This window comes from Calliphora vicina, chromosome 2 (genome assembly GCF_958450345.1).
Source record: "Calliphora vicina chromosome 2, idCalVici1.1, whole genome shotgun sequence".
Lineage (NCBI taxonomy): Eukaryota > Metazoa > Arthropoda > Insecta > Diptera > Calliphoridae > Calliphora > Calliphora vicina.
In genome coordinates, this window is record NC_088781.1 from 41,147,284 (window position 1) to 41,218,549 (window position 71,266).

General features: G+C 31.0%; 1 protein-coding gene across 1 annotated transcript; it reads right to left on the minus strand.

Moving 5' to 3' along the window:
* Positions 1 to 3,979: 3,979 nt before the first annotated feature.
* kon (chondroitin sulfate proteoglycan 4-like protein) lies at positions 3,980 to 30,890 on the minus strand. The gene is made up of 12 exons (XM_065499662.1): positions 30,366 to 30,890; positions 16,331 to 16,527; positions 15,976 to 16,206; positions 11,568 to 11,749; positions 10,728 to 11,310; positions 9,640 to 10,668; positions 9,263 to 9,514; positions 8,042 to 9,204; positions 7,827 to 7,980; positions 6,943 to 7,606; positions 5,971 to 6,880; positions 3,980 to 5,900 (listed from the first exon to the last, which is right to left on the minus strand). Exons 1-12 carry the CDS (start codon positions 30,442 to 30,444, stop codon positions 4,193 to 4,195), a joined length of 7,152 nt encoding a protein of 2,383 aa, XP_065355734.1. The 5' UTR covers positions 30,445 to 30,890; the 3' UTR covers positions 3,980 to 4,192.
* Between the last annotated feature and the right edge of the window lie 40,376 nt (positions 30,891 to 71,266).

The window sequence follows — 71,266 nt, forward strand, 5'->3', positions numbered from 1 at the left end:
GACGGACATGGCATAATCGACTCCGCTATCTATAAGGATCCAGAATATATATACTTTATAGGGTCGGAAATAAAAAATGTAGAAATTACAAACGGAATGACAAACTTATATATACCCTTCTCACGAAGGTGAAGGGTATAAAAAGTACCATAGATCAATTATAAAAGAAAATTAAAAAAGTACCATTGCAAGAAGTACAAGTACCACTAAATACACCATTTGCTGATTCTTACTCATTCAGGATCATATGTGTCTAATTTCAAGATACAATTAGAATACAAAAAAAGTAACATAAAGTCTCCATCTTGGATTCTTATTCATTTCGAACCATATATGCTTTATTTCATATTTCTAGGTCCATTATTATATTAATTTCAAAAAGTACCTATAGTTCAGTTCCCAAAATATTATCTCATATTCCTAACTCTAACTACACTCAGATACATATCAGCTAACTTTAATGTCGATAAGTTAAATAATTTAAAATATTAAAAAAGTACCATTAAGACAAAAGTACCAATTTCGCATCTTGGCACTCTAATTCCAAATAAAACTCTGTTAATTATTTCTGTATGAATTTAAAATAAAATGTATTTTCCCATTTTTACCACTTCTTGGTATTTTTTTTTATCCCCATTGCGGTCTTAAACTTTTATTCAAATAAATTTCTTTATCGTGGTGGGATCTCATAATAAAATATTCATATGTCTATGTCAAATTATAGAAAAACATATTTTATGAAAAAGTACCAAAAATAAACACAATTTTTATCCCTTAATGGTTCGAATTTCCAAAAATTACCAAACTTATATTTTTTTTTTTTTTGATAAGTAAAGAATGCGGTTTAAAATTTGTTTCTATGTTTATTGGTTTAAAATATACATAGTGTGCCAAAAAGTAGCAAAAAGCTGTTTTTACCCTTTGGTCCCTACCTTATTAACATGACTAATTCTACATCAGTTCCCCTTTTCCTATATCTTTTTACCATTAAATTAAAATCCTCCAATCAAATAAGAATTCCACTTGAACTGGCAACTCTGCTCAGTTTGGCAAACATTTTAGTTGTTAAATGTTCTCCTCTAAAATCGTTTGCTTTAAATTCGTCGTTCTACTTTGTGTTATCCGTCGTTAATCGAAAGTGATGTGTTAAATAAAATATTAAACGTCTTAAACAAAATAGCTATTAAAAATTATAAAAAAAAAGATTGTTAAAATAAAGTTTTTATTGAAAGAAATCAGTGAAAAAAACCAAAATATCATTATGATTGTGTATGCAATAAATTCATTGTTGTTGTATTTAACTGTGTTTTGTTGATGTTGTTGTCCTTTGCGTATGTGTCGCGTGATGCTGTCCATTCAATTGTAGTGTTTTGTTGTTTGTTATTGTTTTTGCAATAAATAGCAATAGTAAAAGCAGAGCAAGAAGAGAAGTTTGTTTATAACACAAACAAAATACAAGAGTTGCCAATTCAATAAATAGTGTAAATAAAACGGAAATCGGTTCGGGAATTTAATTTTTATATATATAAAATAATGTAATAAATACATACCATATAAAGAAATGTAAATTGTATTTCAGGTGAGTTTATTATTTAGAATTAATAATTTTTATGCAACTATTATTTACTGAGTTGATTTTCTCAACATTTAAATATTTCAATATTTCAACAAGTGATTTTTGTTGTAAACATAGGTATACATACATACATATATTAAAAATAAATATTCGAAATTTTTAGCTGAAAATATGATAAACTTTTTATAAAAAACGATTATTTTACTGACAAATTTTATAATAATGTAGAACTTCTTCTACATAACAAATATAATTCAATTTATTTTGACTTAAATTTAATCTAAAATTATCTTCCATTAGAAGATGTTGATAAAGTAACACAGGTAGTTGTATATTCATGGGCTCTGAGGTCTGGAAATTTTAAATTAAAAATTTAATTTTTTCCCACAAATAATTGTTTTTAATATTTATCGTAAAGTATATTTGGTGAAGGGTAGATCAGATTAAGCACATTACAAGGAAAAAAAGTGCGCCATACACCCCCTAATATAAAGTATTTTTGCAAGGAGGTTACGAAATTTTTTTTTGTCTAACATTTTTACATTTTTCTTTATATCTTTGCCATTTACAGTCGGATCTTAAAGTATGATATATCAATGTTTTTGTCTCTGGAAGTCCAACGTTTTGCTCTAAGGACCATTGACCTAAAGTATCATACTTTAAGATCCGACTGTTTTAATTTTTTTTTTAAAAATTTTAAATTTTTTTTTAAAAATTTTTAATTTTTTTTTATTTTTTTATAAAAAAAATTATGACAACAATTTTTTTTGGTGAAAAAAAAAATAATTTGTCCCGATTTTGACCCATTGTGGGTCTAACTTGCTTCTATATACATCGTTGCAAAGGACTTTGAAATATCCATCATAAGGTATCTTATTGTCTATATTAATAACTTAGTAATCCAGATATAGATAAAAACAAGTAAGAAAGTATGGTCGGTCAAGCCCGACCATATAATACCCTAAGTAAATACGTAAGTGGGCCTTATATGGGGGCTATGACCAATTATGGACCAATCACCATGAAATTAGGTCGTGTGATTTATGTCTCTATGAAAGTTTACTATGTTGAATTTTGTGAGTATACCAAAATTTTTAAGCGATTTATGCAAGTTAAAGTGATTTTCGGAAGCGGGTCTATATGGGAGCTATGACTAATTATGTACCGATCGTAACAAAATTTGGTGACATGAATTTTGTATATATAAAACTTATTTGGAGCGCAATTTGTGGAGATACATTTATAAATTAAACATTTATGACCGATAAAGTCCAATTTCGGAAGGGCATTTGTATGGGGGCTAGGTGAAATAATGGACCGATTTCAGCCAGTTTCAATAGGCTTGGTTCTTTGGCCGAAAAAATAATATGTACCAAATTTGATAGAAATATCTTCAAAATTGCGACATGTACTCTGCGCACAAGGTTTACATGGACAGCCAACCAGACGGACGGACATCGCTTAATTCAGAAAGTGATTCTAAGTCGATCGGTATAATTTAAGGTGGGTGTTAGACTAATATTTTTGGGCGTTACAAACATCTGCACAAACGCATAATACCCTCCCCACTTTGGTGGTGTAGGTTATAAATAGGCCAAAAATCAAGGATCTATAGCGGTTATATTGATGTATGTATGTTATTTGAGGACTACGCAAAGTTGGTTTCAACAAACAGATGGACATATCTGTATCCGCTGTCTATAACGATCCAGGTTGCAAATGAAAAATGTAGAAATTATAAACGGAATGTCTGCCACTTATGGTGAAGATAAATCTGCCACTTATGGTGAAGTTAAATTATGTTTGTTACGTAAAGTTTTATTAAATTGTCATTGAGTTGCCATTTAAAATCAGTTATAAATCTTATGTTGGACATTTTTTGCTTTTTAAACTCATGCTTTGCAAATGAAACCCCAACAGTTATAATTTAATTTAAAATTATTGTCATTTATTTTAAATTATTCATGTTTTACAAAAAATTTATAACTACAACTTAAATTTAACTAAAATTACGATATGCTGTGTGTAAAAAAGACATTTCATATTTTGTGTATAAAAATTAAATCTTTTAGTTAAAATTTGAATTTATTTATCTATAAATACAATAATTTAAGGCATACATTTATTTAATGATCTTGTATTAACATTATTTAAATCTCGTCATATAAAATCAATAAAATATTAAAATTTAAAGTATGGCAACATGAAGAAATGGCATTTTGAAATTAAAATAGAATTTCTGTTTAAAATAAACTACATATTGAAATGCATTTAAATTATTACTTAAATTTAACTTTATTATTAAGTATTTTACAAAAAACTCTTAAATAAATGTAGTATTTTAAGTGGCTTAAAGATAAAACAAGTCGAAATTGTTTGGAATTCCAAACAGATATAAGGAATTATAAATTCCTAATCGTTTTGTGTTTGTGATCATGTTATAAAATTCTTAAATTTAAGTAAAACAAAATTAAGTGAAAAAACAAAAATAAATTAAGTAAATATTCTTAAAAATGAGTACGTGTGTAGTGTAGATTATTTAAAAAGGCACTTTTAAAGCACTGTTTACAATGAACAAAAACGAAATTCTTAACCTAAGCTAGACATTACTAATGCTCAGACCCAATACTGATTACGCCTTAGCAAAGGATTACTAGGCGGCGCCGAGGGCGGTGTGGCGGAAGCTGCTTGCGCCGTACTTTGCGGTACACTCGAATAACCACCAAAATCATTGGCCATATCACATGAAGAACTCCAAGTATCATTTTCCAATTGATAAGGATTATAGCGTTGTGGCAGCATCATTTGTTGGACATCACACGGATCATCGGTTTCATCTTCATCTGGATCATAGTCAGGATAATCATGCTTATACGATTCTACCGGTATAATTTTACAATGCGGTATATTACTGAAACCGGGCAAAGGTGTTGAATTGCCAGTGACTGGCACAGAATCCGCTTCCGAGCTGGCATAGTGGTGAGGACGATGGTGTGTTAGATGATGTTGAGGTGAAACCGAGGTCAGATCGGGTGGACAGGGTAAGGAGGGTGGCTGATCTTTGGATATATTGGCCTTGTGGCGTTTTAAATAGCGGAATTTCAATATCAGCATTATAATCAAAATACACATAAGTAAAATGATGAGAACACAAATAATGGCCACATAATTTAAAGAGAATTCAGTGTCCGCCTTTGCCACCGTGCCATTATCCTCCACAGCCTGTCGATACACAATTTTCACCGAGGCTTGGGCAGGCTGCACCGTTTTTATATGCAACTGATAATCGAATCTGTCCACATCTTCCAAAGTTCCCTCCACAGTTTCGTAGGGTATAAAATACACCACGCCACTTCTCAATTCCTTGTAAGAGAAGGAATTTGTAGGTCTTTCATTTAGACTATCTGCCGCCAGTCCTGTACTCCTTATAATTTTCCTTATTTGTCCTGTAGTGGGCATTTTGGTTATTAAAAATTTCGGATTAAATTTGTTCAGCTTCAAAGACAAAGGATTATCTGCCACCAGCAAAGACATTAGACGAATTTTTTCTCCTTCTCCTACACCCTTCATGGATATATCAGTTATTTTGATAACCGGTTCCACTTGCATCAAAACATCTATGGTGGCTGCGTAATTGGTGCCCGGTACATAGGCTGATACTTGGAAAGTATCATTCGATCTATTTAAATTTGTTTGCATGTAGTTTATCTCTCCCGTCTGCAGGAGTAGTTGGTCAAACCTCAAGGTAGGCTGATGTTTCAAAACAATTATGCCATACAAAGGAGAATTAGTGATGTTGTAGGCCAATCTTACGGGTTGGACATTGGTTCTTAAGCCAATATGTTGCAGTTTCATTACCGCCGTAGTTGAGCCCTGTTGCACTTCCACAGGCATTTGCTGATCGGCTGGCAGCAAGGAAATGGGAGCCACCTTGATGGTGAAAATTTCATAGGCTGGATTGAATTTACCATCAGAAACGGTAAAACAAAATGTTGTTGATTGGGGCGTGCCAAAGTGTACATAGACAATGCGATCATTGTTAATGTCGGCCTGGGTAAATTGATTGGAATAGGCCAGCAAATCCTCGGCCTCACCATCCTTCGATAGTTTCTTTAGTACCCCCAAAGTGGGACCACTCATTACATCATAGACAATTTCTTCGGCTGGAGTGTCTTTGTCTTCGGTCAGAAGAATATTGCGGGTAATGGTGCGATTTTCTCCCTCTACCACAGTCATTTGGGGTGAATGGGTGACCAATTTGAAAAGCTGATCATTAATGGGATTTATGGAAACGGGTATGGTGAGATTGCATAGGAAAATGTTGCTGTTAAAGGGATAGAGAGAGAGAAATATTAAGAAAGTTACTTTTATAAACATTTTGATCTACAACTTACCCCTGCTCCAAATACACCGACATCAAAATAGTATCCTCCAAAGTATCTGTATGATCATGTATATAATACACTTTCTTGGTAAAGAAATCACTGGGATGAAACTTTTGCATGGCTCTAAATTCATGGCCTAAACCTATAGAGCCATGACTGGGCTTTTGAAAAGCCTCTATATACAACTCGGGATTATTTAATCCCGCTCTGGTCTTTAAGTATTCCAACATTTTGGAAAAATCCAATTTTATTGGCACCGATCCTCCCTCATCTACTGTTAACTTGGAAACTGGCAAAAATCTCAATAAACCTCCCGAAGACACAGATATTTCAATATTAAACTTTTGATCCAGCAAACGATCACTTCTCTCCGCAATAACATCAAAATAAAACGAATCATTTATGCGAAACTCTATAATGACGGCAGTATGTTCATAAAATATACGACCATTATCAATATCATTTTGGGTAAATTCCGATACCTCACGAGCCAAACCCGTTTCTGTTTCCAAGGCCTCATTAACAATACGACCCAGACTGGGAGGCACCGTAATATTATAGTGAATTTCTCTCTCCTCGTCGGAACACTTGAAATGCAAATGATCACGCAAGATTTGTTTTTTGGTCAAGGGGAAGACATGCAGATTTTCATTGCGATCCTCAATAATTTCTATGGGTTTAATGGCTATATTCAACAATTGTTCGGTGGTATTAAATAAACCATCCGAGACAATGAAAGACATTTCATTACGCCTTGAATTGGAATCGTGAATGAAATAAATCTGTTCATTATTAATGTCATTTTGGGTAAATGTTTCGAGTTTCATTTCTGGTGAGGATTTAAATGCCAAATAACCACCATAAATGTGGTTAATAGTAAAGGTGAGATTCTCAGCGGGTGTGTCATAATCACGAGCCACTGCAATATTGAAAAAAATTAATTTATTTCTTGAATTATTTTATATATAAGCAAAAACTTACTTAAATCCGTGTAACGTATTATATATCTCCCTCCATTCCACACTTGCAAACCTGTATTTGTTACCACCACAGGCTGTTCATCGTTAACCGGTATCACCGAAAATTCCAGCTCAAATGGTTCACTCTCCTTATTACGAGCCGTGGCTATTATGGTCATAGTATCTGTGGAATTTTCACTGCCATTGTGTATATATTGTATGGACCCCTGATCTAATTGTTTTTGTGTAAATCTTTTCACTTTCGAATTGGCTGCCATTATATAACCCGAGCTGGGATTTATGGTTATAATATATTCCAATATTTTGCCTCTGTAGTATTCGGAAAATGGTTGTATATCGGAGGCACTCAATTGTACTGTTTTACCCTCCACCACGGAAATAATATTGGAATGCATATACAGTTTTTCGGGTATGATGACAATGCGCAACATTAGAATTCTCAGCCAGGTAATGCCGTTGGTAACATCGAATACAAAATAGTCGGTGGATTGATTAACTCCAGCCTGTATGTAGAACATTTTTTCGGTGTTAATGGCCAATTGATCGAATACCTTGCAGTTGTATTCATCATCGAAGGACATGGATTGCATTTCCAAGTAGCCATGTAAAGGTGAGGAGGTTACCAGGAAGGTAATGTCTCCGGGAGAGATGTTGGGATGAACGACCTTAAAAAGATAAAGGCAGATTAATAAACATTTTCAAAAAGGTTCGTTAAGACAGCTGGATTTATTGCAAATTAAATGATTCAATCATTTCAGCTGAGATTCCAAAAATGGTTAAATTTTCTTTCAAAACAATTGATCTTTTGACCTCTTTACAAATCCGAAAGCCTCAATGATTCTGTGTTCTTTGGCTTCCTATGACATGGAACATTTTAAAACTCACCTCTAAAATATCTCTGGAAATCAAAACACTTGTTGACTCCTCCACATACAAAGTTTGATTCTTCTTCACCTGCAAAGACTCCCAATAGGCTGAGGGATATATGCGGAACATAACTTCTCCCTCGGCTGTGATATTCTTTATATGAACCCGGTATCTAAAAAAAATCATAATCTAAAAAAATCTCCTTCTTTCAAATAAAAAGACATAACACTTACCTCACTTTATCCATGGTAGCTGGTTCGGTATTCCAATACACCAAACGATCTCTCTCAATATCCAAATGCGTAAAATTATTCAAGGATGTAAAGTTCGAAGACTTATAATGCAGTGTCGCTGATGAAGAGGACGAAGAATCTTCATTACCTCTCGGTCTACCCAAATATTTGACAATACCATAGGCCGGCTTAGTTATCTCATAATAGATCTCATCCAATTTCATATCCAAATTGGTTTCCAATATGAAATCTTTATTTCTTAAGATCACAAATTTCCCCTCCTGCACTATGGTGGCATTGGTGGGTAACATGGAAACAAAAGCATCGGAGGCATGAATCTCCAGCATACCATTAACCTCATGCTGGCGATCAGAAACAATAAAGGAGGCTGTGCCCACATCAGGACCACTATGCTGAAACATTATGCGACGATTGGCTATATCATCTTGGGTGAAACTGTCCACAAAATGTCCCGATTTATAAAACGCTCCATTTGTACAGGATATATGTATGTAATGAATTTCCGAACTGTTAGTATTAACATCAGAATCTAGATACTGCAAAACCTCAGTGTTTAGAGTACGTATGCCGCCACGCATAACATGGAATATACGCTCCATCGTACGATAAGGTGGATTATCATTCTTCAATTTGATTCTCACCTCTATATTGGATACAAATTGTAAATCCGTATCATCACTAGATAAAATTAGCAAATCAAAAGTATCCTCTGTGGATTCGGTGTCATCGTGGCAATAGTAAATTTCATTTAAAAACAATTGTTCCAAAGTAAACTCCATAATGGTCCAAACATTTTGCATATCTCTTTCATCATAGCGGCACAAGGCACCATGTTCCGGTTTAGAGGTCACCAGAAATTTCAGACTTTCATAGATATTAAAACGTATTTCAAAATGATTTTTTGTTATTAAAGCTCTATCGCCCTCCTGGACATGTAGTATTTCTCGGGTTTGGTAGGACATTTTATTGGTTAATTCTTCTAGGGGAGTAAACATGATTTTCAATTGGCCCACCACATCATCACACTCAGCCACGGAGACTATGAATTCTAGGTAATCGGAGAAACTGGAATATGAACTGTGATGTGTTTTATAGCGTATGCGATTCTTATCGATGTCCAGTTGGGTAAAGGAGTCCATTTCCTGAAAAATTGTTACAAAAATAAAAAAAGTTTTTTGGGGCGAATAAAGTTTCACTTACCTTGGCAAATTTCCTTGATCCCTCCACATAAATGTTGCCATATTTGGTGGGATTGGAGATTTTATAAATAATATTGCGAGGAAACGTCTCAATTGGCACCGTTTCATAGGACAAGACATCACTGGTTAATATAAATTCACTGGAGCCATTTATTGCTATCAGAGAAGGTTTTCGGGAATTTATGCGGAGACGTGTAAAGATGATGCGAAAATCAAATGTTTGCGTAGTAATAAAACCATACGAGGCAATAAACTGTAAAATAAAATAATTTTTAAGAATAATTTTTCAAGATTGTCTAGCAATTCCAAGAGGCCCAAGGAAAGTGAGTAGAAAAGTGAAAGAAAAGTTTATTTTGATATCGTTGAAAATCCACTTACCTTAAATTCATCTTGCCAGGGCAAATCATGATTGTGCACGTAACGTATGTGACCCAGCAGCATTTGACTATCGCTAAACCAGTCCACATTAACCCAGGTGGCATCTACTTGCCTCAGTCTTTGTATGGAACCATATTGTGGAGCCTTAACTATATCATAACGAATATCAATATTTTCCACCACCGTAGTAGTGCCAATGGACAAATTCGAGGGTGTTATAAGCAACGAAGATTTATGTATCATTATAAGACCGGTATTGTTAACCAAACCCAATTCCATGGGATGTACAGAAACAGACAGAAACACAGTGTCACTGGTTTCCATACCATCCGATACTTGCATTAGCAATTTGTAACTGAAAGTCTCCGAAGTGGTGGCATTATATAGAAAAGTCACTTTACCCATATTGACATCGTTCTGGGAAAAAGTCATAGTCGATTGGCCATTAACCATAAATCGCCCATAAGCCTCTTGAGGATTTGTTGAGGGTAAGATGGTGTACACCAAAACATTGGCCGGACTGTCGGGATCTTGTATATTAAACAAATCTATATCCAAGTTCTTTTCAATGCCCTCAATAACACGTAAAATCTTATTGGCTGGTATTTTAAGCTGAGGCGGATCATTGATGGGTGTAATATTGGCATGCAGCATGAAACGATGTTTGCCCAGCAGGTTTTCGGGTACCTTGTGTATGTCGCCATAGATTTGCATGTCCAGCGTGGCATGATCATTGAAATTTTCCATGCCATTGTGCACATATTTGACTTTATCGGTGGACAAGTCTACCAGATTAAAAGTGCGACAAGTAACGAAATTATTTTTCTCTGGAGAAAATTGCAACAGTTGGCCATAACGTGGCTGTTGCACCACATGAAAGACTATGGAAGAATCAGAAACTCCCGAAGTTTTTCGAGTATCCAAAAGAACATCCAAGAAGTGGGGTGAAAGGAAAACAGTGCCACCTTCCAACAGCTCCACGGGGGAGACATATAACAGCTCTACAGTAGGACTGATTTCAGTGAAAATCTTAAATAGAAATTTTAATAATTATCTCATAGTTTTAATTAATTTTATTAAGTAATTACCTTAAAAGGTCCCTGAAAATCTGCTTTAATACAATACGACTGATCACAATAGCATATAAACTCATCCACACCATACTGATTGCAATAGCCACTCTTCAGACACGGCTCATACTCCACACACGGATATTTCCATATACAATTCAAGGCCAAATGCTGGGACTTATTCATTTGTGGAAAACCCAAATCCAAATTATTGATTTGTATATCCTTCATGCAACCCATAAAACTGTGATCATTAATACGCAAACCCTTATGCCACAAACGTCTACGCATATCCTCCTGAACACCACCAAAGAAAACGCTTTTCTCCAAATTTATAGTGGCCTTAGTATCATTGTCATGCGAGCCCCGATACATTTTATCATCCAAAATCATTTCAGCCATTACGGCATTGTAACGCAAGATCAATTTATGCCATCTACCATCTGAAACCGTTTCATTGGCTATTAGTTTGATTAAACTGCCTTCTTTGTTGAAATTGAAATTTAATTGTTTGTTTTCTATTTCCAGCATAACAAAATCAAAGCCACCATTATAAAAGATTACACCCGTTTCCTGCATGGTGCGGAATTTTAAAAATAATCTGAAAATTAAGCTTTAGTTAATATTTGTTTATAACCCCCTGTCAAATTTTTATCATGATAAACGTCAAAATGGTTCTCAAGATAAAAAATTATAAGGTATAGTCTCCATTTATTAGTATTATTGCTTCGTTATGTCAAAATTGTTAGTGCTTTTGAAAACAACTTTGTCTTGACAACAAATGTCATTTATTGTTATGATAAATATTTGTCAAGTATAGACAGGGGGTAAGTTTTGTATTTTTTTTTATATATTTACGTTTCTCCAGTAGCCTGTGACTCTTTGGACATTAGAGCATATGAATCACTGTTTAGAAAACTTATGCTATCCTTAGCTGTTCCCTCAAACTCTGAGCTACAGGTCCATGATACTTGTTTGCTGTCGGTATGTCCTGTGCCCTCTTTAGCTCTTTTTATGATATTGATATTGTTGTAAAATACCTAGAAGGAAGAAGAAAATTTCAATGAGTTTAAATAGTAAATAAAATGTATTCAAACATAGATGGTTTTGCTGTGTTAGAGCCTCTGCGTTGGTGTTATGGTATTTATTAAGGTACTTTTTCGGTTTAAAACTTTAAAAACTACTGGCGCAGCTAATTTTATAATAGCTGATTTTTTATATTGAAATGTTACGAGGTGACCTACAACTATTTTACGAATTTCCCTACCTAAGCAACGAATATCAATAGATCAAAATCCAAATTCTCCACTATATATGGAGACAAAATTGAAGAAAGAGCGGAGATATCATACTATCATTAATATAACTCTATCGAAAGATGCTTTAACTTTTCGTAATCACAGCCATGAAATGATATACTGCTTAAGACAGCGTACATTGTTTTTAATCGATACGTAACTAAATTTTGTAGTTTTGAGACACAGAGAATCTAAATATCATTCTCGCAGAGTAGATAGGAATTTTTTTGGGGACATGAATCACGACTACAATGACTGATGAGATCAGGGAATTTTTATTGCCATAAATTTATGAATTGTTACTGAATTACACGTGGTTTCAACATAATGGAGCAGCTTCCAAGACAATGGAGATTTTAAAAAATTTATTCCGCATCGCATTATATCTCATTTTCGTGAAAGATAGACAGACATCTCTCATTGCGAATTTTTAATGACGCGAGTGTACATGAATATTCTTTCAAAGAGAAAATCCAAAAAGAGAACTTCTCGTCAGAATAATAGATAATGCAGTAAAAAGAGTTCAAAGGGTCCGAATGGTCATCAGCGGCGGCCACTTTGATATTATGTTCAAAATATAAAGAAATTAAAATAAAGGTCCAAAAAAACATTTATATTGTATAAAATTAAATTTTATAGGTTCATTTTAAAGATATAAAAAAACAACATCGATTGTTTTTGGACCACCTTATACAAGTTCAGATTTTCCATTACCCCTCTTGGGAGCAATGCATTTCCATCTTACTCGATTAGCTGCTTTTGTTTTTGCGTCTTCCCACATAAGATTTCATTGTCTCAGTTCTTGGAGTATCGTGCATTTCCAGGTGTTCTTGGGTCGACCACGGCTTCTTGAGCCTTGAGGATTTCACTCTAGTGTCATCCTTGAAGTATTATCAGGAATCTTCCTGATAAAATGACCGATACATCTCCATTTTCTGCCTTTGATTTGTTTCAGTATATGTTCCTAATTGGTTAAGTTCCAGAGATCCGTATTGCTGATGGTATTAAGCCAGAATATTCTGCAAATGATTCTGAGACACTTATTGTTGAATACCTGTAACTTGTGCGTGATTGTGCTCCGTATTAGCCAGGTTTCACTTCCGCACAAGAGAGTAGACTTTACACATGCATTGAATATTTTGAGCTTGTTTCATCTGGATATTTGCGGGCTTCTCCATACTGAATGCAGTTGCCCGAATTCCGCTCTCACTCTCTGTTGCTTGCATGTGTTTCTGCGCTGTCATTTGTTGTTACTATACTTCCTAGATAGCAGAAGTTCAGATCGAGACAAACAGAAAATTATTTCCAAGAACCCTGAACGCAGATCAAATCTTCCATCTACACTACAAGCTACAGAAAGTAGACTGTCAAAGGTTCGACGGTTTACAAACCAACGTTTCAATGATCTTCCATACTCCTCGGATGTTTATGAAGCAGAAAGAAGGTATATATGAAACCGTCATGGCAGCAATTCCTGCTTGTAGAATGAACGCACTTTGAAGTCGAATAATCGAAACTAATACATGCATGCCAATATCTGCCACATCAACACCACTTGAACTACAGTATCAGCAGGTTGATTTTATAGGAACAAAAGACGAATAATTTTTCTGTTCTTCAAACAAGGATGTCCTTCCATTTCTTGTTTGTGGAACAAATGAACGAATCATTTGTCTGTCCTTCAAACAACGATGTCTTAGAATAAATCAGACTGGCACATCTTTCGTGAATTTACCGATCCCATTTTCTTGATCTTATTAAACACCATAATCGTAGCTCGCTTCACTGTTTATGGCAGACATCGGCAGAGAGTAAAATTGCCTTTGTACACTAACACCACTTTGCGTTTTTTTAGTAGCGCTCTCTAGCATTCAGTGCACTGATACAAAGGTTTGTAAGAATGATTTCTTTTAATTTTTTTTGCCAATTACGTACGTGTGAAAGAAAATAAAACCAGAGAGCTCTTAAGGTCGCTCTTTGCCGATGTCTGGTTTATGGAGACAGCCGAAGCATACCAACTCGCTTGCGAGGCTGCTCTACCATAATCTCTTGGTTAAGCCGTAGTATCAACAATAAAACGAAGGCATGCATTAATTATGACTGCATCCTTCGAAGTTCTTTGCACGAAGTACCTTACACGATCTTAATTAATTGAGCCATTGAATGATTATCTATTTCGAAGTTTTGTTAGCAAGCTTTACAACCTTCCAACCACCGAATCGAGTTCATATAAAAGGTTTTTAACTAGATATGAGTGATCCGGTAACTAAAACACGACAAAGCTATCATTGCTTGAGAAGCCGGTCAGTGGGATTATACTCTGTATTTCAAAGGATGTACAGTGCCAAGCCAATCACTGAAGCACCAGTACATTCCTAATGAAGTTTCAGAAGTAAACTGCAATGAAAACTCCATAGAACAAATTGCAGCGATGGTTTACCTGGATGGTTAAACTTATGTTGGAGACATACTATGTATGTGGTAAGGAAAGAAGTTTAGCCTGATAAATTGGATATAGATTGCACAAAGCTTGAACCAGAAGAGGTTTTGTGACTCGTGGCGGTCGATCTGTCAAATGCCTTTGACAAAATACAGTCCATAATGCCGGACAACAAAAACAGACGTTTTACTAATTGGTCATGTGAATGAACGATTTTCTTGAATTTCAACACAGTCAATGCCTAACAATAAGAGGAAATTGATGACGATTTGTATGAATATCCTTTATTAGTAGGTTATAGAAATTATTGGTCAAAACCACGTGCAGTTAAGCAAATATTTTGACATGAAGACCCCACCACTCCTGTTACTCATGACCTCTCTAAACGTTGCACATTCGCATACGAATGTAAGTAATTTTACATGCCGACAACTGTGTCATTATTATGATGGATTTGTTACCTTATTTATCTGGTAATTAGTTATCTTAATCAAATAGACAATTTCTTTATTGTGTTTAAATTAGACGAAGGAGAAGTAGAAGTATTAAAATTTGATAGAACGAGAACAAATAGTATCTATTTGTAGGAAGCTCGTTCAAAGCTGAACGTTATATTGAACAATAGGCTTCATAAAGGACTTCCAGCCAAGAACAACTAAAGTCAGTGAGGCAAGAAAGCCGAAGTGTTATCTAGTTACACCTAAAACTTCCGTTCCAACGACAATCACATATTCGTTCCTGGTCGAAACGAGTCTCGTCCAAATATTGTCAAAGACTTAGCAACAGCTACATCAACAAGAAGAGTTTTCTTTAGAAAAAACTTGCTCAAATAACACTATCCCATGTTTAGATATCCGTCGAATATTATGTTACTATGTTCTGTGGATTTATGGACTCTTGTAGCAAATATATAGATCATAGCAACTAAAGCAATTGCAAAGTTAGGATCAGCGAACAATTTTAAATAAATTTCGTAAAAATGTTGTATAATTTTAATACACTACAGAGTCCAAGCTAATTTCCCTGCAGTTCATTAAACTAGTTCCGCCATGTCGAATTAGTTAGCCACTGAGAACCAATACTATTGAATTTTCAACCCACGAGAAACTTGATTGACTGTTGAATTTAACATGGCAGGTCATTGCAGGTAGTACTAATAATCCAGAATCTGAAACAAATACATTTATTAGAGAGCGGGATTGAACTCCTAACCTCCCATTTTATAGTCAAATGTGCTAATCACTAAGTCAAAGAGCTCTTATTAAAAATTACGTATACTCTCAATTTTTGCCTTTTCTGCATTATCAGAGAGAATGAAAATACCAACGGCCACATTCAGCATTACTTGTGGTCATCGAAGTGGTATATTTAGAGGATTTTTTAGTTGAATTTATTTTCAAAAGCTTAAGGCAAATATCTTACTATTGGTTATTACTGAATACACTGGGGAAATGTAGTGCAAATGATAATATTTATTTATTTATTCGAATACATATTTCTATTCCTTAATCTATTATTTCACACTTACATCTGATATACAACCACGAAAACTACCCAGTTCACTTATAAATTCCGGTGAGTACTCCCCAGGGCCACCTAAAAACGTACCAAAATGTACATTTAAAGCACCCATCTCTGGCGGCAGCGTTTTCCTTATAATCGTGCCATCCACTTGCAAAGTAATATTATTTTCAAACCGCTGCACGGCCACATCATGCCAATCCAGATCATTAAGCTTCTGTTTTTTAGGTGAACGCAACTATTGAGGAAGAGAAGAAGAAAAAAGAAGAAAACTCATTAAATTAACTCTTGAAACCAAAAAGAATCCCAACTGTTATAGAATGTTTTTGCAGTAATTAAAGTTCTGAGGTTTTTTTTCTTACCTGCACCACATTGCGTTCTATTTTGTAGGTGAAACTAATGGCTCCAGTCTCCAAACGCATTAGACAATAATCGGTGCGCCCATGCGCCATAAACAGAAATGAATTCTCTTGATGTGTGCGAAATTTAACACGAATATTTGTAGACATTTTTGCCTCCTGCAGCGGCATCGATATGTAGCCATCGCCAAAGAATGAAACTGAAATTAGAGATTGCAAAAGACAAAAAATCCAATTATTTTTGTTATTTATGCATGTGTAAATAGAGAAGTTTTTGCATAAAATAAATTTAATTAAATTGATTACTATTGGATGACTATGTTGTAAATGCAAGTAAGTGGAGATGTGTGACATTGTGCTTTTTACATAAATTTATGGTGGCTGTTTTTTTTAGTAGTTATTTCTTGACTATGGATGGAAATTATAATTTATTTATGGGTAATTTACGTGAGAAAGAGTTTGTTTGAGGAGATTTAGATTAGATTTTTATCATGGGTTGTAAGTATCAAGTTAGCACTTTTATAATTTGTGTTTGTCACACAACTATACAGGGAAAAATTATGAATTATATTTTCAAAATATTACTGGGTTTAATGGAATTTCTGAAATGGATTTTATATTAATTTCTGAATCCCCTACAATAAACGTTAACATTCTGGAGCGAATGTGTACTTAAACCTTTATCTTTATGCTAATGATGGTCATCACGATGATCATGACCATTTCAAATCGTCTCACTCCTATTAATAGTTTGAAATAAGTGTTGTTAGCAAACATTTTATAGCACCCATTAAACTCACTATCAAATAAACAACAAAATAGCTGACAAATAAACATATTAAATAATAAAAAAAATCTGAAAATAAACATGAAACACCAAAATTCTCGTTTACAACCAGCCTCCATAAATACATTTCAGAACAATTTAATGTGGCACAGGGTCCAAACAATAAGATGCGGAATCTTATGTAAATTATGTTCAAACATGTGTTAGATTTTCCATCACAAAACTAATGAAAAACCCATAAAACGTTTCTACAAGCAAATTATATTTGGGGCTAAAAAAAATTGTCTACTTTTTAAGGTAATCAAGCAACCAGATCACCTACAAACAAACTGCAAAATTAAAGCAACTCGTTATAGAAAAAACTACAAATAAAATTGCGATCATAATCTTTAACAGCCCAGTAAAACTTTATTATTTTTATAATTAAATTAATGATTAGTTTTAGCATAAATTTACATATGTATGTACGTATTTTGTTTTATGTTTTTATTTTAAATTTTTGTGCAATTGTTTTTCCAAAGAATTTTTATAACGCAATCAATTGCTTTTTTTATGAGAATTTGTATGTAAAACAATGTTTAACATTTTCCAATAGATTTAAGCTATTTTTATGAGCGTATTTCGTCAAAAGCCAAAGGCAATTGATGGAAAATGTTTGTATAGTTGCTAATAGGGGGAAGTATACCTTAGAATAATATGTTTTAAGAATTCGTTTGAAGCTAGCATTGTCCGAAAACTGTAATATTACATCATGACAACACTCGGACACATGTTGAAATACAGTTAAAAAGTATTTAGAATGAAGTGATTGGGACTATCCCCCATCCGACTAATATTTATTTTGAACACTCTCTCAAAAGAAGCAGAGTTATGATACGATGCTGGAAAGTCTGACCAGATCAATTACAAACTACAGTGAATATTCGCCGAGGCCACCTTAATGTCTACCAAAATTTGAATCGAGCTACATGACACTATCCCTGTGCACAGGGATTCAAATGATCTTGAGTTTAAACTAGTGAGCCATTTCGTTAAAAGGCGAACTGAAGTGAAAGTCTATTTTTTTCTCAGGTACGACAATTAATAGGCCACAATGATAATACAAATGTCAGAATAGACGGTTACGGGAATTGGGAACACAGTGTTCGGTTTCAATCATTTGACAATTTCATTAATTGGGTCCCTGAAAACAGATTTTTACGACAGTTTTAAAAACCATATATGCACAGAGAAAACAGATTCGTAATAACAACCGAATTGGTTGCCAATCGAATGATTCTTCCTTAGTAACCGAATTTTATGGTTGTGGCTATAAAATTTTAGATGAGATAACAAAAGTTTGGTTGCTGCAACCGATATTCTTCTTTATCTTCTGACTGTTGATAGAATCGAAAAATTCTATGTGTGAAACCGAATCATTCGATTGGCAACAAATTCGGTTGCTATCACGAATCTGTTTTCTCTGTGTGGTATCCGCCTGTCTATCAAATTTGATGTCTGCCTGAAAAACTCTGAAGAGATATAAGTGCCAAATGTGGAGATAAAAACACTCTTAAATTAGTCTCTTAATCAGGTTCCATCCTCCAGAAATGTTATATTTGGATTGTGTCAGCGTAGTATAGAGACAGTGGGAAATCACAATCTACCCTTCACCAAAACTGTTTGAGCTAAATGACCGCAGTTGTTCCCACTACACTGTGAAGTTAGAAGTAGATGAATTACTGAGCTGATTTTCATCTACCGGTGACATATTTCCTGGTCATTCTCTATGCGTTGCGAAGCATTCATAGGGAAGTCTTTTTCTCTAGACTGACAATACTGTATAGAAGAATCGGTCGAAATATTCGCTATTCTTTCTATGGTCCATCTTACTGGAGTAATAAGCAACCCAGCCAGACTTGTGTATTTGTCGCTAGAGTTGGGGTTAAATACCCAAGATTGGGTTTTATGTGCAGCTCGAAACTAACATATGGATTCTGACCTAAAAGAACTGCTTATCTCTGGGCGTTTTTCGGCAAATGCTCACTTTAAACGAATCAGTTGCGTTCTCTCTGAAGGTCTGGTCAAATTTCAGCAGATTATAATAGATATGACCCTTTTGCTCCCATCGAATACAGAGCATTAGATATTTGGCATTGGTGTCGATTCGGCTGGTTGGCCGGGCTTCACAAACGATATCTTACATATGTGATTGTAATGGATCCATATTTCATCGCAAGTAATGCTTTGATACAAAAATGATTTCCTTTTATATCATTCAATAATCATTTCGGACATGCAAAATTGCTGTTTGAGTAGCTCCCAATGATTTTGCAAGCTCTTGTTGAGTTTTACAACAATCTTCATGGAGTAATGCCTCGAATTCTTGGGTTTCAAACTTTTTTGGCTGGCCTGGGCGATCTTTGTCTTCCGTATCAAAATCACCACTTTTGAACCGCACAAACAATCTCACATTGAAATCACCGAAACACATTCACCATAAGCTTCAAAAAATACGCCATCTATTGTAAATCGCGCATTTTTAAGTTCTACATCCAATAATTTAATATCGTTATTTTTACACAAACATTTTAGTTTCTTTAATAAAAACATTTGGGGATTTTTAGGGTTATTTTTAATTCAGTTTTGGGGACAGCGAATAAAACACCATGGACCCAAAAAACAATTTTTGGAATTTAATTGCTTTTGCAGAATTAGAAAGAGCGACTTTCGCTTTTCATCCGGTTCTTGGCATTCGGAATGAAGCTCGATTTACTATCTAAAATGATATCAAGATATTTGAATAGCTCGGTAAGATTTATCTTGAAGTTGGTCAAACCGATGGGAAGAAAGCCTTGTTCTTATATGTCATGGTTGGGATTTATCGAAAGTCTACATTCCGCAGTCCATTTAGACAGACTGATGTCGAAACCATAACATCAAAACCGGCGTTATTGATACTCAGAATTATCTTTATTACCATTCTCTCCCTAAATATTCTGGAGTATAAACAACCCAGTATATGGTATTTGGAACCAACTCTTGCAATATGCCTCTTGGAGCTGTAAAGAGTGACTTTCGACTTTTCAGGCGAATCATACCATTAGGTTTGAAGCTCAACTTAATGTTAATGTCGCAATCGTAACATCATCAGTATAAGATGCAACTTGGAGCCAAGAAGCTCCATCAGTCTGAGGAACAACCCCAACTCTCTTTGGCATGAACCTGTTAAGTAAATAGTGTTCTTCATTCATAACATTATTGGTATTCGATTTGAGTCGCAATAATGATATCAAGATATGTTGACCTCGTTGGTAAGTTTAAGCTTGAGTTTCAATATTACCTACAGGGAACTATTGTCGGGTTAAAAGATAGCCAAAATCTGATTTTAGGCAGATATCAGGTCAAAAATTTTACTTCTCTGCAGCTCGAGGTTGTGTGGCCATTAAATATGAATATGTAAAATTGAACAAAAATATTAATTTTAAGAATTACATAAAAAAGAGAGTTTGGAAAAGCGATTGCTATAATTTATAAGACATCACATATCTGATACAAAGTTTTAGCCAAGTTGTCATTATTCAAATACAACTATCAAGTGGTATAATGAGAATAATATTGATGTATACCAAAACACATAAATTAAGCAAATTGCCCAAATCTTCGTCCAATCGAGATATATTGGGCAATTGTTAAACGTAAATTGAAAAAGAGTACAGGTACAGTAAATAACCAGATTTTGATGAGAACAAAGTGGAATAAATATGCTGGAATATGTGGGATGAAAAGTTGTGCAGCTATTAATAGGGGGCATAAAAACAAAAGCCGGAAAAATTATTCGCAATAAAGACACATAAACCTATTTGTTTTAAAGCTTAATAAATTACCTCTAATTTCATATATAAAATGTTAACATACGTAAAAGAAAGATATTTCTTTAAAATTAACATTAATATTATGCGAGAAGCTGTAGTTGATAACCCTTTATATTCGTTCAGATTCCAAAATTAAACAGATTATTAGCATTTGATGCTAATGATGCCTAGTTTAAATAAATGAGTCTCTTAAGAAATCATTCCTGTACTATATAATAACAATAGTGAAAGAATTTAAAACCATTGCCATCATTTCCTTCTATTGGGTTACCTTCCCAGCCCTTTTGCTGTGTATACAAAACATTCCTAATAATAATTTTCTTAACCTGTCTATTTGGTCATCTATTTTTCGCTTTTATATTTATATAAATTATTCTTTCTCAACCGTTTTCTCTAAAAGACAGATATGAAATATATTTATTTTTCTATGATTTAGAAAAAATAAATTCATATACAAAAAAGCTTTTCTTCTTTTCTCTAATTTATTTCTGAAAGAGACATGAACAACATCTTGTTTTTATTATTTTTACAGTGTTTTTCATTCGAGTGTTTGTTGCTCTGTCCCAAATATGGGTCAATCATGTGCTGTTGTTGTCGGAAGTGTTTTTTTCATGAAATATTCTAAATTTGTTTGGTTAACTACTTGAAGATTATGGTTAATTGGTGCTAAAAATCTTGGGAGAAAATATTATTTTTACAGATTTTGATTTGACAGATTTGTTTTCTTATTTTTTTTGAGTTTGGGGTACGAATAAACATCTGGTTTGTGTTTATTTACATTGTAACTGGAAAATGTGTAATTTGAGGTATTGATTTATATTTAGGGAAAGATGATCTTACAATTACAATAAACAGCATGAGGCCTTTATAAGAATTTGAATATATTGAATAAGGATTTAAATAAATAGGAATCATGTATTTTAAGTAGTTAGAAAATTACAATATATTGGAAATACAAGGAAGATTAATGATGATGATTGATGCATGACACTATCCCAGTGTGCAGGGATTCAAATGATCTTGAGTTTAAACTGGAGAGCCATTTCGTTAAGAGGCGAACAAAAGTCAAGATCTATTTTGTTCTCAGGAACTGCAATTACTAACCCACCATTACACAATTTCATTAAATGGCTGAATGAAAAAAGAAGTTTACGACAGCTTTAAAAACAATATATGGTATCCGCCTATCTTTCAAATTCGTTAATTGCCAGGATGTCTGCATGAAAAACTCTGAAGAGATATGAAAGATCACTTGAATTAGTCTCGTAATCAGGATCCATTAATCGGAAACATTATCTTTTGATTGTGTCAGCGTAGTATAGAGATATTCGGAAATCGCAACAGGAATATATTTATCCTATTTAAGCTTCACCAAGACTTTTTGTGCTAAATGACCGCAGTTGTTACCAGCAGTGAAGTTAGAAGTAGATGAGATAGAGATACCTGTGACAAATTCCCAGCTCATTCTCTATATAATTATAAGATATTAATTCAAACGATTTAAGACTGTATGTTAAATGCAATTTTCCAATAAAAATGAGACTTGACCGAAAAAAGGGCCCACTAGTTGCTTCTAAATCCAAGTTTAGACTTACAAATATATTCAAAATAATGTCTGTATAGTTCATATGATTTAATCTGACCTTCTAGTAAGAAATATTTGATTTTGCTTTGATCTTCAAAAAAAGTTGTTCTTAAATTAATTTAAAAAAAATTACGTTCTTTTGTTTTTCACTTAATTATAAATACATGCATATGTAATTTATCTTAAAATACATGTATAAAAAAATCATAATTTTATCTTCAAGAGATCATTGCACGACTTTCAGTGATCATTCATAAACAAATTTATAAAAAATTCAAGCAAAAATATTCATAAAACCAAAAATGGTTTGGACACGACAAAAAACCAGCCAAAATAATGTTTTTTTTTATACCCAGCAAACAACACTTTTTTTAAAGTTTAGAAAATAGGTTTTCTTATTTGATAGAAATTCCAATTTAAGATTGCTCTAACAGACATATTTCTCCGAATAAAATTGAGCACCAAATTGGTAAAAACACATCTATAATAATTCATAATTCAAATTGGTACGAAATTTTCTATAAAATTTCAGTACCATAGTGGTACAAAATTGTATACAACATTTATTATTTTATAGAATTTTTATACCAAAATGGTACGAAAACATTTTCTATACAAAATTTAGTACAAAATTGGAACCAAAACTGAATTTAATACCACAATCCCATTTTTTATAAAAAGTTTAGTAAGAAATTTGTTTTAGTAACAAATTGGTACCAAACTATTTTCTATAAAAAATTTAATTCTACCAAATTGATACGAAAATATTTTACATTCAGAATTGCGTGCTAAATTGTCTAAAAGTACCAAATTGGTAGGAACATTTTCTATATATTACTATACAGTACCAAATTTTATATATAAAATTTAGTACCAAATATTTTCTATAGAATTTTAGTACAAAATTGGTACAAAAACATTTTTTTTTGTGCCAAAATAGTACGAAAATATTTCCTATAAAAAATTCAGTAAGAAATTGTTCGTAGCAAACAATTTATATACAAAATTTAGTACCAAAAACATAAACCAAATTGAGGCGAAAATTTAGTACCAAATTTGGTGCAAAAAGGGGCCAGCCAAAAAAAGTTTGAAGACCAAGAATTGAAAGAATTACTCCATGAAAATTGATGTCAAATTCAAGGGCTTGCAAAATTGTTGGGAGCTACTCAATCAGCAAAATTTAAAAACTTTTGCAAGCAGCAGGATCGATTCAAAAGCAGGGAGATTGGGTACCACACGAATTGAAGCTGAGAGACCTTGAAAGACGATTTTGTTTGGACACTATAAATCATTTTTCCATCGAATCATTACTTGCGATGAAATAAGGATCTATTAAATACAATAACCCGAAGCGTAAGAGAATCGACACCAAAGGCAGGTATCCATATCGCTAAGGTAATTCTCTGTATTTGGTGGGGCCAAAAGGGTCCTATTGATTATGAGCTGGTGAAATCTCGCCAGACCATCACAGGGAACCTGTACCGAACTCAACTGATTTGTTTGAAGAGAGCATTGACCGAAAAACGCCCAGAATATGCGGCTAGATATGAAACCGTAACATTCCATCATGACAACGCAAGGCCACATGTTGCAATACTTGCAATACTATTTAGAAAGAAGAGGTTGGGAAGTTTTGCCTCACCGCCTTATAGTCCAGACCTTATTCCATTTGTTTCGGTGGATGCAGTGGATGCTCTCTCTGCGATACGTTTCACTTTGGAACACAGTATTCAAAATTGGCTTTATTCGTTCTTGCCCTCAAAAAATGAGCAGTTCTATTGCCCGGAATCCATATGTTGCCATAAAGATGGGAAATGGTCATAGCTATAACCAAATTTTGAATAAATTTATATTGTACAAATGCTAAAAATTTGAAAAACTCCCGTAAAAATATGGTGAGAAAATTTAGTACATAAAATTTAGTACAAAAATTTTCTATATCAAATTTAGTAAGATATATAAGATTTAGTACCAAATTTTGGCCCAAAAATGTTATATATAAAATTTTGTACCGAATTTGGTGTGAAAATTTTCAATATAAAATTTAGTACCAAATTTAGTCCGAAAAGTTCTCATATAAAATTTAGTACCAATTTTTTTTTTTACCTTTATTATAATATTATTCCTGCCTTTAATTTCTAGGCCTTACAATATGTAATTAAATCTTAAAACTAAACAATTATTGTTCTCTCAGTGAAGAATCATATTTGGAAAATTAGATGAGTAGTAAATCTCTACGTAGCCTTGAGTTGTCTTGAATTACTATAAGTAGCCTTGCGAGCGGGTTCGGATGATGATGTAATTTTGATAAATAAGCTTCACGAGTTTTTCTGAATTCACCTTTAACCAAGGGTACATCTAAGTCTCTGTGGATGTTCTCGTTTCTTATGTACCATGTAGCTCCCGTCATGGTTCTTAGAATTTTGGATTGTGCCCTCTGTATAAGATCTATACAGGTATTGCTTGCTGTTCCCCATAATTGGATTCCGTATGTCCAAATTGGTTTTAAGACTGTCTTATACAGGATGACTTTGCAGTTAAGGCTTAATTTCGATTGGTGGTGGATTAGTCAGTGTAAATTAGAAGCTTTTAGTTTCATGTGGAGCCGCTTGTACCAAATTCGCAGTACCAAATTAGATGTGAAAATTTCTTATATAAAATTTGGTGCAAACATTTTCTATATAAAATTTAGTACAAAATTGTTCAATATAAAATGCAGTACCAAATTTGGTACGAATATATTTTCCGAATAAAGTAATATATATTTGGTACGATCAGTTTCTGTATGAAATTTAGTACCAAATTAAGTACCAAATTTGGAACGAATAAATTTTTTTTATAAAATTTAGTAACAATTCTGTACCCACATTTTTTGTATGAAAATTTGGTATGAAAATTTAGTATAAAAATTTAGTACCAAATCTGGTGCGAAAATGTAGTATATAAGATTCAGTGCCAAATTTGCTCCAAAAATGTTCTATATAAAATTTTGTACCAAATTTGGTGTGAAAATTTTCAATATAAAATTTAGTACCAAATTAGATGCGAAAATTTTCTATATAAAATTTAGTACCAAATTTGGTGTGAAAATTTCTTGTATACAATTTTTTTTCTATATAAAATTTAGTACCAAATTTGGTACAAAATAGTTCAATATAAAATGGAGTACCAAATTTGGTACGAATATATTTTCTGTATACAGTAATAAATTTGGTACGATAATTTTCTGTATGAAATTTGTATACAAATTTTCTATATCAAATTTAGTACTAAATTTGGTACCAAATTAAGTACCAAATTTGGAACGAATAAATTTGCATTATAAAATTTACTAACAATTCTGTATGAAAATTTGGCATAAAAATTTAGTACCAAATCTGGTGCTAAAATCTAGTATATAAAATTCATTGCCAAATTTGGTCCAAAAATGTTCTATATAAAATTTTGTACCAAATTTGGTACAAAATTGTTCAATATAAAATTTAGTACCAAATTCAGTCCGAAAAGTTCTCATATAAAATTTAGTACCAAATTAGATACGAAAATTTTCTATATAAAATTTAGTACAAAATTTGGTGTGAAAATTTCTTATATAAAATTTGGTGCAAACATTTTCTATATAAAATTTAGTACCAAATTTGGTACAAAATAGTTCAATATAAAATGGAGTACCAAATTTGTACGAATACATTTCTGTATGAAATTTAGTACCAAATTTGGAACTAATAAATTTTTTTATAAAATTTAGTACCAAATTTGGTACAAAAATTATCCTTATGCAAATTTGGTATGAAGATTTTCTATAAACAATTGATTACCATACTACATGCGAAAATTTAGTACCATTCTTATTTGTTTTTTTCAAATCTTAATTTTTGCTGGGTTATTATTTATTTATTTTAAAAAGCTACTGGCTGCCTATTTAATACAGTTGTTTTTACATTTTGTATTTAAACAAAAAGTAGGCAAAAACAAAAACTTAATATTGAATATGTTCATGTCCTCAATTTCGTTGTATTTTTGTTGAGGGTAAAAAAGTGTGTGCGCGACCATGTTGTATTTATGCCAAAAATAAGAAAAGAATAAATTAATTACCAAAGACTCCAAGTGAAATAAAGTCAGTCATATATTTACATTTAGTTATAAACAAATTATGGCATCACCGACTGTGGTGGAGCAGAAGTGGGCAACAGGGGTTTTAAAAGGAAATGTAACAAAGTTAAAGAAATAGCATACATTTTCTGATTTGTAAGAAGGTACAGATAAAGCTGATTCGATGTGATGTCAGAATTTATTTATTGTCAATCGAATCATTGAGCTTTAATGACAGACATTTTCAGCTTTGACTCCAAAATTGAAGATCAGGTGGCCAAAATTTAAGTTAAAAAATCTATTTTTACAATAGAATCATTCAGTTACCATAACGAATCTGTTTTCTCTGCGTACGACTCTGATAAAACTACACATTTGTTTACCAAAATTTGGGCAGATCGGGTAACGATGATCACCACATTTTGAAACTTTCTTGATGACAAATTGTTCCCTTAAGAAATCATATGTTTGTACAACTATATTAAAATTAAACATAACTGATTCTCTACCGATTTTTACAGTTTGGTCCAGTAGTTTTATGTTTGTTAGATCTGCGTGCCACATATGCCCCAATAATGTTTCCCACTGCACAAAGACCCCAAATGGAAGTGTTAAGAAACATTAAACAACAACACAAAGATATTAATAATCTTAAAATAGCTGCCACATAGACGACCGCATACAAGAACAACAACAACGAAAATTGGTCGTACAGTCGTCTACAATAGCAAATTTCCCGTTGGGGCAATTGTTATTGTTGTAAGTTGTTGACGCTGCTGCTGGTTAAATAAAGTGTGCAAAATAAAAGTAAATGCATCAGTGCAACTAAACACTCAACGCATTTTTCACGCTTGACATTTGACTTGTAAAAGCACATTCTAGTCATGATTATTTCTTAGTTTGTTGCTGTGGTTGGCTGTTGTTTATTTTCAATTTTATTTTATTTTATTTTTGTTGTTGTTTTATTTGCTTGCAACATTAAACGTGCAACAAGAACATTGTGGATCACATGCCGACGATAACACTGAAAGATCTATTTGTGTGTAACAAAGTCTGCAAAGTTTAGGAGTTTAAAAGACTTTAATGATTAACTTTTGATATTGAAACACTAGGGTGATGTTTAGACATTTTCTAAGTACAAAACATTTCCAAAGTTAAATTTATTTATTTTTGGGGCAGGAACAAAAATTTGAACAATTATTCAGAAACTTATATTAAATTTCTGGAGTATAAAAGTGTCTTCTCTACAAAATTAAGTACCAAATTGGCACGAAAAAAACTTTCTTTACAAAATTTAGTACCAAATTGGTACGAAAACATTTTCTACATAAAATTTAGTACCAAATTGGTACAAACATTTTCTGTATAAAATTAAGTGCCAATATGGTACGAACATTTTTAAAATTTTTTTTTTAAATTTAAGTTGAACTTCACTCTTTTAAACATCTGCCCTTAAGACACACAGCCACACGTTCAATTTTAATTTTTCATTTTACATTTAAAATGTAAAATTTTCATTGTTTTTATTTTTTTGTTGATTTTTCGTGTTGGTCGGTCGTCTTCTATTTTTTCAATAATTTCGCGCTTATGGTGCGTGACGTCATTTTGTTTACAGAGTCTTTGTGCGTTTGTGTATATTTAATTTTGTGTGTGAGTGTGTCACACATCAGAATGATTCATTCCCGATTTTTTTTTTCAGTTTTCTTCACAAGTTTTGTTTTTTGTATTCACATGTGATAGTTATTGAACCTCATGCGTTATTTTCACTTTTTAGCCCCATTTATTTTATTTTTCAAAATAGATGATTTTCTTTAAAATTAAATTTGTTTTTCTTTATTTATTATTTTCTAGTTTTTTTTGTTCAACTAGTTTTCTTGCCAATTTTAAATGATTTGTTTATATGTGTTTTATAAATATTTTTTTTTAAAGATTTAGAACCGGCCTTTTTTTGCATTATTTTCTTTAAGTAGTTGATGTTTTTGGCGGCTTTTAGACTGTGACAGTTGGGATGATGTTTTTTGTTTGTTTTTATTACTCGAAAATTTAGTTTATAATTTTGTGAATGTATTTTTATACATTTATTATAATATTTCTCTAGAAAAGTAAAGTTACAGATAACTTTTCTCTAAAAAAAGTTAAGTTATCGATAAATTTTCTATAGAAAAGTAAAGTTATCCATATCATTTCTAAAGAAAAGTAAAGTTATCTATAACTTTCTAAAGAAAAGTAAAGTTATCGATAACTTTTCTATAGAAAAGTAAAGTTATCGATAACTTTTCTATAGAAAAGTAAAGTTATCGATAACTTTTCTATAGAAAAGTAAAGTTATCGATAACTTTTCTATAGAAAAGTAAAGTTATCGATAACTTTTCTATAGAAAAGTAAAGTTATCGATAACTTTTCTATAGAAAAGTAAAGTTATCGATAACTTTTCTATAGAAAAGTAAAGTTATCGATAACTTTTCTATAGAAAAGTAAAGTTATCGATAACTTTTCTATAGAAAAGTAAAGTTATCGATAACTTTTCTATAGAAAAGTAAAGTTATCGATAACTTTTCTATAGAAAAGTAAAGTTATCGATAACTTTTCTATAGAAAAGTAAAGTTATCGATAACTTTTCTATAGAAAAGTAAAGTTATCGATAACTTTTCTATAGAAAAGTAAAGTTATCGATAACTTTTCTATAGAAAAGTAAAGTTATCGATAACTTTTCTATAGAAAAGTAAAGTTATCGATAACTTTTCTATAGAAAAGTAAAGTTATCGATAACTTTTCTATAGAAAAGTAAAGTTATCGATAACTTTTCTATAGAAAAGTAAAGTTATCGATAACTTTTCTATAGAAAAGTAAAGTTATCGATAACTTTTCTATAGAAAAGTAAAGTTATCGAAAACTTTTCTATAGAAAAGTAAAGTTATCGATAACTTTTCTATAGAAAAGTAAAGTTATCGATAACTTTTCTATAGAAAAGTAAAGTTATCGATAACTTTTCTATAGAAAAGTAAAGTTATCGGTAACTTTTCTATAGAAAAGTAAAGTTATCGGTAACTTTTCTATAGAAAAGTAAAGTTATCGATAACTTTTCTATAGAAAAGTAAAGTTATCGATAACTTTTCTATAGAAAAAACTAAAGTTATCGATAACTTTGCTATAGAAAAGTAAAGTTGTCGATATCTTTTCCATAGAAAATAAAGTTATCGATGATTTTTCTATAGAAAAGTAAAGTTATCGATAACTTTTCTGTAGAAAAGTTAATTTTCTATTGAAAAGTAATGCTATCAAGAAGTTTTTGTATAGAAAAGTAATGTGAGCAATAACTATTTTATGGGAATGTAAAGTAAGTGATAATTTTCCAAAAGAAAACTTAATTTAGCGATAGCTTTTTCTATAGAATAGTTAATTTTAAGTCCGAATTAATGGAGGTCTTACACTCTATTTCTCGATTATTTATTTGTAAAGCTCTTGGCTTTCAAATAGTTTGATGAAATCATAAATTTTAATATATTCAAACAGTTTCTCTAGAAAACTAAATGGCTGTCACAAAAAATACCAGAAAATTATCACATTTACATATGTATGTATTTCAATTATAGTTTTTCTCAGAATATACTTTTTCTAATTTAAAAAAAAACACACTTAAATTGAAAACACCTCATTTTGAGGTTTCATCAAATATCATAAAAACATTAATAATAATTCTTTATAAAAATTCTTACTCACCTTTCATGCCGCCTCCCAGACGAGTCAGTTGTAGTATCAGCATTAAGATGAAACATAAATTTCGTTGTATTAACGCCATTTTTTCATTAATTTGTGATCAATCAAACAAAACTACAACAAAACGACATGTAATTTAAAACAAATATAGGGCTGCTGTATAAACCCTATGAAGGTAATTCAAAACTCTCTAACACAAATTAAACTATGCGTTTGTTGTTCTTTAAGAAAAAAACAATTTTTTTAGATTTTCATCACTTTAATAGATTTCCATGGCTGTTGATTTTACGACAAACGGATAGACAACAACAAATACAATGATAACAAGAAAAATTAATATTCATTTTCAAAATTTAATATGCCAGCTGTTAAATGTCAGCATTTCTGACACATCCTGGCGGTGTATTATTATTGTATTTAGATGAAGAAAAACGCTTTCTTCTTTTGTTTCAGGAGAAATTCTTGTCTTTAAATTTGTTATGGTTTTATTAAAGTTTGATTTATTTTTTTAATATAGTTTTAAGTTTTTGTATAATTGTTTATATGTATTGTATGTTTGATTTATTGTTTTCGATTTATTTTCAAATTTGTTTATTTATTTCACTTTTATTTATGTACATATATATGTATGTATATTTTTAATCAGATTTTGTTATTTTTTCTGTAATAAAATAAATAAAAATAATATTATTTATAATTCACTAAATAAATATTTATTAGTTAAAAATAACACAACAACAAACAAACAAAATTTTTTGTTTTACACATACGGCTGCAGAATGGGGCAGATTTCAAAATAAATAATAAAAAATTGTTATAGCTCTTCTAAACTTTTAGAATTTTTAAAATTTTATGGATTAATATACCCAGTTTTTATTTGTAAAACGTTGCTCTAACTTTATCATATTCAAACCCAAAATTTTGAAAGCTTAACTCTTCCTCTATCGAAGTTTGAATTTGAAATTCTTATTAAAAACTCCACCTCGACAACTAATAGTGTTTTGTCTAAAATTATTGCCTATTTAAAGTTAAATATCTTCCCCAATGACTTTCTCACATAATCACTCCTTTATCTTTCTCCACACCTTCATAATTTTATTTATTTTAAATTTATCAAATTGTTTATTTTATCCATAAAATTCTTACAACATGGCTTTGCTATTTTGTTCTCCAGCTTTTCTTCACTTGCTGCCATGCTGAATGCAGCCACATTACAAGGGTCACATAATTACGTGGAGATGCATGAAAACAACAACTCCCCGTTACACACAGTGTCAAATGCAATTTATGCCTACATTTTTCTTGATTTTTTAATACAACGATTTTCTATAAACTTTAATCAAAACACACAGTTATACGTAACGCATCATACTTTAACATTAATATCAGCATAATGACGATGTTGGTGCATCATCAACAAACAACTTGCAAGAACAATCCGGCCCCTTGTTTTGAAATAGGCAGATGTTGGTTTTTTTTTGTTTTTTTGTTCGATTCTGTGTCTCAGAGACACCGAGTACACGAGTAGTTTGTCTTCCAAAAACATAAATCTTATAAAAATAACATTTGTTTCAGTCTAAGAAGTCTTATAGAAACGTACATAGATATTGGATGATGTTGTGAGTAAGGGAAGTACAGCCAATATTATCGATATAAATTTTTCTTATAGAAATGTAAAGTTATTGAAAAATGTTCAATAGAAAACCAAAAATTGGAAAACCTTTCTATAGAAAAGTCAAATTATCGAAAACATTGATATAGAAAAGTAAAGTTATCGATAACTTTTCTATAGAAAAGAAACGTTATAGAAAAATTGTCTATCGAAAAGTAAAGTTATCGATGACTTTTCTATAGAAAAGTAAAGTTATCGATAATTTTACTTTTCTATAGAAAAGTAAAATTATCGATAACTTTTCTATAGAAAAGTAAAATTATCGATAAGTTTTCTATAGAAAAGTAAAATTATCGATAAGTTTTCTATAGAAAAGTAAAATTATCGATAACTTTTCTAAGAAAAGTAAAATTATCGATAACTTTTCTATAGAAAAGTAAAATTATCGATAACTTTTCTATAGAAAAGTAAAATTATCGATAACTTTTCTATAGAAAAGTAAAATTATCGATAACTTTTCTATAGAAAAGTAAAATTATCGATAACTTTTCTATAGAAAAGTCAAATTATCGATAACTTTTCTATAGAAAAGTCAAATTATCGATAACTTTTCTATAGAAAAGTCAAATTATCGATAACTTTTCTATAGAAAAGTCTAATTTTCGATAACTTTTCTATAGAAAATTCAAATTATCGATAATTTTTCTATAGAAAATTCAAATTATCGATAATTTTTCTATAGAAAAGTCAAATTATCGATAACTTTTCTATAGAAAAGTCAAATTATCGATAACTTTTCTATAGAAAAGTCAAATTATCGAAAAGTCAAGTTATCGATAACTTTTCTATAGAAAAGTCAAGTTATCGATAACTTTTCTATAGAAAAGTCAAGTTATCGATAACTTTTCTATAGAAAAGTCAAGTTATCGATAACTTTTCTATAGAAAAGTCAAGTTATCGATAACTTTTCTATAGAAAAGTCAAGTTATCGATAACTTTTCTATAGAAAAGTCAAGTTATCGATAACTTTTCTATAGAAAAGTCAAGTTATCGATAACTTTTCTATAGAAAAGTCAAGTTATCGATAACTTTTCTATAGAAAAGTCAAGTTATCGATAACTTTTCTATAGAAAAGTCAAGTTATCGATAACTTTTCTATAGAAAAGTCAAGTTATCGATAACTTTTCTATAGAAAAGTCAAGTTATCGATAACTTTTCTATAGAAAAGTCAAGTTATCGATAACTTTTCTATAGAAAAGTCAAGTTATCGATAACTTTTCTATAGAAAAGTCAAGTTATCGATAACTTTTCTATAGAAAAGTCAAGTTATCGATAACTTTTCTATAGAAAAGTCAAGTTATCGATAACTTTTCTATAGAAAAGTCAAGTTATCGATAACTTTTCTATAGAAAAGTCAAGTTATCGATAACTTTTCTATAGAAAAGTCAAGTTATCGATAACTTTTCTATAGAAAAGTCAAATTATCGATAACTTTTCTATAGAAAAGTCAAATTATCGATAACTTTTCTATAGAAAAGTCAAGTTATCGATAACTTTTCTATAGAAAAGTCAAGTTATGGATAACTTTTCTATAGAAAAGTCAAGTTATGGATAACTTTTCTATAGAAAAGTCAAGTTATCGATAACTTTTCTATAGAAAAGTCAAGTTATCGATAACTTTTCTATAGAAAAGTCAAGTTATCGATAACTTTTCTATAGAAAAGTCAAGTTATCGATAACTTTTCTATAGAAAAGTCAAGTTATCGATAACTTTTCTATAGAAAAGTCAAGTTATCGATAACTTTTCTATAGAAAAGTCAAGTTATCGATAACTTTTCTATAGAAAAGTCAAGTTATCGATAACTTTTCTATAGAAAAGTCAAGTTATCGATAACTTTTCTATAGAAAAGTCAAGTTATCGATAACTTTTCTATAGAAAAGTCAAGTTATCGATAACTTTTCTATAGAAAAGTCAAGTTATCGATAACTTTTCTATAGAAAAGTCAAGTTATCGATAACTTTTCTATAGAAAAGTCAAGTTATCGATAACTTTTCTATAGAAAAGTCAAGTTATCGATAACTTTTCTATAGAAAAGTCAAGTTATCGATAACTTTTCTATAGAAAAGTCAAGTTATCGATAACTTTTCTATAGAAAAGTCAAGTTATCGATAACTTTTCTATAGAAAAGTCAAGTTATCGATAACTTTTCTATAGAAAAGTCAAGTTATCGATAACTTTTCTATAGAAAAGTCAAGTTATCGATAACTTTTCTATAGAAAAGTCAAGTTATCGATAACTTTTCTATAGAAAAGTCAAGTTATCGATAACTTTTCTATAGAAAAGTCAAGTTATCGATAACTTTTCTATAGAAAAGTCAAGTTATCGATAACTTTTCTATAGAAAAGTCAAGTTATCGATAACTTTTCTATAGAAAAGTCAAATTATTGATAACCTTTCTATAGACAAGTCAAATTATCGATAACTTTTCTATAGAAAAGTCAAGTTATCGATAACTTTTCTATAGAAAAGTCAAGTTATCGATAACTTTTCTATAGAAAAGTCAAGTTATCGATAACTTTTCTATAGAAAAGTCAAGTTATCGATAACTTTTCTATAGAAAAGTCAAGTTATCGATAACTTTTCTATAGAAAAGTCAAGTTATCGATAACTTTTCTATAGAAAAGTCAAGTTATCGATAACTTTTCTATAGAAAAGTCAAGTTATCGATAACTTTTCTATAGAAAAGTCAAGTTATCGATAACTTTTCTATAGAAAAGTCAAGTTATCGATAACTTTTCTATAGAAAAGTCAAATTATTGATAACCTTTCTATAGACAAGTCAAATTATCGATAACTTTTCTATAGAAAAGTCAAATTATCGATAACTTTTCTATAGAAAAGTAAAATTATCTATAACTTTTTTATAGAAAAGTCAAGTTATCGAAAATTTTTCTAAAGAAAAGTAAAGTTATCGATAACTTTTTTATAGAGAATTAAAGTTATCTATAACTATTCTTCTATTCTTTGGAAAAGTAAAGTTATCGACAAGTTATCTGTAAAATTAAATTTTAAATAAAATTAAGATAAAATATTTTTCTTAGGTTACCTTCCTTTTTCCCCTGGCGCATGTAAAGTAAATTTAAATCATCACTAATTTAGTTCGTTTCGTGTATATTTTGGATATTTTTATATATATATTTTACATTTTTCTTTTCTGTTTTTAATTTATCATGAAAGAAAGAAAAAAAATGCACAAGATTTGTCATTTATGTGTTTTTATATAGATTTAGATTTTCATTTTGAAATCTGTATAATTTCGTTTACAAAACAACAGCTATGGTGGTGTAAAATTATGAATACAACTAATTCTAAATTTGAAATTTTTAGGTTTTAAGTTTGAGATTTTTATTAGTGGCGGCATTTATGGTTTATTTTGTTTATGTTTTTTCTTTCTTAGTGTTTAATGCTTTTTTGATGTAATGCCTGCATAAAAGAGCCATACATTTACAGCCATAAACTGATTTTTTATTCAAAAAGTGAACAAAAAAATAAGTAAAATATTATTTTTGTCATAAACGAAAGTGAAAAACGAAAAAAAATCTCAGACTCAGACATAAAGTTGTAAAAAAACTACTTGGGATTTTTTTAAAAAGACTGCCACCACTACTACCTTTCTAAACAATATTGAAGATTATAGTTTTGTTACTAAATAATAATAATAAAAACATATGCATTATGCATAAAACCTATGTAAATGTTAATAATAGTTTGTTCAATATATTTTTTAGTATTTTAAATCTGCTTCATAAATATGAAAATGATTATTTTAATAGATTTTCTATCTTGTTTTTTTATAACTTTATCGTGTGTTAAAATTTCGTATAAATTTTCTTAAATGTGAAAATATTGTCATAAAATTACTTAATAAATATGCATTTCTTTTGAAATATTTTGGTCTCAATTTTAATGGAGTGACTCATAAAAGTTTGGTTTAAGTGCTAAAATTATAACGGTCTTTTTATTAAAAGTTAAATATTTCAAATTAGATTTTAGCCTGCATGTAGTCCAAAGAAAATGTTATTTAATAAACACAAACAATTAAATTTAATTAATGTATAGTTTTGTGTAACTAAATATAATAAAATTTTAATAAAGTTCAAATATTTTTTTTATTGAGTTTTCTTTATAATTGGTTTAGAGAGATTTTTTCAATAAATTTTAGTGCCTGGGGTGGCCATTAATATTTTAAAGCTAAGATATTAAATTTTTTAACACTTCCAAGCAATTAATATTTCATGATATGATTAAAACAATAAACAGCTAATGGATGATAAACCCTTGGTTATGAACTTAAAAGATAGGCTTTAATTTAAATGGTTAAAATTAGAAAGTATGAGAAAAATTCCATATTTTATAGTATTTCTGGGTTAATTGATAGAAATGGAAGTTTGGACAAGGATTTTTCAACATAGTTTCCTTTGAGCTCTATGCACTTTGTCCAACATTTCTACATTTTTTTATACCCTTCACCTTCCTGAGAAGGGTATGTATAAGTTTGTCATTCCGTTTGTAATTTCCACAATATAATTTTTCGACCCTATAAAGTATATATATTCTGGATCTCTATAGATAGCGGAGTCGATATAGCCATGTCCGTCTGTCTGTCCGTCTATTGAAATCAACTTTCCGAAGTCATAAAATAACTTACATACACGATTCATACATCAATATCTCCGGAATTCATCCGGCTCGGTTGATATTTAAAATCGAGAAAATCGGTCCACAAAGACCAATTAACCCGAATTTTTTTTTCCAAAAGTTTTTTTTTCGCTTAATATTAAAAAAAAATTTTAAAAATGTTAAAATTTAAAAAAATTAAAAAAAAACAATACGAACATTTTTTTTTATAAAAAATGAGAAAAACATGTTGGAAAAAAAGTAAATTTTGTTTATCTAAAAATATTTAAAATTTTTATTTTGAAGTATAATTTGGTGAAGGGTATATAAGATTCAGCACAGCCGAGTATAGCTTTCTTACTTGCTTTTTTAGTTTTCTATACATAAATTTACAGAATATATATTGTTTTACTTTACTTTATTTTAAAATCATCCAAAGATTGTTTTTATTTAACTCGTTGCGGTTTGGTGGTTAGTTTACTAACCACATTTTCTAAAGTCTTTAAAACATAGTTTATTGGCATTTATTGCCATTTTGCTATACAATTATATTTTTTGAAGTCACAATTTTTCAAGAAGATCGGTCAAGAACTCTCGGAGTTAGAAATGTGTCCCAGATAGTTTAGATAGCTATTTCTTCAATCTTTATATTTAAAAATTAAATAAAAAATTTTAATATTTTTTTCCCGAAAGCAAAAACATTTTTGACTTTTTTTTCAAAATGGGCCCTTTTTTCTTAAAATAAAGCTTAGATATTTTCCTTGAGGAAATATTTGGTCGCTTAATGGGATGCGAGTTCGATATCTATAAAAAAAGTTTTGTAATTCAAAACATGTAATTTTTTACTTGTTTTGCAAAATGCGCATAGGAACTAGCTTATCGCCCAACAATAAATTTCAGTAAATTTATCAATTATTGGGAATTCAGCACACTAATAATTCTTAACATCAAAAACTTTGTTGACTTTTTTTTCGAAATGGGCCCTTTTTTTATTTTTCTTGAAGTCCTATTTAGTCGATTAGTGGGATGCGAGTGGGATATCTATCAAAATAAATGTTTTGTAACTCAAGATATACAATTTTTGATTTTTTTTTTGGCAAAATCGAACTTTTTTTTAAATTTTTTTTTGCTCAAAAGAAATCTTGGGTCTATTCCTTTAAGACCTATTTGGTTACTTAGTGGGATGCGAGTGGGATATATAGCAAAATAAATGTTTTGTAACTCAAGATATACAATTTTTGATTTTTTTTTTTGGCAAAATCGAACTTTTTTCCAAAATGCGAGTGGTCTATCTATCAAAATAAATATTTTGTAACTCAATATATACGCCCAAAAATATTAGTCTAACACCCACCTTAAAGTATAACGATCGACTGACTTAGAATCACTTTCTGAGTCGATTAAGCGATGTCCGTCCGTCCGTCCGTCTGGTCGGCTGGCTGGCTAGCTGTCCATGTAAACCTTGTGCGCAGAGTACAGCTCGAAATTTTGAAGATATTTCGCTGAAATTTGGTACATGTTATTTTTTCGGCTCAAGGACCAAGCCAATTGAAACTGGCTGAAATCGGTCCATTATTTCACCTAGCCCCCATACAAATGTCCCTCCGAAATTGGACTTTATCGGTCATAAATGTTTAATTTATATATGTATCTCCATAAATTCCGCTCCAAATAAGTTTTATATACACAAAATTCATGTCACCAAATTTTGTTGCGATCGGTCCATAATTAGTCATAGCTACCATATAGACCCGCTTCCAAAAATCACTTTAACGTGCATAAATCGCTTAAAAATGTTGGTATACTCACAAAATTCAACATAATTAACTTTAATATAGACATAAATCACACGACCTAATTTCATGGTGATCGGTCCATAATTGGTCATAGCCCCCATATAAGGCCCATCTCCGAAAATCACTCAAAAATATAAATTATTGAAATTTTAAAAGAAAAATGTTTTTGCTCTTTTACTTAGTGTAGGGTATTATATGATCGGGCTTGACCGACCATACTTCCTTACTTGTTGTTTTAAAAGTTCAAAGTTGACTTGACGTGAAATCCCCATATATTAATTTGAAACTTTCACGCATTCAATAAAAAAAAGCACAGAGTGTTTATTGTTCATCGAATTCAGTGTTACTTTGATATTTCGGTTGTTTGGTCGGAAAATTTAGTCAAAAATATTCGATTTCAAAAAAATTTATACGAAACAAAAATTTTGATCATAGTCATTTTTAATGTCAACCGCCATGGTGGTTAGTAAACTAACCACTTCACTAAACAAAAAACCTTGGAATGGGTGGTTTTTTCATGTTTTGATTAATTTTTTCTTACTTTTTATAATAAACTAACCATGATTAAAGTAAAAATGCAATTGTTTTAAACTTATACACAAAAAAGCGTGACTGAAAGAGTTAAATATGGAGGATTGTAAATGAAAAATATTTGGTTTAGTGTAAGAAATTAAAGGAAAACTTAATGCCTCTAAAGGATTCATAAATTTTCGCATATTCTACATGTACCTCAAAATGAGTTCCGTTTTATGTCACGTACGAAATACCCTTATTTCGCTCAATATTTTGGACAACAATATTTCGAAAGAACTTATTATTTTTTTTAAAATATAGTAGCCTCTGAATGGAACATAAGACCAATTAATTTTTCAAATACTCTTATTTTTGCAAAATCTATTCCACTCTATAGGCGTAAAAATGTCACGTACTATGACATGGAATTGCCCATATGTGAGTCATAAAATGTTAATTTAACCTAGACAAGGACTTAAATAAAACTCGTCTGTTTACGACCAACTGATCATACAAGAAAATTCAAATGAAAACTTTATATCATATTGAGACATAAACTAAAATTAGCAGCCTACAAAATGCAATATAAAGTCTTTATTATAATTTCTGTCTCGATAAACTCGTATAAGCATGTAAATCTATGTTTTTTTTTATAAAAAACTAAACATGATTTTCCCCCAAAAAAAGAAACTGCGCTACTCTTACTAACATTGTATTTTTACCAAATTTGTCTGCTTTAAAAAAAAACATGATTTTTTTTTAGCACCAATTTCTTTTAAGAGTTTTTTTTGTTTGTTTATGGTTTCTATTTTGTGAAGTTTTTTTGTGCAACATTTGTGCCCTTCTTTGAATTTGATGCAGAGGCAACAGATTTTTTGCCTCATGCACTCAATTCATTTGTAATGCAGTTTTATTTTTATTATTATTTTGCTGGCAACTGTTTCTGCTCTGCTCCTGTGATGTTGTTTATATTCTTTGGAATCGCTTTGAGTGTGAAATCGTTTGATGTTGACTTTTTTTTATAGAAATTGAGGAGTAGTAAGTTGGGTAAAAGATTCAGCATTAGAAATCCTATAGAAGATTTTTAGTTGTTTTTGCAAAATATTGTTTTTTTTTTGGTTCGAAATGATCTAAAAGTTGTACATAGGAGGGGTCAATTTGTGCCATTTATTTTTAATGAATTTGAAAGATTTCAAATTTTGCAAGAGACTATAGAAAAAAGGGAGTATTTTTTTAGGAGAATTTATTACAACAAGTCTACTTAAGGGGAAGGAAAGCCTATTAAAGAAAATTGTAAATCCTTATAGAGAATTTTATATAATAATTTTCTCTCAAAACTTTAAATTATTGATATTTCTAAGTAATTTACTTATCATGGAGGTTCCCCATTAAGCTTCTTATCATCATAAATTATTTGATTTTGTTAAATGCTCACACGACTTTAAATATGTTTTTATCTATTTTAAAAATCTTCTCATAAATCTTATTTTTCTTTTTTATTCCGAGATTTCCATCTCTAGTTTTTCTCGTGTGTTTGTTTTTGATTCTCTTATTTATTTGTTTTTATTTTATTTATTTTGTTGGTGGTGTGTTATGCATATTGAAATCATAAATTAATTAAACAATTTAAATATCATGATTAACAACAATATGTGTCATGCCGCATGGTTTTATATGAGATCTCTAAATTTTATTTTGCTTTGATATTTAAACATATTTTATGATTTTCTATGTTGAAGTAGTGTATTTATGCTTTTTATAAAATATTATTTGTTTGAAAAAAAACGAAGATTTTTATTAAATATTTAAACAAATAAAGCGCCATAAGTTTGTGAATAAAAATTGTACTCTATACGAAACTAATAGGCATTATGGGTTTCTTTCAATTCTGAGTAACGGATGTGCAGATCACAAACAAACATTTCGGCAACTAATAACATCCAAGCGAGATCAGAAACTAACTTAGAACTAGTCACTATATTGGGTAGTAGGGACCGTTTCTTTATATGAACGAGAATTGTCACTTTAATTAGACGTTGTTCCTAATATTTTACACACTCTGTGCCAGCTCTAACCAACGGAATTCGGAATTGTTTCATTTTGTATATTATAGTAATTAGAGTTTCGCTTCTAAAGCCAAAACTGAAAACTGACAATTACACTTCGCTACAACAAAACAAGTGAAAAAGTACGATAATTTGGCGCTAAGGGCTCGATATAATTAATACCCTTCACTAAGTAAAAGAGCAAAAACATTTTTCTTTTAAAATTTGAATAATTTATATTTTTGAGTGATTTTCGGAAGTGGCCTTATATGGGAGCTATGACCAGTTATGGACCGATCACCATGAAATTACGTCGTGTGATTTATGTGTATATGAAAGTTAACTATGTTGAATTTTGTGTGTATACCAACATTTTTAAGCGATTTATGCACGTTAAAGTGATTCTCGGAAGCGGGTCTATGACTAATTATGGACCGATCGTAACACAATTTGGTGACATGAATTTTGTATATATAAAACTTATTTGGAGCGGAATTTGTGGAGATACATATATAAATTAAACATTTATGACCGATAAAGTCCAATTTCGGAAGGACATTTGTATGGGGGCTAAGTGAAATAATGGACCGATTTCAGCCAGTTTCAATAGGCTTGGTCCTTGGGCCGAAAAAATAATATGTACCCAATTTGATAGAAATATCTTCAAAATTGCGACATGTACTCTGCGCACAAGGTTTACATGGACAGCCAGCCAGATAGACAGACGGAAGGATGTACATCGTTCAATCGACTCAGAAAGTGATTCTAAGTCGATCGGTATACTTTAAGGTGGTTGTTAGACTACCACTATGGTGGTGTAGGGTATAAATATACAAGGGTCCTCAAAAAGCAATTCTCTTTTATTGAAGGCCATAGAGTTTGGAAATACTTAAAGTTTTTCTCTATAACTTCGTTGATATCTCATGTTTGAAACACAAATTTACTTTAGGAGTGGGACATAAAAACAATTTAAATTATTAATAGATTTGTTGGAAATTTAGTCAGATATCTCCATGATTTAAAGCTAAAACACAAGATTCAAAATTTAATTTCTTCATCATCCCAATTTTGATTTTCTATGTGTTGTATTTTATAAAAGAGGAAGTAGGACACCTTAGTAGTCTGGTTTGTTCCATTAAATTTTATCTACATTAAAAGATTTGTTGTATTTTTTTTTTGCTAATACATAAGTTTCAATTTATTAATTAGTCGTGCGTTTTCTGTCTTGATGGTTGTGAAATATATACAAATAAAACATTTGTTCTGTCATTGCAGCAGTGCATTCACTCTGATACTCATTTCATTAATAAAAAATATAAAAATATTGTTGTATTTTATTGTTTACAAAGAAAAACATTATAAATGTTTAATTCACAAATTTCCAAAATAAACAAAAGAAATTTCACAACGCTTTAAATAAATCAGATCCCCGGGGAACGAACCTTAACCGACTTTTTACATAAACACAAAACGACAACAGAACTTTTAATAAAGAAACCCTAACTCAGTTATCAAAAACCTAAGTCTTGAGAATGTATTAGTAGAAAAACTGTGTCAAAACAAAGACAAAACTCGTATGTGTTATTTAGAGTAATTTTTTATAGTTTCCCCTCTATGCGTGATTTTCTATGTCTGTCAATTTCCATGTCGGACTTTGAGTTAACTTAAAACTAAAAAAAGCTAGCTCCTTTTTCAATGAGAATGAGTCAGTTTTCACTCACACTGCATACGTTTTAGCTAACTACAGACATTTTCTGAATTTTAAAATTACTTTTTGAAACAAAAATTCAAATTTTATATTAACAGGTACATTTGGAATGAAATCGGTTATATTTTGAAAACGGGCCAAGGTATGGTGAAATTTTAATTTTCAAATGCGTGAAAATCGCTAACTTTAAGAGATAAATAGGCCACCCATGATTGTAAGAATGTTTACTGGTGTTTTGGAATTTAGCATTTCTGAGATGTCCTACTTTGAGACCTCACAACACCACTCCAGAAGTAAAATATTAGGAATAATTTGAATATTATTATCAAAGTAATTTCTTTACAAGGAGCTGAGATTATTATTGATTATTGAAATCATGTAATATTTATGTTGTTTTCTCTTTAAACAATTCAAGTCTAAACAATTGCTAGTTAAAGATTTTATTTAGACTTTAAATATTTAAAACAATTCTATAGTATTTATGACCTTAATTAGCAAAAGCTTTTTGTATGTTACTTGTCTGGCAAGTCAATCAAATTTTATTTAATTTGTTTTCAAAGATTTGTTTGTATTTTTAATTTTAAGGTTGTAATTGTTTAAAATATAGTTTCATAAAAATATTTATATTTAATTGTTTTTAAAAAAAATTAAATTGAACGAGAAAATATTTAAAATTAAGAGTCCTTTTATAAACCACCACTTTATATTATTAAACTTTTTTTAATTTGAATTATGAAATAAAATAAGACAATTCCATTTGTAGTCATGCATTCATGGATGATTTCAATAACTTATTCTTTAGTTTATTATTAGTATCATTATTTCAATACACTTTCAAAATTCAATTAAAATTTTGAGTCATTTGTGTTTCATTTGATTCACAAAATTTTTTCTTGTTAAATATTCATTTATAAAATCGGCACATTTACATTATTTTGCAAAAACACAAAGTTTCTATTTGAATTTCACTATTATATTTTTTAAATTAAACGAAAATACTAAATTTATTTTATTTACATTAGAAATATTTATTTCAAAATTCATTTCAATAAAAACACAAATATATCATAAAAGATTCAAAATTAAAGCATATTTTGTGGCCCCCACCAATTGAATTTTATTTAATGGGGATTCTTTATTACACACACATACACTTTGTTGCATGCAACATTTCTTTTTTTCCTTGTAAAACTTCAAATTCACTTAGATTCTTTCGTACTTTATTTTTACAACAAATTCAAACAAAAAAACTCTCATAAATTTTAGTTTGTTTTTCAATATTTTCTTTTTTTATAAATAAATTTTCTTTACATTTTATTGTTGTTGTTGTTGCACGTTATGATTTTTCAAGAACACCGAAACGCACCCCGCTTCAAGTAGATTTTACTACACACGTTTTTCGTTTACAAAACAAACGTTATGTCCGACGTTTACTCATAGACTAAAAAAATTGGCCTCTTGAAATGAAAATGAAACGAAAATTCTCGCTGGTGTACAAAACAAAAAAATAAAAAATACACAAACAAAATTGTATGAACAAACTTTAACTATTGAATACAATCACATGAATATAGCAGACATACAGGGCGCACCCGCGAGTTACTTTAGTTTGAGTGTGTCAGTATCTGTGTAAATGTGCCCAGCAGTTCTGCGAGAATGTCCCGAATTATTTTACCCATCATTTAGGGTGAAAACTGGTTACATAAGTAAATAGCTACGTGACTAGTTATTTTAAAATGTCCGAGTCCTTGACCCTACATACACTGGTGCATATTCCTATAAACGCACTTAATTTTTTTCTGTATTTTTGGTATATCTCTGTTGTTTTCATCCAAAAGTATAATTTAACTTTTTTAATGACAGACAACATAACGGTACTTTTTGAAAGTAAACAAGTTTTTTTCTTATTCTTATTGTTTGCCTTAATTATGGAAGATTCGTATAAACGCACACGTGAAATTTGTTTTTAAAAAAGTTACCAAAAATAAAATATTATCAATTTTAGTTTTTTTTTTCAACCAAAGGTACGTTTCTAATAGTAACATCTCAATTTACTGCAACTTTTTCTATTTGAATCAATAAATTTCATCACTTTTAAAGATGCCTAAGGGAACTTTTTAGTCGGATCAAAAAATATTCAAATTAAATTTGTTCACAACCAAGGATGTTCCAATAGAGAAATTGGACATAAAATCGATCGTTCGGAAAGTGTGGTGCGAAATTTCTTGAAGAAAGGTCAAAATTATAGAGTTCGCAAACCTACAAAGGGAAATACAAAACTAACAAGAAGACAACTTAATCTAATAAAACAAGAAGCAACCCGCAACAAATTGAATTCCACACAAATAAAGAATAAATTGGATCTTCCGGTGACTTCCAAACACATTGCACACATTTTACGAAACGATGAAAACATAATATGGAAAAAGCCGAAATGTAAACCAATGCTAAAAAAGCACCATTAAGAAAATCGTCTAAAATTCGGAAGAAAATATATGATATGGATAGATGAGTGTAAAAAAGTAATTTTCTCTGACGAAACAAAATTTAATTTAGACGGTCCTGACTCATGCTATTGGCACGATTTGAGATCAAACGATGTTCGGATGTCAAAACTTAATTTCGGTGGTGGCAGTGTTATGGGTTGGGCAGCGTTTTCTGCAGTTGACAAGTCGAAAATATGTTTTGTTCCGACAAAAATTAATAGTGCGATTTATAACGAACTGTTGGAAGATGCTCTTCTCTCATTTATGGATGAAAAATGGATGAAGATTGCATATTACAACAAGATAATGCTGCAATCCATGTTTCTAAGCAATCGAAATCTTGGTTTAATGAACATAGCATTCCTCTGTTGGACTGGCCGGCTTGTAGTCCGGACTTAAACCCAATAGAGAACTTGTGGGGATACACTGCTCGTAAAGTTTATGCAAATAATGCCCAGAATGAAAGCATAATGACTGTGACAGAGGTGAAACTAAAAATTAAACAAGTCTGGGAGGAAATTGATTCCGATCTGCTTAAAAAATTAGTGGAATCAATGCCAGACTGTATTTTTGAAACAATCCATAACAAAGGATCATACACACATTATTTGCTACAGTGGCCCTTAATACCCTTAAAAATGGCTATTAATCTCCAAAATTAAGTCACTAAGATTCACTTAACTTACCAATAACCAAACTGTTTACTTGCTTATCTACGTAACTAGTTATTTTAACATGTACGGGTGCTAAGCGGAATCTAATTGACCTCACATAGTCAAAAATAAAAAAAACACATCTCCTATACAGTCCAATAAGCGCTTGCTTGTAAACAAACAATCTTTCGACTACTCTCCATTTGATTTCTTCTGGTAGGTAATATAACTACTTTTTAAAGTGCAAGTGATTACAGCCTAGACTACTTAGGGATACTTAAGTGATAATTGATTTCACGCTAGATCTCCTGGGATGTATAAAGTTACCAATTGAATTTTCTCTGCACTACAAACAACACAAACGTGTCAAATAACCCAAAATATATAAATTGGAGTCAGCCAAGAAATTAGTGACAATTATTGTCTCTAAGTGATACATTGACTACCTCTAAAACTGCAGGGTGTGTTGGGTCTTTCCGACAACTACTATACCGCCTGCCACACTTTTCATATGGTAGATCTGTAAGGCTGTATGAATGAATGTTTATGTGGTTATTGGCTGCCTCTGTATAATGTTGACACTCTCTTTTTCAATTTCCCATATTTTCCTTGTTCTCGCGCTCATCTTTGAATTAATTTCCTTTGGGTTGTTTTAGGGTGTTTATTTGGCTCCCAAAATAATTCGATTTTGTTTATTTGTTATTCTCTGAGTATTTAAGAGTGTATTGAGAATGTAAAACAATTTAAGTTTATGGCATGTTTAGCAATTGTGGGGAGGATCATCTTGATCCTCTTCATGTGGAGTACAGAATGATGCCAGATGAAGGGAAGTTTTTTTGTTATAGAAATATCAACTTATACAAATAGGAAATTCAAGAAGGGCGTCCATGTTGCCGCTGAGATATTTGAAAAAAGGTCAGAAAAGGGAAAAATATTATGATAAATTTTTGTTAGCCGCAAAGAGCTGAACCAAACCAGATTGTTGCACCTAAAAATCTGACAGTTTGTAAATATGTAGAAGACCTTGCCAGCATATCGACTCTTCCACCCGGCAGTTCAGAACAATCTGATTTTTATACAACTATTACATAACTCCCACATACAACTAATTCGTCATTGTGACAAATTTTACAAAAGTTATTGTAGGGAAGATGCAGTATCCATGCACGATCTGTGATAGCAGATCACGCGGAATTCTTAAAAGAATCTGTCACATGCCATTCCTTTCAAGAATTCGCACATCAGTCCAGATATTAATCAATCTTTAAATATGAGTTCCACTATCAAAGATTTCATCTCATTGATGTATTAAAAATATGCTCGCATCTTGTTTAATGGCCTCGGACTGAACAGCACTACCTACTGTTCCACTCAATTTTAAATCATCAGAGTCCAGTGCACACTGTGCAGAAATGCTCAAGCATAATTCTAAGATCTGCTAAGGGCGCTGCTACAGGTTCAATATATATTGACCGCAATACAGCATCGCGATATTTATTGAACGTGTAGCATATAGTATTGATGGATTTTGAGTGATCCATTACAATGGATCGCGATCCAAATATCCCAATATATATTGAACGTGTAACAGTGCCTTCGTTATAAATTATTATGGGGTTTATCGAAAATTTCAGAGTAGAATAATGGGAAAGGTTATATTGCCACACTTTTCATATGGTGGATGTAAGAATTTTAACCCCACGTTGTGACAAATTCTACATAGTCTTTGTAGGGAAGATAATGACTATTCGCATGTTGATGATGACAATCAATCAACCGTAATCAAATACTGAAATGGGGCATGAGGAATTATTATAAGAACCTGCAGTTCATAACATTCACAAATATGATATCCACAATAGAATGTTTCGCCATCTCATTGATGTATTTTCAAGCTGTTCATATGTTTTTTTAATGATATAGTATTGCAAAGCATTACTTAAAGTTCCTCTTGAATATGAATCATCCAAAAATACCGAATCCTTTTCTCTACTGGGAATATTTACATCACAAGTTGCTCCATGCTGGATCAATAAAAATTTATAGATGCGACATTAGCGATGTTGTCAGTGAATAAATACTGAAATACTAAATATAGCGGCACGTCCAGATTACATTTGATTTCAGGCTCATGTAGGAATGAGATCAATTGGCAACCAGCTAAACAAAAAGGGAGCTAGTTCACGTTATGTCGAATGCAATATTCATCGCAAAAGCCTACTGGTCAAGTGCTATATATCTTGCAATACAGTAATATAGGATTTAGAGCAAATACGAATTCTTTTTCACAGTATTTGACTTTGCAAATTTACAGAGACTGGATAAGTTCATCATGGTCAAAAATAGAAAAAGGTCGAAAATACTTGCAGGAAGTGAACAATGCACAGTGCAACAGTGAAAAAAACACACGATCATGACTATATAGGTTCGACTCTACTACCAAAGTGTAGTAAAACCCTATACTCAGTTTGTCCATTTTGGTGACCGATTTTTTTTTATGGGCCCCCAAAGTTTCAGAAAATCAGTGGGGCCTCTAAAAAAGGTGTCATCAGTTTTTGGTTAACAGCTAATTCACACTTAATGATACGGCTTAACTTTGTATGGCAATAATATAGCTAAGAGTCCGCCAAATAAACTTTGTTAAATTTTTTTCTTCCAAAAAATAGCTTTTTCGTGCACATATGTTGAAAAAATATAGGAAGACAATTTTTTTTTTTACTTTTTTTAGAATAAATTCCAGGGTCTCCTAATTTTTCACTAACAATATTTAGCAAAGTTGTAGCTACGGTAAAGTTGAGATCATATCAATGCATTCTGAACGTGTCTAGTCACTCTAAATAGCACATAGAGACTACTTTGTAGCTTAACAATTATCGTTTTTACTATTTTTTGACTCTAAAACAAAGATTTTTTGTTAAAATAGTATGATCAAGTCCACACTTCTAAGTTGTGCTGTATTATCTACTCGGCTGAAGTGTTCGGAATGGGGATCAGTGAGTGGACCCTCAATGCCACACATTTAAAAAAAAAAATCGCCAAAAAGCTATTTGTGATCCGAAATTAAAAATATAGATAGTCCTTGAGAAGGTCTACAAAAATATTCTTTTATCTGTAGGTTATCTCTTAGTTCAAGAGATATTTAGGTTTAATTTTTTTTTTAATTTTGCTCGATCTTTTTTTTGTATTTTATATACGATGGGCCTACGAAAGGTCGAAATTTGTTTTTTATATATGACGTATATTTGCGATAAAATTCTAAAGAAAATAAAACAAACCTGATAACAATTATTTCGTCCCTATAAAAAGTTACACGCATCCAAAGTTGAAGCTTCTTCTTACATATTTCAACTTAGTATGCGTGTGTTTTTTAAGTTTTTTCCCAAAAAAGTCCCCATATTTTTTCTTTTATAAAAAACTAATTTTCTTCGTGGCTATATACATTTTTTATGATTTGGAAAGAGAACTTAACGCAAAAACGTATAAAGTAAAATTTTACTAACTTAAGCGGACATTGTATCCCCCAGTCCTATCCAAACTTGGCCAATTTTGAAACAAAATTTTAGGTTTGAGTAAAAAATTCTAAAAACGCAAAGCACCGATCCTCAAAAACTCGACATATTTGTATAGCCCTATATGTTGTTTATATACATACAAAACGTTTTTACTATCATACTGTAAATAACGTCAAAGTGCGCTATTTTCTAAAAAAAACTTAGTTTTTGAAACACATTTTCCCCGTTTTAGGAATTTTGATGTTTGAAAACAAATAATGGAAACATTAGTGATGCCATTGACTTAAGAACATTTAGATCTATATTACTTCCAAATTTTATTGTGATATCTGTAACTGTTCAAATTTTTCATTAATTCAAAGTTTTTATTTTTCTTGATGGAAAATCACCATTTTATAATATTTATTTGGCGGACTCTTAGCTATATTATTGTCATATAAAGTTAAGCCGTATCACAAAGTCTGAATTAGCTGTTAACCAAAAACTGATGACACCTTTTTTAGAGGCCCCACTGATTTTCAGAAACCTTGGTTGTCGTTCGCAACAGGACTAATCTCGCTCGAAATCGATCGATGATTCTTGGAAGCTGATAATTTGTTTGAGTTTTATTAAGGGCGATGCTCAATATTCCTTGATTGTAGAACAAAAACCTTCGCCACCCCATAACTTATAGCTTCATAAAGAACTCTGATTAATGTATGGAGATATCTCCATATAGAAAGGTTGGCACCTTAAATTTATACTGTATCCGGTGATATATAGCCGAGTGATACACAATGTTAATGTAGACCAAAAACCTAATAAGGACCTGATTACCCTTTATAGATAATTGAATTGAACTAGCGTCGAATCTTATAGTGAATTTGACAAGCATTAGTTTCATTCACATATTCCATGACGAGTTAGTAAATAAAGAGTTTTCCTCGATCATGCTAATGCAAGATCTTAGTGGTTCAAACAAGAAACTTATTGAGAACTCAAAACATCAATGGATGGTGGTCAACGATTTGCGTCAATTGTTTAGGCCTTGTTCTTTGTTGGGAGTAGAAAAGGCGCTTTCAAAAATAGAAAATATGTATTCAAAGCTGACACAAAATTCAATATTAAATTAATGATCTTGAAGGGGAACCTGTAACTGTGATGAAGACTAGGGATCGATCAAGTCAATAAAATCCTAAAACATTCTCAATAAGTATGTTATTATTGATAGGACTAAGAAATCCACGAGATTTTGCATTCCCCACATTGGGTCTATTTCTCATTATCTTCATGTGGCATCATCAACTTCCAAAGCATCATGTACAAAATGTTCTCTAGAACACAACATGTGTTAATAAAACCAACAGACAGACGATGACTCTTGTAGTATAAATGGTCGTGTGAGTACTTTGTATTTTGCGTTCTGTTCCATTGTATTATTGTTTTGTTTGTTGTAATTTCAGGGAGCTACAAAGTGCGTTTTGTTTTCATTTAGGAATCTTGCGCTACTCGTACCATTATCCATTCCATATTCATTCAATAACGTCATCATCATCAGTGCACCAAGTAAACGGTCATTGTCTTTGTACCTATAAGGAGAACATTGCAGCATCTTACATAGACATCATGTGTGTGCAGTTGGTGTTAATACGAATGCAGCAGAAGCACCAGCAGCAACAACAACTATATATAATGCACCACATGTTTTGGGTGCACAAAATACATAATTTTTGATGTTGTTTATTTGTTAATTTATTGTTTTTTTTTGTTTTTATTTTCTTTTACACATTCTTATTATTTTTATTATAATTTGGTTGTTTTGCTGTTGTTTTTGTTTTAGCTCTAAGTTGAACTTTTTTGTTTTGTTGTTGGGGATGCAATTTATAAATTGTACCAAGCCTATTGAGAAAAGGTACTTTTTTGGAGCAAATTGTACTCTATGAAATGATACATATGTATGTGGTCGATTTACAAGGGCAAATATAATGTCATGTGTTATCGTAACTAACCAGCAGAGACCTGCGCCGAACGCCTAAGTGTCGGTTAAGCCGAACGGCCGAGTTGTGAAATATTATGATATTTTGACAATATGCCATGATAGGAACCTTGTGAATCGACCAATTTTGTTGGGTTTATTTAATGAACAATATTTTAATACGGGTTGAAAATCAAGATGATTGCTTCAAAAGTTGTTATGATGGTACTAGTTGATCCTTTAGCAAAATCTACTTTTTTTTAGCTAAATCTATTTCTATTTATAAAATTTAGAAGGTTTTCTTACTTGGTCAGTCATTTTGAGTATAATGACTTCGCATTCTCCCGATTTGTTTCCCTCGAGTCCTTTAGAATAAGCCACAGATTCTTTAAGCTCGCATAGAGAATATCTGACAAGCGTGCGAGATCTTTTCCCCAGAACAATTGACCGATCCTTATAATGTTAGGTCGAATGTTAAATTTCCTTTACCTTAGAATACTTAATAGTAAAAAACAAATTATTTTCCACAAAAAAATGTATGGACCGATTTCCGTGATTTTCAATACCAATATAATCGGATACATAGCAGATGTATTGATGTATCATTCATGTTCAGAAGTTATTTCGACTTATATCGACTCCTTTATCTATATGGGTCCAGAATATATACACTTGTTCGTTAAAAATATTGCAATATGTAATGTTCAAAATAGTTTACTTCCAAAAGGAAGGTCAATTTTCGGAGTATATATTTCAATGTAAAAAATATCAAAGATCGCGATGTTAAAAATTAATAGAGAACACGGTATGAGGAAACCTAAACTCTTTACTATATTCGTGCAAAAAAATTTCGATGGAGACTCGATTAGTTCAGGTAAGAAAAACGTTATTAAAAGTGGGTTTTTTCATATAAATTCATATAAAAATTTAAGCACTTGTGTTTTACCATAGAAATTTAAATTGATTTAACTGTGTTCTGTTTTCTATCTTCTTAAATTTCTATTTGAATTTATATGAATAAACGTACTTTTAATAACGTTTGTCTTTATAACTCCTGAACTAATCGAGTCTCCATTGAAATTTTTTTGTACGGATATAGTAGAGAGTTTAGGTTTCCTCATACCGTGTTCTTTATTAATTTTTAACACCGCGATCTTTGATATTTTTTACATTGAAATATATACTCCGAAAATTGACCTTTAACCTTTTGGAAGTAAACAATTTTTTCTTACCATTTTAAGGACAATATATTTGGCTTTAAAATGGAGTCAAAAATGATGCTGGGTTTTGAGTAGTTTCAAAGTTTTGGATAATTATGTGTATATAATTTTAGACAAATTTGAAAAAATTTTCTATTTTCAAATTGCGATATTTTCACATCGGAAGGAGTTTCCATTGAAAAAGTCACTGATATGAGGAACATATTGGATATATTATGTATGTGGTAAATTTAATTAAAATTGGAGATTGTAAGTCCGACTGCTGTACGCTTTCACATGGATCCTCCCAATGGCAAGATTACGAATTTGGTTTGTTATATTCTATATTTTTTATTTGCGACCCCCAGATTCGATATCGCAATGTCCGCCTGTATGCGACAAATATTTTGATGTTTTACAAAATCTATTGATCCCTATATTTGTTGATGGTATTTTTACGTTTTACCTTTTAAAAAGGGTGGTTTATTTCCTTTAAATAATCCGTGTTCTTTTAATTGCAAATAAAAGCGATCAGTGGTTTAAAATTTATAACAACTCTTTATTTATTTAAATTTACACAACAAAGAGTAACTTGTTTTTAATACACACACTAATACAGTTGATGTTAAGTCTAAATAACTGCGTGTTATCAACATTGTTGATAAGTAAAAGTTTCTACTGATGGAAATGAATGTTGTAAGCAGCCATTATAGACCGTTAATATCAAATCGCTTATGCAAATTCGCAACTGTATAAAAACAAATGTAATTGAGAAACGTGAAATTGTAATAGATCCAAATGAAATTAAGAATTTCTATTTCTACATTAGGAATACTAACGGTTTGTGTATTCATCTCTGACTTCACAATACTTTTGATTTTGCACCAAATTAAATTAATTAGGTGAAAGGGAATTCAATCGTGAAGGTGTTGCTGGAGAATAATCGAAATGTTGATGGCTAGAGTCATTGTCACATAACACAATAAGTTCGGATAACTGATTCCACAACTCTGTCAATAACATTTTTCACTTTTAATTTTCTATTTGAAATTCTCAACTTCTTTAGAATTTTTCCATATTACAATTAGAAGTTCTGAATTTTAATTGGAAACATTCCAATTGAAAATTTAAATTCTGGATTTTCTTTTTAATTCTCGCAATTTTAAATTTAAATTCACACTTTCATTTGGAATTTTCTCAATTTAAATTCTAAATTTTATTTGGAATTTAAATTCTTATGTAATTTCATTTCGTATTTTTTCAAATTAAAATTTTAATTTTTAATTTCATTTAAAGTGTTCTTAATTTCATTATGAATTTTAAACTTCATTTGGAATTTTTTCATTCAGAAGTTCATAAATATTAGTTGGTGCAGTCTAAGAAGTTGATATAAATTTTAGATTCAGAAGAAAAACGTCAATCATATTTTTCTTCGTCATAACTTTATTTTATCTTTGAATGTTATATACAGTGGCCTCAAAAGTGAGTAAACACCAAAAACTATTTGATTTTTTTTTAAGATAATGAAAAACTTAAAATCTATCCATCGATTGAAATTTAAATGTTTTGGTTTGTTGGAGATTCGGTTGAATAATAATGATTCGGTTCTGAAAAAGAAAGATTTAATGATTTTCGTTAAAAGGTTATTCGGGAATACAAAATTAGTATTTTAGTAAAATTGTTTTATGCTAAATTCCCAATTTTTAGTTTGATAAATTCACTGAAATTTATTGTTGGGGGATAAGCTAGTTCCTATGCGCATTTCACTGGTTGCTTAGGCCAGATCATCAGGAAACCTTTTCAAAAAAGGCTTTAGAAAAAATAAAGATATTATAAAAATAAAACTGTAGAGTGTTTGAGAATTACAGACACTCAAGCTTTATTTGTAAAAATATCAAAGCTTAAACAAAACACTAACAATAAACCGTGATTATCTTTTCTTACATTTCCTTACTATTTGATTTATCTTTTCTTACATTTCCTTACCTTTCATTATTTGAAAAAAATCAAAAAATTCTCTGGTGTTTACTCACATTTAAGGCTTTGTGTAGGTTTATAAGGTTGAATACAATGTTCCAGACAAGAAATATGTATCCTAATTATTCCGTTTCGATATCTATATATATTTTAATAGGGTCCATAAAATTACGAAATTGTATTCAAGTATCCCAAATTGCACGTTCATATTGAAGAGGTGTTTTCGCAGTTTAGTGTATAGTTAAGGAACACTTAAATCTCTACAACCCAGACCAATCCTGGCCAGTAAATGTCTGGGAACAGGCATAAAGATTATTAAAAAGAGCCTTTTCAAATTCCAAAAGTCTTTAATTTTCCAGTCTATCACTAGTACCTTAAAAAGTACTTTAGTACCAAAACATTCATCCCTGATTCATAAATGTACTTAAATGTATGACTCTCTTATGTTCTTATTTCATTTCGTATTGGAATGAATCTACTTCATTGTTGTTTTTTTTTAATGATTGGCTGGATGGTTTGTTGGTTGTATTTGTTGCGTTCGTTTGACGACGATGATGATCATTCAATTTTCATTCATTGCTGACGATGATGACGTTAAAGATGTTGTTGTTATAGATTTTTGTGTAAACATATGGGAATTTTTATCAGGCTCTCAGCAATTGTAGCTCTGTGAATTGTTTGCTTAGAATACTGGGGAATAAGATGTTGTTATTATTATTTTGTATTTGTTTTTGTTATTCTTCTTTGTTCCTCAATTGATTTTTTTATTTGAATTTATTGTATTGTGTGTGTGTTTATGTTTGTTTTTGTGTAGTTTTAAGATACTTTTATATATAAAAGTGATTGCTTTTGCTATTATTTTGTATGGAAGTTTGGTGGAGGGAATACACCGCAGATAAGTATTTGGTGTTTTGTGGGAGATCGAAATGCATGTGCAGTTTTAGTTCCCTACTTGGTGTAGTGCTCATGCAAAGTATGCTACTCTTTAATAAATTATGTTCCAAATCGCTGAAAATTTATGCATTTTTCTAGGGGTAGTCGAAAGCGAGTTATGTTTTTTGTCACGTTCGGGATTCCATATTTATTGCTAATATATTGGAAACAACTAATCCACAAAACCTATATTTTGCACAAAACATAGTCCTATCGATAAATGTAAATAAAAGAAAGTCAGATTTCTTTATTTTTTTTCACTTCAAAGGCGTATGAATGTCACGTTCAGGACCGGGGAATTGCCTATTAATGATATGGAGGAAGTGATTTACTTAAAGTTAAATATTCAAGATCCCAGACAGATGAATATGCAAAAAAGCAGTAAAATGACAATTTATATTCGAAATTTTTATAACGAACAGTGTAAACTGAGATAATCTACCAGGACTTCTATATAACAATCTCTAATTGTACTTATACATTCAAAATCGTTCATAGATATTTGCTGACACGATTAATTTGTTTCAATTTCAGTACATCCAATCGTAGGGTATTAATGATTCCCTTTAATAGTTATATTTATTGATAACAACTAAATAAATTGAACCTATCTCAATAAGTCTGATTAGTTTGTTGAATGTGTTTTTATTACAAAAACGAAAGAAGAAATGAAGTAGTAAAACTCATTAAGATTAATTGATGCAGTCTGAGGAGTTAATGAAAATTTGGAAGTCGATGGCAAAAGCTAAACGTTATTAATTGAAACTTATACCTATCAAAAGTAGCTTGTTCTTTTAGATATTTTAAGCCTTTGAGATATTTGATAGGACAGAGGAAAAGGTCTCATTGAGGAGAGGAAAATACAAAATTATAAGTATCCTGTTTTACAGAATTAGACATCACATACATATATTTATCAAGAAAATGAACAATGTCTTTGTGTAATATGCAATACACGCATGATTTGTATATGAGAGTATCTATACCCCAGACTTGGTGTTATTCAAAACAAAAAAAATTATGAAATATCCAGGATGATTTTCTTTCTGTATAGTGTCAACTATAAGACACCTAAGACATTTAAGGTGTTCAGGAAAGATCTCAATAATTTTGTGAAGATGTCAAATAAATTCCGAATGGAAAACTAGCATTCGTTTTGAAAACCAAAATATAAACAGAACGTTCTGGTTTCCCAAACGATTGCTAGTTTTCCATTCGGAATTTATTTGACATCTTCACAAAATTATTGAGATCTTTCTTGAACGGATAAATCGTGAAATTAAACTGATCAACTCTCTTGAAAGTTTCCAATACTGCGGTTTGTCGATCATTTAAAAAGGATACTCAAGCACTGGAATATTTCTTGTGTCTGTTTCTTGTATCTAATCTTTTGAAATATAAGGAAGTAATAATTTCAGGGAGACACGCTACCTGACCTAGAGATCCTCAGGTCCCCGGATTTGCAATCCCAGAGCCTTTAAATCGAGGAGACCAGGCTCATTACCGAGTTTTTAAGTTTTGTGTTTTTCACTTCTATCTTGTTTAGAATACACAATTTAGTGAAAGATCCATGCTTGACATTTTGACACATTTAGTTGTATAATATTCCTGTATAAGTCTCCTATTCGTATAGTTGGGTATTGGAGTTTCTCGTTTCTCGTTTCTTATGAAAATGTTATATCTTCTTTCCAATTTGGGTTGCTGAATGAAGGAGCCGTGTGAGGAAAAGTGAAAGAGGAAGAGTTAATCGTGAAGGCGTAGCTACGGTATATTCAACATGAACTAGGCGTAGCTGTAATCAACTCAACAGGGCTGGGTGTTAACCCAAATGTATAAATAAAATAATGAAAATCAAAAGATGCAATGTTTCTAGGAGATATATTTGATGGTAAACTTAAATAAAGTGATTCCTAATCTAAAGGAACGAGTTAAGATAACTAGCGCTTCAAAGTATTACTACCAAACGTAAATAGGAAGAACTTTTGGAATTAATCCACGAATTATTTATTGTATTAACGCAGCCACCTGAAAAATTTATCACGAGATGACCCCAACCGGAATCGACACATGTCCTGTTTTATCGATAATGTCATCAGAGTACTTTATGTCTGCCAAAGGCTCATTTGTAGAACATGTGATCAAAACATCATTGTTAATCTTAACGTAAATCGCATTAGTGTGGTGATAAAAGTTGGAGCTGGTTAGTCTCACTTGCATATATATCACTGCGGCTATGAGAGGGTCCTACTTTATTTATTTATCTTTATTTTGAATATTGCGAATTTTTAAATAATGAATATAACATCAGGGAGCCTGACTTTTATACTGTACAGTAGAGTGACAATCAGTTGTATGGAAAAAAATTTTTGTTAAAATTTTGAAGAGTGCCTGGTGGAATATTGTGACACTAGGCCTAAGTGTTAAGTGCTGAAAATTTGAGCCAAATCGGGCAACGATTTCTGGACGCGCATCGAGGTCAAAGTTCAGATATATGCAAAATTTTACTGTTAATATGGAATAAATAGGTGAAACTCGTTAACTTTCTGCATTTTTTTCTAGAAATATGTAGATTTATTTATATTAATGAATATTACATTAAAAAAAAGTTTTGGAAATTAACCCTGTATCTCCTTTGGTTCAAAATGACCCAAAAACTGTATTATCGCCAAAATTAGAGAAAAATGCAAATTTTTCAGTTTTTGAAAAAATTTTGCTACTAAATAAATACTTTTGCAATTGAATGCAAAATAATCGAAATATGTGCGTAATTATCGTTGTTATGAGATATAAATGACAAAATTTGATTAAAAAATGTTAAAGTTATTACAAATTCGCCAGACCATTAACGTGTTTCAGGCCACTTGAACAAAAAATTTAGAAAAAAAATTAAGAAATTTCGAGAAAAATTAAAATAAAAGCTCATTTCTACTTAAAATATGTCCATATGTACTTGTATATGAGTTTTTGTTTTCGTAGGATACCGTTAACCCATTCGCAGGTATGGCCAAAAAAAATAATTTTTTTTAAAGGCTGTTTCAAAACTCCATTTTCAAATTTTTAAAAATTTTGTTAAACAAATTTCAGATTTTTTCGATCATCATATTGGGGTTTATTGAGATCAAAATAGGGAATAAAAATATGAAAAAATTATGTCAATACCTCTTACAGTTTTTCAAGAAAAAATAATTTTTTGTCCATATTTAGGCGAATGAGTCCAATTTCCTTACTGTTATAAATTTTAAGTAAAACTTATTCATAGTATTATAACCCTGGTAATTTTAAATATGGTCTGAAAGTTTTACAAAAATCGGAAAACGTTAACCTTTAAATCGTGAAGGTCAAAGGTCAAATTTTTCAATATTTGGAATTTCTAATGAAAAGATAGCGAAATGTTATATATTTTTGGGCCGATTTTCATGAAACTTGAGGAAAATATATATTGGGGTCTAGCATTTACAACAACAGTGCAAAAATTAATTTTAACCTTTAAGAGGACTTGGGGTCAAAATGGTTGTGTTTTGCGTGATTTTAAAAGTTGAGGGTAATTTGGACCCCAAGTGCTGCTAAGGGTTAATTTCCATTTTTGTGCTTTTATTTTAAATTCTTGACTTTATGTTATATTTTCCTTAAGTTACATTAAAATCGGCCCAAAAATATATAACATTTCGCTATCTTTTCATTAGAAATTCCAAATATTGAAAAATTTGACCTTTGACCTTCACGATTTAAAGGTTAACGTTTTCCGATTTTTGTAAAACTTTCAGACCATATTTAAAATTACCAGGGTTATAATACTATGAATAAGTTTTACTTAAAATTTATAACAGTAAGGAAATTGGACTCATTCGCCTAAATATGGACAAAAAATTATTTTTTCTTGAAAAACGCAAAATTTAAATCGCAGGTACGGAAAAACTGTAAGAGGTATTGACATAATTTTTTCATATTTTTATTCCCTATTTTGATCTCAATAAACCCCAATGTGATGATCGAAAAAATCTGAAATTTGTTTAACAAAATTTTTAAAAATTTGAAAATGGAGTTTTGAAACAGCCGTTAAAAAAAATTATTTTTTTTGGCCATACCTGCGAATAGGTTAACGGTATCCTACGAAGACAAAAACTCATATACAAGTACATATGGAACACGTTAATGGTCTGGCGAATTTGTAATAACTTTAACATTTTTTAATCAAATTTTGTCATTTATATCTCATTACAACGATAATTACGTACATATTTCGATTCTTTTGCATTCAATTGCAAAAGTATTTATTTAGTAGCAAAATTTTTTCAAAAACTGAAAAATTTGCATTTTTCTCTAATTTTGGCGATAATACAGTTTTTGGGTCATTTTGAACCAAAGGAGATACAGGGTTAATTTCCAAAACTTTTTTTTTAATGTAATATTCATTAATATAAATAAATCTACATATTTCTAGAAAAAAATGCAGAAAGTTAACGAGTTTCACCTATTTATTCCATATTAACTGTAAAATTTTGCATATATCTGAACTTTGACCTCGATGCGCGTCCAGAAATCGTTGCCCGATTTGGCTCAAATTTTCAGCACTTAACATTTAGGCCTAGTGTCACAATATTCCACCCGGCACTCTTTGAAATCTAAAAAAAAAAATCGGCTGTCACTCTACTGTACAGGTTAATGGTGGAACTGGAATTGGCATTGTCCAAACTTTCAAAGGATAATTCAGGTGGAAATTTACTCCATCATCATTTGAGCTGCAGAATGATTGAGGAGAAGGTTAAGGAGTGTAAGAATTCTAATAATATTTGATAGCTTGAAGTTGTTCACAGCCTTGTCATAAGAAATATGGCCGGGAGAAGTGATGAACTTTGAACCGACTACGTAAGGACAATGAGGTGAAAATGTGCCATGAGGATCACTCTGGGAATGATTTTTTTTATGGGATCGAAACCTAAGATTTGTATCTTTAATGGATATGCTAAGAGAATAAGTTAAAAATGTGCTGGATTCCTGGACATGAGGCTCACTCTGGGATCGAATGGGCCTTTGTATGTCATCGACACACAACCTTTATATCTTTAACGAATATTCAAGTGATAAAATCGATCTTATCACTTGCATATTCGTTAAAGATACATAGGTTAACATAAGATAGACTAACCGAGTTTTTTATGATATCAAGGGTAACTTATTATTATTTATGATGAAACTGTATGCATACTGTGGGTTAGAGGATGAAACTTTGCAGCATAAACTTTATGATGACTCTCATTTGGGGTCATATATAAAGAGGCTGTTTGGAGGAGTCATATTGGCTCCAAGAGATTTTGAGCATAATTGGTGAAATTCTAATTGCGCTCCTTGGCATTGATCATTACAGGAGAAAAAAGATTTACAGCTACCGAATTAGTTCAAAATGTGTCTAAATATTTACCTGAGACATCGGAACAAGGAGATTACCAAAGTTATATCAACGAGATAATTGAGTAGCCACAAATTGCAATATTGAAAGAATTTACTATTATATTGAAAGTTCAAACAAGGAGAATAGAATACATAAATGCCACTGACACTTTTAAATTTTTTAACCCTCTGAGGTATTGATCAGCTAAATTATGCTTGTGAAGTCAAATTTATTCTGACTCTTAACTAGCTCATGAAGATAAATTTCGAAATGTATAGGTTAGGTTTACAGGAAAAAGAACAGCTCACTTGGGTCCATACAGTTGACCCCCTTGTGTTACCTGAAAAAGAAATAAAAGAGGGCCAGATATGGATGAAAAGAGATGAGGAAAGTCAGACAGAGTAAAGCAGTAGACAAAATATAGAGGAGGAGGTCTGAAGAGCAGAAGTTAGGAGAATAGTGTACACCAGTCATTTTACGGATACTAGGTCACCCTGTGAAGATTCCCGTGTCTGGCTTGAGTAGCCAATTGCTACTACGATAGTTCAGAAAGACTATTGAGAAATAATGTCCCAGAAACCTGATGAGTAGATCTCTTAATACCGGGCAATGACAAAGAAGATGAAAAATTAGTTCATCCTCCTTCACATTCTGACAGCTTTTACACAAGTCGTTAAAGGGCAGGAAAAGTCTCCTCGCATGGTTGCCAAATAATTGTTAGCGTGTCAGGCCAAGAAGATATGTTAGCTATCCGTAATCGTACAGGTGGGTTTACACCCCCATCTTGTCCGAGCGAGCTCTTAGTAAGAGATACTAATTTGAAGCTTACATTTAGATAACGGAATCCCATCAGGCATCTTTTTTCGCTAAATCATCAGCAACACACTTGTTCAAAATATCTCCAAATATCTTCGAATTCTATAACATTTTTGATATATTATGGGTTATTCCGAAATTTAAATTTCTTAGAAGGATGAATCTGAATTCCAAAGAGACGAATGAAGATGGATAAGGTATTCTTCTATCGAAATCAGTGGTCTTAATATTTAACATAGAGATTTTTGATAGACATTTTTTCGAAATTTTAACTGGTTTGTGTCTAGACTTATAAATTTCGAAATTTATTCTCGCACAGATAAAATGCGTGTAATAAAATCCAAAGTCAAATTATGTTTGAAAATTCTTTAAATTTGTGTAGACAATTTTCCTATCATATGAACGATAGAAAAAGCTTTTAGTTTGAATCCCCAATCAAATAATAAGATTCCAGTTATAATAAATTAAGACGTTTAGTAATAGTGCTAAAAATACGGATCTAAAATTTTTGATCTTAAGAAGAACTTGCGAATGTAAACAAATTCCCACAAATTGTATGCAAAGATTTAAATTACCCGCCAAACGGATACTAAAAATAACATATTCCTCTTAAAATTACTAACAAATATTTCCTTAATTATGCTAAATGCAATTTGACGCAAATGATTATCAAGAAATTTTCAATGCTTAATATTTGAACGAATTCTGGGAAAATAATGAAAAGGGAAGACATAAACTACAGAGTCTAAAAAAACACAATAAAGAAAATAAAACATTTTACTAATTTAATTAAATGAATGATGATTAAATTAAAAAACAAGCAGGCATAAACATTGACAATGAATAGAAACTAAAATGAATCGTGACGTTTGAGATTTAAATGAAAAACCAATTGTAATTTATAGTGACGACAAACAATGATCCTAAGGTAGGGCTTTTAACATTGAATCATTTGAACAGAAAAATAAAACATGACAATTCGCACCAAATACTTAATAACAAATTACAATTTTATTTGGTATTACATAAATAAAATGTAAAACATTATTTTGAAAATTCTAACAATTAAGTATTAATTAATGATTTCATTTGAAATTTGAGCAGCATTTTTGAAAAAGAAAAACTAAACGCTCCCATATTTTCTGTCAGTTTTGTTAAGTTCGTTGCCAGCTAAATTTGCCCTTTTAATATAAAATTAATGATTCACTTGATTTGCTAGATCTAAATTGTAACATAAAACTATTGAATTGTGGCATTAAATGTAATTTGTGTTCGTTTTAATCTTCTAAAGTTTCGCTGGCAAATAAATGTCTAATTGAATGGAAAGAGCGACCACCCTGCCGTGAATGGGTTTGTTAATATTTTTTCATTGATGAAGACATTGACATGATTTGACACAACTGACAATGTGTCAATATTAATTTAAACTTCTACACATTTGTAATATTTAACAAAGAAAAAAAAAACTCATAATTTGTCTCTAATTTGAATGTTGTTACAATAAAAAAGGGCCCATCATCATACATCATTTTATATAAAGAACAAAAACAGGGTGCAGTTTTATTTTCCCTTTTTTGACATTTCATTTATTCCACTTTTTTATACGTAATAACAAATCACCAGGAATACAATTTGTTTATTACAAATTAAATTTTTATAATGGTCATACGCTCAATATTTACCCGCATGGTCAGAGGTCTTGTTTTCTTTTCACAGCCAGTCAGTCAATGAAAGTAAGTCCATCATTAGTGTTTTGTTCTGAAAGGCACACACGCAATTCAATTAAATTCTGTTTTATTTTGTAAGGTTATTTGAAGCACCCTACATTTGCTATATATTGGTTGTAGGTTTGGAAAGATGCAGGCGACTTTTTGAAATACTGCACCCATGCCAGCCAGAAAGTTTGGAAGGCCAAAAAGTGGAGGAATTACTCCATGAAGGTTGTTGTAAATCTCAACAAATCCTTGCAAAACCAAGCAGCAATTTCAAAATGTTTGTGAGCAGGATTTATCCAAAAGCAAGGAAATTGAAGCATATAGAAACCTTAAATGACAATTTTGCATATCCGAAATGATGCTCCGAATCATTACTTTGGACGAAAAATGGATCTATTACGTTAAAATGAAGCGTAAGAGATCGTATGTGGAGCCCAGTCAACCAGCCGAATCGTTACCAAAGCCAAATATCTATGGAGCTAAGGTAGTTCCCTGTAGTTGGTTTAAGAAAAACGGTGCTATTTATTTTGAGCTGCTGAAATCTGACCAGACCTTCATAGGGAATCATTGGCCGAAAAACTACCGAAATATGCGAACATGAAACCGTAATATTCCGTCATGACAACGGTAGGACACATATTACAATACCTGTTAAAAACTATTTAGAAAGAAGTGGTTGGGAAGTTTTGCTTCACCCGCCTATAGTCCAGAGCAGTCCAAGACATTGCATCGTAATTACTTAATAAATTTTGTTGAAAAGCCTGTATTGCTTTCAAATTTCAATTGCATGTTTAAATAATTTCACGAGTTAAAACAAGAAAGTGAAAATGAATAACAATAAACTAAGTAAGTAATGTTAATGTAATGTTAATGTTTTGTTAAAAAATGTGATAAAATTGTTTAACATGCTTGAAATAAATCCACTTTTTTAACATAACCTTAAAAGTGATGCGATTGTTTTCAAAATGTTACTTCGTGGAAGCTTTTAAAATTTCGGCAAAGTTCGGCAGATTAAATGAAATCAGAAATGAATATATTGAAATGTTATAAACCAATTTTCATTAACATATAATAGCCATTTTTAGCCGTTTTCGAATAATAATATATTTTTTAGGTTATTGTTTGAAATTTGGCTTAACGAAAATTCAAAAAAAGAAAAATTTTATGGCGTTTTCAAACATGTAGTGGACAAAATTGAAGTAAACATATTTTCAGATGAAGTGGAGAAGCATATAACGAAAACAATAAACTTGTTATACCCTACACCACCATAGTGGGGAGAGTATAATGCGTTTGTGCAGATGTTTGTAATGTCCAAGAATATTAGTCTAACACCCACCTTAATATGGTACATATAATTTTTTCGGCCCAAGGTCGAATCCTATTTAAATTGCGCGAAATCGGTCCATTATACCACCTAGCCCCCATACAAATTTCCTCCCGTAATTGGACTTTATCGGTCATAAATGTTTAATTTATATACAGTGGTGGCCAGGAATTTGAGACAAAAACTGTTTGCTAAATTCCACGTGATTGTCAGTTATTTTTTCAAATATTTCCACAAATATGTATGCATGAGGACTGTTTTAACACACAAGTGTGTTTTATTCGACTGTGTCCATTCATACATATTCATCACGAACACATAACATTTTTCTACAACTTGACCAAAAATTTTTTTTTTTAAATAAACATATTTTCCACATTTATATCATTATATTTTTATTATTATAAAATATTCGGACCAAATTTCGTATTTTTAGTTCCATTAGTTTCGCTCATATCATGTTATTAACAGCGGATGTTCGCTGAGGTGGGTCAATGTATTTCCACATATCTTTGTCCATATATGTTTTACCGATTTTTCCAAACATTTTTCAGAAACTAGAAACATTAATAATAAATTTCATACCCTTAGAGGTCCTTTTATTTTGGCTCTATCGCACTTAAAATTCAGTTGATGAAAAAAAATCAAGTATTTGTCTTAAATTGGTGGCCACCACTGTAGGTATCTACACAAATTTTGCTCCAAATAAATTTTATATATACGGAATTCATGTCAGCTAATTTTATGATGATCGGCCCTTAATTAGTCATAGCTCCCATATAATACCCGCTTTTACGTGTAACTTTAACGTGCATAAATCTCTTAAACATTTTTTATACACATAAAATTCAACAGAAAATTCAACTCTTATAAAGAAAATATTCACACGACCTAATTTCTTGACGATCGGTCCATAATTGGTCATAGCTCCCATATAACCCACTTCCGAAAATCACTCACGAATATAAATTATTGAAATTTTAAAAGCAAAGTTTCTTTGCAATCCATTTTACTTCATATTGCTGAAAAATGTTTGAGATGCAAAAAGACGCTGTAATGGAAGCGAAGAAGACATATTTTTTAAGCTCCGAATTAATATTAATATTAAGCTGTACCTCAGATCCTTTAATTTCCACATCATTTTTAGATAGGCGCTTACAAAACCGGAAACGTTCCAGACTTCTACCAGAAGTAATTGAACTGTTATGTTGCAGTGAACCCATGGAAGAATTTCCCTTTAGCCACCAAGACAATGAAATTAATGAAAGCGAAGAGGACCTTTTTGATTTAAATTTACCAAATGAATTAGATTTAAGCAATTACTATAAGTTTTAGTATAATTAAAATAAATTAATGTATTAAGTTTGCATTAATGATTATAAATGGGTTAATTTTTGGTCGTTACTGGGTTAAATTCCATTTTTTTAATAGAATTATTCTTACTTTCGAAATTTTTTAAGGTTTTAGTTTGAATACCATGATTTTGTAGTCGTTATTAATTTAGCACAGAAAAAGTAGTCATTTAACCTATAGTGCAATGGCCAAAACTTTGAAAAAATAATAATAACAAATGTTTCAAAATAAAAGCTAAAAATTGGAAATCCTGCAATTTTAATTCATACACCCAGTAGTATCCATATGACTCCGTTTTGGCAAGACTATACAAATCAAAGATATTGAGGTGGTAGACTAAATGCTAGTGTAAGGAGTTCTAGATCCAAGATGCAACCTGTCACATGGATAGTTCCCTACCCCTCAGATAGTATTTACGTATTTCTGCAGAAATATGTGACTTATTGCATAAAAAGCTGGAAACTATTTCATTATTTAGGCGATCCTTGTTACAATTACAGTTTTAAAGAAACACAAGTCTCCCTGCATGCATAATATTTTCATTAACTTCGAAAAGTCTTTTCACTCTCTTATTTATTGATATATTTATCTGATTTACGTGTCCTTTTTACGAGATCCATTATCAGCTAGCTGCATATAGTGGTTTAAAGTCTTACCTATTATTGTGACAGATAACGTATCTGAGATATATGAAGCGATAGACGACATATCTTGGCTGACTAAAGTAGGAAAAGTTGAGTGACTGAACGACCTAATTGTCAGGAAAGATGCCAATGGTCTCACGAATGTTTCTATCATTTAGTGCTGTACATTTATACGAAGAACGATGATGCATTAATGTTTTTTCAATCATCTCAGACCTGATATTCCATATATCTAGTCAATCACTGACAATCACCTCTTCATTTTAACAGCTTCCACAGAAGTCCTTATTAAGCAAAAAAATTAAATCATAGAATAAGGTCTTCAAAAAAGTTGTCTGTGAGAGACAAGCATTCTAAAATGGCGAAGAGCCGCTTGTGCATTTCAATTCCAAGTCATTGTTCCACCAAATCGTTCCATTTTAGTTGAACGAGGAATATGGTATCGGAACGTTCGACATATTTATTGATATTTCGAACGAGTTTAAACCTAGAGTCGGAGAGATTGTTAAGGCGCTCAATTTGGAAATTAAATGATTGTGGAAGAAAGATGTTCAATTTCAGTGAAAGGGCATACGTTTCTAACGGCCTTTTTTGAATGTATTTTTAAGTATCTTAGGTCTGAGCTCCGAAATGTTGGGGCTATCACAGAACAATCTCAGATACTTAAGTAGAAAAAGTAGTTTAATAGATTGACATATGTAATTGCTAATGTTTCTGTCATTTAGTCTTGTACATGTCTCCCACTCCCACTGATACATTTCATGGAATATACTAGGATGAAGAAGACGTCGAACCGTCTTCTCTTCATTTTGACAACTTTTGCAGAAGTCCTTATTAAGAATCTATTTATCACAGCAAGGAAATTAGTCATGGAATAGTGTCTACTCACATTGTAACACCCACTTCCGGATGCGACTTCTGTAGTGTTTCAAAATAGTGTCTCCAGGAGTCAGATAGACAACCAAGACCCTCAATATTATAAAGAGATGCTTGTGAATTTCAGACTTTGAATTTTTCCTTATATTTTAGTTGAACAATACATGTTTTCTCGGAACATCCGACCTATCTGTTGATATTTCGGAAAAGATATCTTAAAACCTCCTGGAGTTTGATAGACTATTAAGGCGCTTAATATGGAAGAGACGATTGTAAATTTTAGATGCTAAATTTTGGTGATAGGGAAAATGTTTGGTCAGAACTTGCGATAGTTGTCTATCAAATACAGTCGATAGATTGTGTAGCTGTACAATTCCAAGTATCTGATACCAAAGCTTCAATAAATCCGGCTGTCACAGATAAGGAGTTTAACAGTCTTCTCCGCATTTTAAAAACTCTATTCAACGCAGCCTGAAACCTATGCCGGGAAATAAGGAATGCAGAGATGTTCTGGATACATTAGAAGCGACCCATTTTATCTGCATTTTACAAAAACGAAGTTATACCCACTGTCAGCTTTTAGAAGGGACATTCCCAGTCTGATAACCACGTCGCTCCTTAGAGAGGTTTATAGATTTCAGATGTATTGCAGGAGATTCAATATTCTTTAGCGATCAATTTCAGTAAAAGAATACATGGTTTGATGAAACCTATGACAGCCGCCAGAGAGAAACAAATACCTTAGACCATTGGTAGGCAAAAAGAGGCATTTAATTTGTGTTCTTTTTAGGGTAAAAAATAAAATATCCACAACAACATCAAGCAACTTAATGAAATGTGTGTATTTTTACGCTCTTTTGTTCACATTCGTGTTGTTTGACGTAACCTGAACTATCGTAACCTGAACTATATGAACTGGAATTCCTTTTTAATCAATTACAATTTTTAAAAATTGGATAAGAAATGGGGAATACATTAAAAAGATTGCACGAACATGATTCATCAAAACGTTTAAATTTAAGAAAGAGAAAACTTTTTGGCGGAACTTCCAACTAGATAAATGGATGAATATTTTTTAGATTCGTGGTCATCATTAGTTCTTTGAACGGCCCTACCTGTTTTTTTTTTAAATTTCCAAACTCTTTAAAACTTACATCGAAGAATAATTCCAGATTTTTATTAAATTTATTTTGCAGTCAGATTAACATCCATCAATGGAGAGCAAGTCAAGGATTAAAGATGATGGGAACAAATTTCAAATTCTATATAAGAAATTTGTCTGCTACCCTGGATTATAAACAGGAGATTGCGTTATTATGATAAGGGAACAAACTTGTTTCTACTATTCCTTTTTTACAATAAAAGTTCCACAATTTCCTTTACCTTTAGTAAGTATCTTACAAATGAGTACTCATCATAGTCGTCTACTTCCTATCATTTTTAACTTACATGTTTCTGGTTTAAGTGGTTTTTCGTTTGAATGACTAAATGATGGAACGAAATTATGAATGAATGGTTAGTTTTTGTTATTAAACGGCAAAAAACAAGGGAGATAAAACAAAACAAGCCGTCTCTTCTTTAAGGGCATTTTCGTATGAGAGTAAAGTTTTTTTCCTCTATAAATATTTTTCAAAGTAAATTTTTACTTAAAATACTTGTACTCAAGTGGCTAAAAATGATTACAAACTAAAAAAAAACGCTCATCCCACGCTTAATATTTCCGCGCTTCATTGATGCGTACCAATTTTGTTGGGAGTTTCAAATGAATTATAGATTTTTTTTTAAGAAGCTTGTTTACGGTTTGATCATGTTATTTTTCTTTATTATTTGAGAAATTCTTTAAATTATTGAACATACATAGTTAGACTGAAATAAACGAGGAAGTGCTGAAGGTTTTTATCATAGAGAATAGACATAGAGCGGAAACTCTCCAGTCAAAGACCTAACTCTATTGTCAAAAACCTAAGTGGTGAGAATGTATTAGTAGACAAAACTAAGTGAAAACAAAAACAACACTCATATGTGTTATTATTTTGAGTAATTTTTTTTAGATTTGTTTTTGTAGTTTCCCCTCTATGGATTTTATCATATAGAAAATGTACATAGAGCAGAAACTAGAAAAAAACTCAAACAAAAAAATTACTCAAATTACACTTACGAGAGTTGGTTTTGTTTTCATATAGTTTTTTTACTAATACATTCTCATAACTTAGGTTTTTGACAACTGAGTTAGGTCTTTGGAGAGTTTCTGCTCTATGTATATTTTCTCTATGGTTTTTATTATGGGAGATTTTTTTTCGTTAAATGTTTCATATTGTTTTATTTCATAAAACTTGCTGTCATAATTAAAACAAATTTTCAAGTACCTACTTTTCAAATAGCATAATTTTTCCAATTTCTGTTAGTGTTAATTATTTTCCTGTCATCATTATCAGCACAATTTAAAAAAAAATTAATTTTTCCACCACCACAAACCATCATACTTTTTCCTTCAACAACTCTCAATCATTATCACCCTTTTACAATAAAAATATTCTTAATGTTTTCTAATTTTTTTATTACAATTCATTTGTACATTCAATTTTCATATAAACAAAATCATTAAGTTGCAACAAAATAGTGGCCCTTAAACCAAAACGACTATAAATCACTTAAAACCTCTAACAAACGGCAAAACAACCCTCAAACTCCCAACTGGATGAAACACACAAAAACAAAACACATGTGTCTTCCTTATGACATGTGTGAGAGTGAGTGAGAATCCCTGAGTTGAAATTAACAAATTTTTATGGGTCCTTAATAAAGTCAAATAGAAAAAAAAAACAAAAACAATAAGCATTAAATAAACATGTTGTAAATGTTTAAAGAGAGAGAGACAAACCCATACCAAATTGTGTTTCAGACAAACCTCTTAGACTTTGTTGTTTTCAAATGTACGATAACTGAGTGTGGAGGAAAAACTATATCCCCCCTTAGAATATTTTAAAAAGGTATTACAGCACCATATAAATGTATTGCTAAATTAACCCCTTTTGGGTTGTATATTGAAAGTGTGTGGAATTATAAAGACTGAGATCAACGAAACTGGTCAAGACTAAAAATACCTTGTTTATAATCAACTTGAAGTTCACAATGCCGAACTAAATGTTCAAATACATCAGTTTGTTATAACAGAAGTTCATTACCCCCTGTCTATACTTGACAAATATTTATTATAACAATTAATGACGTTTGTTGTCAAGACAAAGTTGTCTATGCAAAAGCACTAACAATTTTGTCATAACGAAGCAATAATACTAATAAATGGAGACTATACTGGATAATTTTTTATCATGACAACGATTTTGACGTTTATCATGATAAAAATTTATCAGGTATTGACAGGGGGTTATGACTGTACGTAATAGGATATCTCAATTCTATGAATAGGTACTTGATCCTATATCAGAAGGGGATGAACTAGTTCATGAACCGATTTGAAAAACGAATGTTTTTGGAGCACTTGGGAGCTTTTATTTTTCAAACAATTTTACACCAAATGGGAGAAGAATACATTTATATATGAGTCGCTGTCTAAAAGTAGTTTGAGTTAATTTGGTTGGTCCATTTATATTTCCCGGAAAGAGGAAAAATAAAGCAATATGTAAAAAGAAAGAGAGAGAAGGTAATATTAATATAGGATAGTCTAGTAAGGAAGAAGTATTAAAAGGTTGTAAAA

Excerpts from the sequence above, each read along its gene's own strand:
- kon (XM_065499662.1), bottom strand. The coding sequence starts at position 30,444 with ATGGCGTTAATACAACGAAATTTATGTTTCATCTTAATGCTGATACTA. Across the intron at positions 16,207-16,330 it reads TAGAACGCAATGTGGTGCAG|TTGCGTTCACCTAAAAAACA; the intron begins GTAAGAAAAAAA and ends CTTCCTCAATAG. Across the intron at positions 9,205-9,262 it reads GATCAAGGAAATTTGCCAAG|GAAATGGACTCCTTTACCCA; the intron begins GTAAGTGAAACT and ends ACAATTTTTCAG.